Raw genomic sequence first — 72,089 nt, 5'->3', positions numbered from 1 at the left:
GGGAGTCTATAGTCTTTATAAAGTGCTCCCCAGGTAAAAGGGGGATTGCTCTGAAAAAATATAAAACACGCGGGAATACATTCATTTTAACGTAATTGGACCTACCTATGATAGAGAGGTGTAGACTGTCCACCCTTCTTAGATCGCTTTTAATTTTATCAATGAGGGGGAGATAATTAATATCGCTAATCTTACTTAACTCTGCAGAGAGTGCTACACCTAGATAAGTGGCCTGCTTAACCCTAAGTGTGCTTTCGTATTGGGTATTACTAGTGGATAATACCATAGTCTTATCCCTATTCAAAGAGTACCCTGAGTACTTCCCAAAAACTCGAGTAATTGACTCGATTTCATGAACTGCTTCAGATGGTTTAGTGGTTATTACGGCAATGTCGTCCGCATATGCCATAACTTTGGTGGAAAAGGACCCTGTGAGTACTGGTTGTATAGATGTTGAAATTAATAATTTTTGAATAAGGGGATCTATATAGAGTGCAAATAGGACCGGGGAGCATGGGCAACCCTGCCTTGTACCTCTCTGGATCGTGATAACTTCCGACTCGTTACCCGCTACACAAATTTTTGCCGTGGGGTTATTATAAATGGCTTTAATGGCATTGATAAAATTGTTTCCAAAGTTTTTACTTTCCAAGATGTTCCAGAGAAACTGCCAGGATACTCGATCGAATGCCTTTTCGGCGTCAAGGAAGATCAACGACATCTCGCCCCCCGTGGCACCCATGATGTCAAGTAGGGTTATGGCTCTGCGGATATGGTCTGTAGTGCCTTTGCCGGGTATAAAACCGTGTTGCCACGGGGATACAAGCCGTTCGATGACCCCGCTCAGTCGATTTGCAAATATTTTAGCGTACAGCTTTGAGTCGGAGTTAATCAAAGATATGGGCCTATATGAGGAAGGCAGGTGGGGTGGTTTACCCTTCTTGTGGAAAATTATTATATTTGTTTGTTTCCAAGACTCAGGGGGAATTGTGTGGTATTGGACTCCAAGAAACAAATCAAATAGAAAAGGAGTTATCTGGTTACCAAGGATTTTGTATAGATCCAATGGAATTTTATCCGGTCCGGCCGCCTTACCATTAGTCATCTCGGCTAATGCAATCTCCACCTCAGTGATAGTGATCTCTCTGTCCAGGTAAATTTTACTTTCTTCATTGATACTTTTATGATGAGTGTGGTCTGGGAGCCAATTATTTAGAAATGTTGTAACTTCATTATCAGCATGTGAGAAACACAGGCCCATATTGTCGAGGCATTACTCCACTAAGCCAGTACACTTTACGGTTGAGTGTTGAAAAAATATAACAATATGCTTTGTTGTCAAAAGTTCCATATTTGAGAATAATTTATACAAAGAACACAATGTGAAACTTTTATATTTTTATTACATAACACAATAGCAGATTACATTTTTATTTACTTTCATGTTTTGCCTTTTGTGCTCCTTATTACTTATTATTATTATCACGCAGCAATCTTCCGTGCGGATGTTATTCGCATGAACAAAGGATCACGTGTGAACACAGCTGTGAGGCTGCTAGTGGAATCGGTTGTTTTTATTCTGACTTAACTCGAAACTATCCCCAGATGATTATTTTATTTTAAAAGTGCTTGCCGTTATAAGGAATACCATCAATGACCAGTAATTGTTTACGGTAATATGCTCACATTTTGTTCCGTAAGTATGCAACGTTTAGAGTGATAGAGCTTTTCGGTTCGGTGATTGTGTGCATTCTTAGCTGTTTTCGCATCTTTACAATCATGGCACCCACATTTGAAGCATCCTGCTTTGCTGTCTCTTCTTCTTCAGCGCATCAATGCGTAATTTAATGTAAAGTCTATATTGTTTATACCACATACAGTAGCATTTTTAACCCCCCTTCATGCCCTCCCCTCTCATAGCAAGAACAAGACCAATATACCTGCTGCATTAAGTTACAAGTAAAACTTAACCCTAACAACCCTAACGCTTGGCTCTCTATGGTAAGTATAAAACGAGCAGCACGCTTTAGAACACATTGTTTCCACGCTGCATAAATACTAATGCAGCATGCCTCAGTTTTAAAAAGCCATCCTTGTAATAAAGAGCAAATTTTACCCCTCCACCCAGCCGGCTACCATATTAAAAACAAGCCCAAAGTACATGCTGTATGTTTTGTAGGCATTAAATCAAGTTACTTGGTTTTATAGGTACCACTCTGGAACAGACCATGCCCGACCCCGGGCCTGTCCTCCCATCGCCCGCCGAACTGCACCCCAACCCAAACGGCCTCAGAAGGATGAAAGGCCCCTGCTGCGACCACCCCCTTAATGGAATGTCTCTCCCCTCCTGTATTAATACAAAAGAAAAGGGAGGAAGAGGGAGGAAAAAGGCTCAGGCTCACCCTCCAAGTACTACATTCAACATAAGGTCTCTGTTACCAGATACCTGAGAGCCTAGCCGGTCACTATAATTCCATTTGCAACGCTCAATGGGGTTGTCTGGAAGGTATAGTAGATAGAAAAAGAGAAAATTTCTCTTTTTCTTGGTGTCCCCTCACTCACCAGGGTTGCCCCATGGTGACATGCTTCATCATTGGGGCCATCCCAGTCCTCTACGGGCTGGGGCGTGCTGCGACTTGCGAATTACGTAGGAGCACTTATAATTGACTATGTGTGGTGCGGGTGTGATAGTGGAGTGGACTAAGTGATATGTTTAAAAATACCTGCCCAGTAAGCTTTCAATAAACTTTATTCCTGCTTCTAGGTGGTAACATTAAAAATGGACTCGGAGGGGTGCAGTATCCCAGCAATCTTGTGCGATGGTTAATCAACCTGCACAGCGGTAACTAAAGGGTCTTCATTTGCCAGACTTCATTAGGACACACTTACTTGCTCACAGGGTACCTCCCTCATGTAAACACCTACTAGCGTCTCTCCGGTCCGAATGTTGTTTGACCGGAAGGTGATTTACATTATCTAAAAATCAGCTGCATTTTATACCTATTCATGTCTTTTCAAAAACTAAGGCAAATTACCTGGTAATGGTAATGCCCTTTAGGAGTATGCCTTAAATTAATTTTTAATAAAAATGGCCCATTCGGAAAATATCGGCCTTTTAATTGAGGAAAAGGCACTTCATACACCTAAGATGGCTGCCGGTTTTGAACGCTACGAACAACCGACACGCACCAGCTCTCCACAGAGCGCTGCGTGCAATGCGGAAGCAACCAGGCGATCGCAGGTCTTTAAAACAAATCCGGCGCCCCCGGTCAAACAACATTCGGACCGGAGAGACGCTAGTAGGTGTTTACATGAGGGAGGTACCCTGTGAGCAAGTAAGTGTGTGCTAATGAAGTCTGGCAAATGAAGAGCCTTTAGTTACCGCTGTGCGGGTTGATTAACCATCGCACAACCTTGCAGGTCGGAAGAAACAAGATCAGTAGATGTAATTTACGATTTGCCTTCCTCTCTTAGATTGCTGGGATACTGAACCCCTCCGAGTCCATGGGGCACAGTTAGGTCCCACTACATGTATGTAAATATGTATAAGTGTGTGAGTAAGATGAATGTTTGGTTTTGTCACAGTAAGGTGTCCATCACGTTTTTATGCATGAGAACTACCACTTTTTGTGCATGAAAACAATCACGTCTTTGCATATAAAAACGTCCTGTTGAGGACCACGGGAAATGTGATCACGTTTTCCACGTGCAATCCGAAATATGTGTTATGTGTGTTTATGTTGGGGGTAACACCCCTTGACTTTTCAAGTTGTCTTATGTTTTACAGGAACCTTGTGATTCAAATGAATACGTAGGTACTTATGCATGCACTAATTATCGATTGCAGCATTATTTACTTAAAGTATCTCACAACAGAGCTAAGGAGTGGCGAACACAGGGCTGGTCCCTGTGTAGTCCCGAAGAAGTGCTTGGGGTATGCACGAAACATGTTGACAGGAGTTGATAGGTACACCTTAACACATTACGTTTAGGGACCCTATTTTTCCACCCCATTTTTAATGTTACCACCTAGAAGCAGGAATAAAGTTTATTGAAAGCTTACTGGGCAGGTATTTTTAAACATATCACTTAGTCCACTCCACTATCACACCTGCACCACACATAGTCAATTATAAGTGCTCCTACGTAATTCGCAAGTCATAGCACGCCCCAGCCCGTAGAGGACTGGGATGGCCCCAATGATGAAGCATGTCACCATGGGGCAACCCTGGTGAGTGAGGGGACACCAAGAAAAAGAGAAATTTTCTCTTTTTCTATCTACTATACCTTCCAGACCAACCCCATTGAGCGTTGCGAATGGAATTATAGTGACCGGCTAGGCTCTCAGGTATCTGGTAACAGAGACCTTATGTTGAATGTAGTATTTGGAGGGTGAGCCTGAGCCTTTTTCCTCCCTCTAACTCCCTTTTCTTTTGTATTAATACATTGCAGCGCGCAGCTGCGGGAGATCCTACACACACCTTACACTGTGACAAAGGCCAGTTTATCAGTTGACATACAAAAAACAGAATACATAGGAGAGACCATCATGGCAGAAATTACAGGACTCTCTTTTACTGAAGATGAGGCAGATAAGATAATAGCCTCCATGCTCCCTCACACCAGTACACCCTACAAAGACACGAGTGAAACCCAGCAGTGTTGGGATGAACTAACAGAATTAAAACGCAACCTAGTGAAAACAATAATACATGGAATCATGATGAGCGAATACCATAGGGCCAACGCAGCACCACGTGGCCTGATAATAAACAATGAGCCTTTCATCTTCCAGGACAATCTCATTTTTAAAAAAGATTGGTCATTGATTAGCTGGCACTGCACTAGGGACTGGCTAGTCCTTATTGTAAAAACTGCAGCACGCCGAGCAGAGACAATGAAAATTGAAATCCATGATCTAGAGATCAAATTAAAGTTCTACCAATCAACAGCAGAACTTAAAAAAAGATTGGACGAATTGAACAAATCAATGACTGAATTTGAAATCTCACTGAAGGATACGAAATATGTGAAATTCCACAAAGACAAGAAGTCTTTCTCGCATGAGAAAGTGTATCCATATATCAAGGTCGACTATGTCCCTTTCGGGAAAAACCCTGGTTACAACACAGACAGTGGGAGTTCAGATTCAGGATCCGATTCTTCTGACTCAAGTTACAACCGCAACCAGCTGAAGAACAGACGAGGTAGAGCTGGGAGGATGAGAAACAGAGGGAATTTTTGGCAACCCTATCAGGGACCACCGCCACCCCAGTTTTTCTATGGCCATCCGCCGTTTCATCAACCATACCCTCACCAACCATTCCCGTTTTGGGATAACACCCAGATATCAGGCATGCAACAGCAGCCTTTTTTAGGGAGAGGCAAGAGGCCGGGAAGAGGAAAAACCAGAGGCCAGCAAGTACAATGGGCACAACCACTGGAAACAGGCAGAACACACACGAGGAGCCAAGGGCCGGTGACTACACCATCAACCAGCCACATCTGAGCCTAGTGGTTAATTTATCTGACAAGGTTCTCACCCCAGACCAAACTAGAGTGCTAGAAAAGGGCCTGGGTTTTGTCCCAACAACAAACCTGGATAAATTCAAGTTATACTGTGAGTTGAAGGAGTTCGTTCGCAGTTTAAAATTACAAGTCTTTTTCAAAGAGAGACCACAGTCAGTGGAAACCTTGAGTGATACAGGACTAAAGAAAAAATCTTCCTTTACTCCGCCGGCAGCAAGCCTACCAGTGGAACTGCTGGCTTTTGCGAAAGCAATCCTTAAGGATGTGATGGATCTGGATACTGGGTCATTGAGAACATTTTACAACACCAGTAGATCTGAAAAAGAGACAATACAAGAATTGGCTAATGGTACAAACATCACAATAAAACCGGCTGACAAAGGCGGAGCAATAGTGGTGCAAAATTCAACAGACTACGAGACAGAATGCCTTAGACTCTTGGCTGACCAACGGAACTATGAAATCCTAACTGTGGATCCAACAGAACGTCTAAGGGTTGAAATTGCAAGAATGGTGGAAGAATGTCTAATAAATGATTGGATATCTAAGAAAGAAGCAGATTTCCTTGAGAACAAACATCCAAGGACACCATATTTCTACACAATCCCAAAAATCCACAAGAGACTAGAAAGTCCACCTGGGAGACCGATCGTCTCTGGGATTGGGTCGATTTTGGAGCCTCTGTCTAAGTTTGCAGATGCTTTTCTACGACCACGAGTACAACAAACTGAGACATATCTGCAAGATACAAAAGCAGTATTATGCCTAATCAAGGACCTCACATTTGACCCTACCACACAAATACTGGTTGGACTCGATGTGGAGAGTCTTTATACGAGCTTGCCCCATAGAGAAACATTGCAAATTTTGGAGGAGATTCTATTTGAAAATGAGTGGCAATACAAGACTCCGAGACATGTTGTTTTGGAATGCTGCCGCCTAGCACTGACCGAAAATTTCTTCCTATTCCAGCGAACCATGTACAGGCAAACCCATAGAACCAGCATGGGAAGCACATTCGCGCCGAGCGTGGCCGGATTATATGTCCACCAGCTAGAGAACAAAAGAATTCTGACTCCCAACAACCCATTCTCGGCACATATCCAGATGTGGAGACGTTATTTTGACGACGTCATCCTCATCTGGAATGGAAATGAGATGGAAGTGGACCTTTTTCTAACCTGGTTAAATTCACAAGACCCTTTTCTGAAATTTACCTCCACAATGAGCAGAGAACTATTGGTCTTTTTAGGCCTAAACATCAGAGCAGAAAGTGGTAAACTAACCACTACGACACATTTCAAACCCACGTCGAGAAATTGCTTACTAAACTTTGAAAGTTTCCACCCCCGCCAGTTACGGGAGAATCTACCCTTTGGACAGTTCTTACGCCTATGGCGTAACTGTTCCGAAAAACGAGACTATTATTATTATTATTATGTTTCTTATATAGCGCCTGAATCGACCCCCGAAGGGGTATCTCCGCGCTTGCCTTGGGAACCCGTCCTGGCTTTTCCCTGTGAGATAGCCCCTACAGGGCATCCCCAAGGTGAAAGCCAGACATCCCGCCGCGGGGGGGCCGTTGTGGAGATTAAGCAAGCTTAATGCCCAGAGTTGCAGAGTGTGAACCCATGATTAGGTCAGGCACCGGAGCGAGAATTATCAAGTCCATGGACATTTGAGCTCAAGACCCTGCCGCGTCGGGAATTGAACCCTGGTTCAGGTCTGACCTCTGCTTCAGGGTCTGCCTGCTCTAACCAGTGAGCCACACTTCTCCACGTGAAACCCAGGCTGAAGAACTAAGTATGAAATTACTCCAGAGACAATACCCACACAAAATTGTATCAAAGGCCAAAAAGAGAGCGTCAAATAATAACAGAGATGCTCTCCTAGAAATAAAACCCAGAACTGAACCCAAAAATGACACTGATAGAAGGCCTATCTGTGTTACAACCTACACCGTGGCCTCACAGAAAGTGACAAAAATTGTCAAAAAACATTGGAAGACACTGAACAGTGGTGGCCTTAACCTCACTCAACCCATGTTCAGTCACCGCAAAGGTAAAAATCTGAAGGACTTAATAGTCCATACACGCCCAAAGACTGTAGAAGGCCCAGTTCGTCGCCTACATCCACTGCCAACGGGACACTATCCATGTTCCAATTGTAGTGTCTGTCATCTAACGAGTGCTACTAAACAAATTACATGTAACAATGGCCTGATTTGGGATTTGAAATCCTTTTCCAACTGTAACACAGCGGGGGTAGTCTACATGATCACATGTAGTTGTGATCTACACTACATCGGCATGACCACCAGGAAGGTCAACACAAGGATGGTGGAACACCACAGTAATTTCAGATGTAAGCATTCCAATGCAAAAATGACTACTCATTTTTTGGAAAAGGGACACACCCCTAATGACATGCGGTGGGTGGTTCTGGAAATACAACAACCACATGCAGACATGGAGAAAAAACTACTGGAGAAGGAACAACGCTGGGTTTTTAAACTCCGCTCTCATATTGTGGGTCTGAATGATGACATCCCTTCGGGTCAATTCACGTAATAAGAAGAATATAACCAGTGATACAGAAAGCATTTCTGTACGTAAAATGACCGAACAGGTGGAGGCAAATAACTGTTGGAGGTACTTTGGGCCGTTCTGATTTACATTATCTAAAAATCAGCTGCATTTTTATACCTATTCATGTCTTTTCAAAAACTAAGGCAAATTACCTGGTAATAGTAATGCCATTTAGGAGTATGCCTTAAATTAATTTTTAATGAAAATGGCCAACCCAATCGGAAAATATCGGCCTTTTAATTGAGGAAAAGGCACTTCATACACCCAAGATGGCCGCCGGTTTCGAACGCTCCGAACAACCGACACGCACCAGCTCTCCACAGAGCGCTGCGTGCAATGCGGAAGCAACCAGGCAATTGCAGGTCTTTAAAACAAATCCGGCGCCCCCGGTCAAACAACATTCGGACCGTAGAGATGCTAGTAGGTGTTTACATGAGGGAGGTACCCTGTGAGCAAGTAAGTGTGTGCTAATGAAGTCTGGCAAATGAAGAGCCTTTAGTTACCGCTGTGCGGGTTGATTAACCATCGCACAACCTTGCAGGTCGGAAGAAACAAGATCAGTAGATGTAATTTACGATTTGCCTTCCTCTCTTAGATTGCTGGGATACTGAACCCCTCTGAGTCCATGGGGCACAGTTAGGTCCCACTACATGTATGTAAATATGTATAAGTGTGTGAATAAGATGAATGTTTGGTTTTGTCACAGTAAGGTGTCCATCACGTTTTTATGCATGAGAACTACCACTTTTTGTGCATGAAAACAATCACGTTTTTGCATACAAAAACGTCCTGTTGAGGACCACGGGAAATGTGATCACGTTTTCCACGTGCAATCCGAAATATGTGTTATGTGTGTTTATGTTGGGGGTAACACCCCTTGACTTTTCAAGTTGTCTTTTGTTTTACAGGAACCTCGTGATTCAAATGAATACGTAGGTACTTATGCATGCACTAATTATCGATTGCAGCATTATTTACTTAAAGTATCTCACAACAGAGCTAAGGAGTGGCGAACACAGGGCTGGTCCCTGTGTAGTCCCGAAGAAGTGCTTGGGGTATGCACGAAACATGTTGACAGGAGTTGATAGGTACACCTTAACACATTACGTTTAGGGACCCTATTTTTCCACCCCATTTTTAATGTTACCACCTAGAAGCAGGAATAAAGTTTATTGAAAGCTTACTGGGCAGGTATTTTTAAACATATCACTTAGTCCACTCCACTATCACACCCGCACCACACATAGTCAATTATAAGTGCTCCTACGTAATTCGCAAGTCGCAGCACGTCACCATGGGGCAACCCTGGTGAGTGAGGGGACACCAAGAAAAAGAGCAATTTTTTCTTTTTCTATCTACTATACCTTCCAGACCAACCCCATTGAGCATTGCGAATGGAATTATAGTGACCGGCTAGGCTCTCAGGTATCTGGTAACAGAGACCTTATGTTGTTCTCCCCTCCTGTACCCATCCCCTTTTCACCTCTTCCCGAGCCATGCGACGCCTCACCTCCCTCACCCATCCAAACTGCGAGCCCAACTCCGCCCCACTGAAACCTCAGGCCTTTTCCTCACTCTCCCCAATTAGCCCCCCACAATGCCGAAAGCTTGTTTTTAGTGGGTGGCAAAAATGCAGCTTGTCCCCTGCTTCTTTGACTGTTGTCACACATCTCTTCTCTCTTAGCACGGCGGCTCCTTAACTCAGTTCCTTGGCTGCTCCACCTTTACAGACACCCACCCTGCCTGCCATTGTACCTCTCGGCAAATGACGAGCGCTGTCAAAGGCAGTAGGGTCTGGATTGTATGTATCTTTGACATTACAAATGCTATAGATGTCACATTTGAAAAAGTATAAAGTATTGCCATTGTAAATGACAAAGCTATTACTTTTGCAAGTTTCAAGACCCACACAATAAAATAAATTTGTCAATTACAAAACCAATAGCTCCAACTTTTCTATTGCGAGACCTATTGCATTTCCAATGCTTGTTTCCAATCTCTCTGGGATTCACTGCTCTCTGCATTTCCTAAATGCTGGTCAGATCATTTTCTCACTACATTTTATCTGAAACTCCCTGAGAATTCTGCACCCACCGTTTCAGTCTCAGGAACTCTAACTATGGACTGGAAAAAAGTAGACGTTACTATTCTAAACAAGATTTTGTGCTCCCACATGCCCATTTCTAAGCAAATGGTGAACTTGCTTTTTACTGCTATGCAGAAAGGGCTCCTAAATGCCATTGATATCTGCTTACCTCTTTCGAAAAAGAAAGCAAATAATCATCGGTCCCCTGCACCTATGTTCATTGAAACCCTGAAAACAGAGAAGGCCAAATGCAAAGAAATGGAACGCAGGTGGAGAAGGAATTATACCTCTGAATCTAAAAATAGTTACAAAGCTGCCAAAAAAAGTATCATAATCTTTACAGAACTGCATGTGCTGACTATGTTTCATCCACCATCTCTGATGCCCTTGACTGTTCTAAAACATGTTTTAGTATGGTAAAGGAGCTCACAGGCTCCGAAACAAAATATAGGCCAGATTCACTCAATAAACAGCAATGTGAGGGTCTGGCTACCTTCTTAGTTCAGAAGGTCGAGAAAATATACCTGGACATAGTGCGTGTGCAGTATAATAACCTTTTTTCCCCTCTAGTAACACCTGCACCATCCTCCATGGATAACAAGCTTTCTGATCAGGAGAGTACGTCTAACATACCTTCTAATCATTTGGATCCATGGCCCTTGTTAAACGCAGCTACTTAAAAAAAAACTTTTAGACAGTATTAAATCTGGATCACATAGGGATCCTCTGCCCATATCTGTGCTCCAGCAGCTAGAACCGCCATCTTTACTTGTGGTCATGGACCTCCTGAATGTCTCTTTGCAGGAAGCCACTGTCCCACCTGACTGGAAACATCCCATGATACTCTCTCTCTTCAAAAAGGTCAATGCTGACCCCGATTTACCCTCCAACTATTGGCCCATCTCACTGCTACCAGCCTTCTCTAAGATCTTTGGGCCCGATTCACAGACTTAACTTAAGACAAAATCCTAAACTTACTACCATTTTGGTCTTCACAGAAGGCACTTACTCATTTTGGTATTCACAGAAGGCACTTACTCATTTTGGTATTCACAGAGGTTAGGAGTCCTAACTTTACTACTCCTAAACTGAGAAAAGTCCTAACTTTAAGACTTTCGGTATTCACAGAAGGCATTTAGGAGTCCTAAAGTTAGGAGTCCTAACTTTACTACTACTAAACGGAAAAAATCCAAACTTTAAGATTTTCGGCATTCGCAGAAAGCATTTAGGAGTCCTAACTTTACTACTCCTAAACTGAGAAAAATCCTAACTTTAAGACTTTTGGTATTCACATAAGGCATTTAGGAGTTGTAAAGTTAGGACTCCTAACTTCTGTGAATACCGAAATGAGAAAGTGCCTTCTGTGAATACCAAAATGAGTAAGTGCCTTCTGTAAATACCAAAATAGTAGTACGTTTAGGATTTTGTCTTAAGTTAGTTCTGTGAATCGGGCCCTTAGAGAAACATGTCCACAGGCAGATCTCTCTGTTTGATGAAACACAAAGGTTTTTTTCATCCCTCCTAATCGGGCTTTAGAGCTGGCTTCTCAATGGAAAACACCCTGCTGGGGGTAAAGGAAAGACTGCGGTGTCATCTGGACAAAGGAGACACTGTGGCCCTAATTTTGCTGGATTTAAGCGCAGCATTCGACACGGTGTCTCACACTGTGTTCATCAAAACTCTAAGATCTTTAGGCATCTGCGGCTCAGCTTTGAAATGGCTTACTTCTTTTCTCACTAATTGCACTTTTCAAGATTTTTCCCCCACAGCTTGTTCCGATACTTACTCTTTTTCCCATGGGGTACCTGAAGCCTCCATTCTTAGCCCTTTACATTTTAACCTTTACGTTAGACCCTTAGCCGATGTTGCAGAAGAGTCTGGGATGACCCTGTTTTCCTACGCAGACGACTCCCAGATCATTTTCTCTCTCTCCATGAAGAGCACGGATGGGCCTTCTCATCTTCAGTTGGGTCTGAGTAAAATTGCACTGTGGAAGGAATCAAATTACCTCAAACTTAACAGCGAGAAAACTGAGGTCCTGATACTGGGGAAAAACAAGGAACTCTGGGGCCCCCAACATTGGCCCTGAGAGATGGGTGCACTTCCTTTACCCTCCTGCCAAGTTCGCAACTTGGGCGTGATCATTGATGACTGGCACAGTATGCACTCTCAAGCTGTCAAGGTAGCTGTCACATGTTTTACCGTCTTGAAGTGGCTAAAAAAGATCATCTAAACGCTACCAGAGCCCACTCAGAAAACCGTAGTCCATGCACTGATCACCTTAAGGCTGGACTACGGAAATGTTCTCTACCTGGGCTCAAATAAGGAGGTGACTCCCAGGCCGCAGATGGTCCAGAACTCCGCTGAAAGGTTACTTTGCCGGGTTCCTAGAGCCACCTCTATCTCCGGCCATCTACAAGACTTACACTGGCTCAGGGTGGAGAACCGAATCAATTTCAAAGCCCTGATCTACATGTTTAAAATCAAAATAGGAGTTGCCCCGAAATACCTACAATCTCTGGTCCATCCATATGTCCCTCCTTGTAACCTCCGCTCATCCACTCAGGGGAAGTTTTTTGTTCCTAAAATTAAACTATCTCGGATGGATGGAAGGTCATTTGCATATCAATAACCTGCGAGCCGTTTTTCAACAAATTCTCTGATCTGTTTTGGCGCTGGGAAACCCTTTTTGTGTAGATTTTGCGCCTTATAAATTTAATAAATAAATAAATAACCTCTACATTCACCTCTCCATCAGTTTTCTAATTCAGCTCTTCACCTCCTCACTCTCCCTTTTGATCTCCTTTCCCTCTATCTCACCTCACTTACCACCTTAATCCTTTCAACCAGTTTCTCTGTCCCTTATTCACTTTCATTACCTCCTCTCTTTTATCTTTCTCTGTGCATCCTTCTCTATTTCAGCTACACTTTCTACTCCCCCCTCTCTCGCTAGCTCTCTATTTATACGTCTGTCTCCTTCACCTCTCTCTCTCGACTTCACCAATCTATCTACCCCTTGCGTTCCCTCCCTGGTCTCTCTTGCTTTACTTCACTTCTTTTCCTATTCTACACCTCCTCTCTCTCTCCTTCACCCTCTCTGTTTTTCATTTGCTTTACTACTCTCCTTGCATGATCTGTCTTTTTAAACCTACCTTCTCGTTTTGCTTCTCACTTAACCCCACCACTATCTCTGTACTTTGCTTCTTTTTATACTACTCTCTCTATGTATAAATATTATTGTTACCTGTATACCTTTCTCTGCCTCTACAGCTATCTCACCGATTTCGTTGCCTCACCCCTAGATGTACCCGATATTCTTTCTCTCTACTTTTACCTCTCGCTGTCTCTAGCTTTAATTGAGTCTTTGCCTCACCTACCTGCCTGTCTGATTTTCAAACTCTCTAAGGAACATCTGTGCAAAGCATTTTTGCAGTCGTCAACAGTCCAACTTGACAGTTTGATTGCAAAAATGCTTTACATATGTTCAAAGCACAAATTGTGACCCTGTGATACGTTACTGAATCGTAATTTGTGTCTGTGATTCGGTATTTGGAAGGGACGTGTTTTGGGCACCTCTTCCAAATACCTAATTTGAATGGGATGTATCAATTTTTTGCAATTGAATTCTAGTAGCAAAACATTTATAGTGTACCAGCTCCTGGAAGGAGGTGGTAACTCATTTGAAAATGAGACGGGCTCCCAATGGTACCCCTTCCCCTTTCAGAAGGTAAAAAAACATATTTTTGTGAGCAGGCAGCGGTCCCACGGACTACTGCCTGCTCTTAAAAAATGAAACATCAAAGTCATATTTTTTTTTTATTAAACACATCCCGTTTTTCTTTAAGGAAAATGGACCTGTTTATTTAAAAACAGTCACAGACATGGTCCGTAGTCACCATCCCTGTGATGGCTATCATTCCTAATGGATGACAAACTGGGAACTACCACATTAATATTCATGAGGTAAGTTGATTTGCGATCCATTGGGAATTGCTAGCTTATATTTTCTTACATTGGGAATTGTGATTTCCTAATTGTGATATGGTAAGAATAACATTTAGGAAATCACAATTCCTACATTTTGTACGTGGCCATATTTCTTTCTTACAGGAAATGTTCTTTCTCTCTTTCCCTTACGCCTCTCACTATCTCATCCATCTCTCCATCTCATTTCTATCCATGCCACCTTTCCCTCTCTAGTTAAACTCTCTGGCTTGTCCATTCTCTTACCCCTCTTTCCTTCTCTTTTTCCTGGCTCTTCCTTATGCTCCTACTCTGCAGAGTCGGAGATCCTTGTCTAACCACACAAGTCTACATCTTTAAAGTGAAGATGGGAGACAAGGTAGGAAAAGAGAAAGAATTCATGAGAAAATGATCAATCATTAAATCAATACATTTGTAGAGCGCGCTACTCACCCGTAGGGGTCTCAAGGAGCTGGGCAGGGGGGAGAGTGCCGCGACTGCTCGAAGAGCCAGGTCTTGAGGTGTTTCCTGAATGTGAGGTGGTCCTGGGTCAGTCGTAGGTGGGCGGGGAGCGATTTCTGCGTCTTGGCTGCCAGGTAGGAGAATGATCTTCCTCCTGCGATGGTTCAGCGGATCCGTGGGGCGGTGGCGAGGGCGAGGCTGGCGGAGCGGAGTTTGCGTGTTGGAGTGTAGAACGTGAGGCGGTTGTTGAGGTATTCGGGACCTATGTCGTGGAGCGCTTTGTCTGCGTGGGTGAGGAGCCTGAACGTGATCCTTTTGTTGACGGAGGAGCCAGTGCAGGTCTCTCAGGTGGGCTGATATGTGGCTGTGGCGGGGGATGTCGAGGATGAGTTGTGCGGATGCGTTCTGTATGCGTTGGAGTCTTTTCTGAAGTTTGACTGTGGTTCCTTCGTATAGGGCGTTCCCGTAGTCCAGTCGGCTGGTGATGAGAGCCTGGGTGACCGTCTTTCCAGTTCCAGTAGGGATCCACCGGAAGATCTTACGGAGCATGCGCAGGGTGTTGAAGCATGATGCTAAGATGGCGTTGACTTGCTTGGTCATCGTGAGAGAGGAGTCCAGGATGAATCCCAGGTTGCGTGCGTGGTCAGTGGGTGTTGGTGCGGTGCCCAGTACTGTGGGCCACCAGGAGTCGTCCCAAGCGGATGGGGATGGTCCAAGGATGAGAACCTCCGTTTTGTCTGAGTTCATTTTCAGACGGCTGAGTTTCATCCATTCAGTGACGTTTTTCATTCTTTCCTAGAGGTTGAGTTTGGCTGTGGCTGGGTCTTTAGTGAGGGAGAGTATCAGCTGGGTATCGTCGGCATATGAGATGATGTTGAGGTTGTGTTTTCGTGCGATGGTGGTGAGGGGGCTCATGTAGATATTGAAGAAGGTTGGGCTGAGCGATGAGCCTTGGGGTACGCCGCAGATGATCTCGGTGGCCGCGGGGCAGAAGGGAGGGAGGCGGACTCTCTGGGTTCTGTCGGAGAGGAACGAGGTGATCCAGTCCAGGGCTTTACCTTGGATCCCGGTGTTGTGGAGGCGGGTTATTAGGGTACGATAGCAGACTGTGATAAGCGTGGCCATAGTCTGGGTGGACTTTTTATACTCCTCTTTCTCCTCCCGCATCTTACGTTTCCTGACCTCTTTCTGCCATATTCGCAAAGAGTCGAGCATACTCTGGCGGCTACGCCTAGCAAACAGTTTATCTTGCAAATAATCCAATTTAGCTTCATCAAAAGAACCCGTCAGAGGCCATTGTAAATCCACATTATCAGCAGTGTATCGATGCCACAAAGTGCCAAACATGATCGGGACCAGTCCATGTTTAACATACATATCAAAACTCGGTGTCCCTTCAGGGGGTGCGGGTTGGCTCTCGGCCAGTCTGGTATCTGAGGGTCGACAACAGCATCCAAAACATCGCAACTTGCTAAAACACGGCATCTTTACTTTATCTCGAATCACAGCTCAAGTTCATTCACACATAAACATATAGACGAACCACGTACACATATACAATTTCTCCAGAACACGTGTTACCAAATGGGACAAGGCCCGTCGACCAAGTCCTGGGGAACCTGGACTCTACCGCAGACCGAACAGTACACTAACTGTTCAGAGGAAGGGGAACGAATCCGCCACCCGTGCGGCACTGCGGATCACTGCGCACTTTACCGCGGGAAACCCGGATCACACCTCCACTGAATCACCACACTAGGAGTTCAGGGTAAGCGCACCAGAGTCTACCCACAATGAGCCACGCCTTCACCACAGTACCATCCGGTCGGATCACTACAAACAATTACCTCAAAATACGTCCCCAACCCCATCAAGTCTGTCAGAGCACCGACTCGTACTCTGAGTTCCCCGGAGCACACTAGCCCCAGGAGCACACCGGCTCCTCAAACCATCGGAGATACTCTAGTCTCCCGGAACGCTCCTGTTCCTGCAGCAATCACAGGTGGACCACTCACCTTCCGTTGGCGGCACCGACCTCTACCGTTCTCCACCTCCGGCTGCCAGGACCAACACGGTCAGCTTCAAGTTCCGCCTTCTGGACCCCGGCGTAAGATCCGAACCGGGACCTCTCCCGATCAGCAGGGTGGGGCAGCGCTGCGAGAACCAAGCTCGGCATCAAATGGGATCCCGGGCCCACCGTGCCGACCAGCGGGTCCCCGGTCTTCTGCTACCCACTTACGGGTGAGAAAGATCCTTATCGCGGGGTCCCTATTCGGGCGCCATCTGATAAGCGTGGCTCAAATCCACTGGAGTGACTTACAGCACTCACCTATAATTACCTTATAGGAAGTCAGCCGGACAGTGGAGAAGTATAACAAAGTCTTTATTAGGCCAAACAACACTCATATGAGAGGGCCCTGTCCGACCTCACTCCTAGGAGTGCGAACGAGAGGACTGACTCTCTGCATCACAGCAATACATTATAATGCAATACAGTAAATGGGGTACGCCCCTTGTGGAAAGTTACCGAGCCTCAAGTTAGTGGACAATGCTCTCATACAGCAGGCATCTGCACCTGCAAGGGATACATTATTATCTCTGCTCAAGGCCAGGGAGCCAGGCTTCGGCGTCTCTGGGCATGAGAACATTACTGATAACGAAACTTGCTAGTTTCGACCACAGTAAGCCGAGAAACGAAAATGCTGTCTTAGTATATTTCTGTATTCCTGCGGGAGGGGCATGAGCGAGCAGAGCCCGCAGGCACAGAGAGTTACACAAAATGGTGGCACACAGGCTAAGCTAAGAAGCTAATATGGTCACGCATACATTTGAATATAAGCAATAAGTAAGAATATGTATTCAGCATAGGTGTATATACGAAATGCATTAGTTAGTCATATGATGCTAACTCACACGTCATCATAGGGTAATTAGAGCATCGAAAAGTGAATTCTATCAACTGTATCAAAGGTGGCTGGGAGGTCTAGGAGGATGAGGGCGGTTGTTTCCCCATTGTAAAGTAGGGTCTTGATGTCGTTGGTGGCTGCGATGAGGTCGGTCTCGGTGCTGTGGTTGGCTCGAAATCCGGACTGGGATGGGCCGAGGGATCCATTAGCCTCGAGGAATGCGGTCAGCTGTTTATTGACGATCTTCTCGATAACTTTTGCAGGGAAGGGAAGAAGAGAGATGGGGCGGAAGTTTTTTAGGTCTTTAGGGTCCGCTGTGGGTTTCTTCAGTAGGGTGTTGATCTCTGCGTGCTTCCAGCTCTCTGGGAAGGTGGCAGACATGAGGGAGTTGTTTATGACGTTCCGTAGGGGGGGAGCAATGATGGTGTTCGCTTTGTTGAAGATGTGGTGAGGGCATGGGTCAGAAAGAGAGCCGGAGTGGATGGTGTTCATAGCGCGGGCGGTGTCTTCGGTGCTGATTGGAGTCCAAGCGCTGAGGGTGGTTGTCGGGGCGTTGGCTCGGTGGCTGGGGGCGGAGTCTGGGCATCGAAGCTGTCATGGACATCGGCGATCTTGCGGTGAAAGAACGTGGCAAGGGAGTTGCAAAGATCTTGCAACGGTGTGATGTCGTTGCTGTTGGGATTAGAGAGCTCTTTTACGATGCTGAAATTGTAAAAAAAATTGTAAATTGATACTTGTATAGCGCACTACTCACCCGCAAGGGTCTCAAGGCGCTTGTACGAATACCGCTGTGGAACCCATCCTGGCTTTCCCTGTGAGGCGTCCCCTCCTGGGCACCCCCAAGGTGGAGGCCAGGCATCCTTAGCGTTGTGGGGGCCGTTGTGGAGATTAAGCAAGCTATTGCCCAGAGTTGCAGAGTGGGACTCCATGATTGGAATAGGCACCGAGGTGAGAATTATCAGGTCCGTGGAATTTTGAGCCCAAGACCCGCAGAGGCGGGGAATTGAACCCTGGTCACGGGCTAGACCAGCTGTTCTTTGAACGATGTCTATTTTGGTGGTGCGAATCAGCTGGTAGTGTTTGCGGGTGGTGTTCTTGAGGCCTGTCATGTTTTCTGTCGTCTGTTCGCGGCGCCAGGTTTTCTCGAGGGTTCGGCAGGATTTCTTCGGTTCTTTGAGGTCATTGGTGAATCATGCTGTTTTCCTGTTGCCGGGCTTGCCTGGAGGGTTTTTCAGTGGTGCAAGGGTGTCGGTGCAGTTGACGATCCACTATGTGAGGTTGCGGGCTGCGTCGTTGGTGTCAGTGGTGTTGATTGGTGGGATCTGGCTCAGTGATGTGGTTAGCTGGTCAGCGGTGACTTTGTTCCAGCATCTACGGGGGATCTGTTGCGGGCGGTGGTGGGATGTGTTAGAAGTCAGGCTTCATGTGGGTTAGTGAAGACTACATCGCCCAGAAAATCTAGAAGCAAGGGTGGTTTGTGCCCTCTCCCACACTGCTCTAGGTCGGTGTCATGTGACTTTGTGAATTTAAACCAGCCCCTGCGATACCTCCGTGCTTGGCTTTACTTAATTAGTATCCTGCCCTGCTCTCGTCTTGGATCGTTTATCCTGAAAACCTTGCTCCTGTATTTTCAAGAGTGACCTGGCTGAGCTCACTCTCTTTACAGTTTTTGATTTCCTATTCTCCCACTTCGATAGCGCGAGGACGCGCTGATTACTCCCATTACATCCTCTCAGCTGTATTTTTGGCATCTCATTCTACCGCTACGTCTCTCCTTCCTTTTTTTATTATTTTGTTTACTTGAGGAAGGTTTTAAGTACGGAACAAACTTTTTCACTGCCGATTCATCCTAACTGACTTTGGATTATCAGCATCAACCCGACCTTGGATTTACAGCTGCAACAAAAACTAATACGTCCCGACTGTCTTTGTATGGACTCAGCATCTTATACTTGATGATATTTTTCCCTGCAGCTGGCTCACAGAGAAACCTTTCCACTCTGGTATTAGGCTCCGGTTCTCATATGCGAGCCATTTCGTGTTTTCCTTAGAACAAGTGTGGTGCATTGTGGTTGCAGAGGCTGATAGCGCTAATTCAAGCTGTCTTGTTGCTTTTCCCCGAGTGTTTTGGAACATTTTTGTTTTTGTTGTTCTTGAGTATGATTTATCAATAGTGCTGGTGCACTTTTCCGTCGGATTCAAGTAAAGAGCTGAAGCACTTCCTGATTTATATAGAAAAGGACAATATTTTTTAACATTACTCAGACACTGAGCAGACGTATGCTCTAACTGAAGTTTGTCTTTTATGTTTGGACTATCAGAGAATTCTGTCTCTGCTGCTGGCCACTCGACCATCTAATAGGAGTACTACCTGCCCTCTAAACAAGTAAGTGTGGAGGAGTGCACAATTTATATTGTTTGTTTAAACAGTAATTATAGGAATAGTAATGACTCACATTTTTTTAACATAACTTGATAGTTGATGTTTTTCTTTGTTCTAGATACCTCCTCCTCTTATTGGGTGTGGCCTTCTCCCTGCTGGCTGTGTGGGACTTATCTGGTGGTCCTCCTTGGTTCCTTCGTTTTTTGGAGACACTAGCCTCCTCTAGTGTGTTTTCACCTTACACTGGGGTGAAGTGGATGAAGCTGTGGTCGGTCCAGTGTCGTCCGGTGGAGTGGCTGAAGGCAACGTGGCTGCTGGCAGAGAAGATGGGGTCAAGTGTGTGGCCAGCATAGTGGGTAGGGGTGTTCACCAGTTGCTTGAGTCCGAGGTTGGTGAGCAGGGTGGTGGTGTTGTTGTCATTGTTGTTCTCCAGGTGGAAGTTCAGGTCCCCTAAGAGGATGTAGTCTGATGAGGCGAGGGCATGTGGGATGATGAAGTCGGCGATGACTTCACTGAACTGTGTGCGTGGGCCCGGGGGTCTGCAGACAAGGGTTCCTCTGAGGGTGGTCTTGCGGTCGGTGTGGATCTGGAAGTGTAGGTGTTCGGCGGTGTGGTGAGGGCATCTTCGGAGTTGGTTGTGACGTCGATGGTGTTCCTGTGGATTTCACCCAATGGAATTGTGAAAATCATGGGTACAGGGCTCTGATTTACCCCATTGCAGCAAAAATACTAGTTATGAATGGAGATTAATTTGTGATTGCAGCTCTCTGGCAATTAACACTTTCTCTTTGAATCTGAAACGCATTTGAGAGAATGTGGGTAAGGGTTAGGGCGTTCGACCTTGGAGCTGGGAAACCGGACTCGAACCTCGGCAGGGACGCTCAAGATTCTGGGCAAATCAGGGGTGTGGCCAACAACATGGCCGGGTAGGACGTGAGCCAGCTCTCTCCGGCTACCGTCATTAATCCGACGCACATATCAGCGACCTTCATTCCCGAATGTTGAATTTATATACTGCTTGAGGCCCCGTGCACCTGCGGGCTACCCCTGAGAGTGGCTTGAGGGGGAATATTGCCCGGAATCCGGAGGAGGAGTGGAGCGGTCTGGAGGCCTGGCGGCTGTGCTAAGATGGCTCCGGCCCAGGACTGCTGACGGATGCAGAGCTACTGGAGGTCCTGTGTGAGGAAGGGGAAGCGGTGTCTTGGGCGGCGCACACCAAGCTCTTGAATCGACCGGTGCTGGATGCCTGCAACCCTGACGGCATACTGGGCTGCTCCCGGTGAAGCGTGCTGCCTGCTGTGGTGCCTGCGGTGGTCGCGGGAGCTTCGGGACCTGGCCGAGGCCGTTTGAGCCCACATCGGAAGAGCGAGCCTGAAGCCGAGGGTCTGAGGATCGCGCTCGACACACATAAGGTACAGCGGAGAGGCGGGGAGGACATCGGGGCACTGGATGCGGAAGGGCGACTGCCTGGAAACGCCGCTTGCGTGAAGGGGAGTATCGGGAGTGGCGGCAGCTGGGCCCAGCGAGGAGCCGCCTTCGAGCCGGTGAACACGGGAGGTCTGGAGACGGACCTCCTGCTTCGGCCTTCCCCCCCCCCTCCTGCTAGATTACCCGTCCTGGGGACAGGAACATCGGTGTATTGTGCCCCACCCGCACAGCAGCTGGCACCGGTGGAGGAAGAGTGCTCGCGAGGGGGCCCATGTTGCACATCTGCAGCTAAGGGCCGCTGAGGTGAGAGGGGCTGGCCCTGAGACGGAAGGGCCTCATGGATGAAACCTAAGTGGAACATAACCGGGTCGGAGCCTGGTCCCTGACTGGTGGAGCATCGGGACAGGTGTGAGGGAGCTGGGGAGCTGGACTGCTTGCCTGAAGGTTGGACCGGCAAGGCTGTGTGGTGGACGCAGAAGGGGGTGACCCAGTGCACTGTGCTGGAGGTGAGGAGTAACTGTGCGACATTTGTAGTGCCTTAGTGGACGCTGGTGCCGAACGGCAATGGTCAGTGGCACACGATACAGGGCGAGTTGGAAGACTCAGGCCCAGATTAGGGAGGCCCCGGTAAAGGTGTGACAGCAGCACAGCACAAGATGGGCAAGAAGACCCTGGACCCTAAGCCCCCCAAACAAGGCACCCTGGATCACTATGCTGTGGCTCCTCCGGCGGCGGAGGGAGATCCGAAAGGGGTGAGATTGGACACAGCCCTCTTGATGAATGCCATACAGGCGTCTCTTGAGGCCCTGGAAAACAAAATAGGTGAGGTGGGATCGGATGTGACCCTACTGCGACAAGATCTCCGTAATTTAGCTGAGCGAGTGACGGCCTCGAAAACCAGGATAGGGGAGGCGGAAGACAACGTACAGAATCTAAAAAAGGATCAGGTAGACCTACAGGCCTCACATAAACAACTGCTGTGGAAGGTGGATGACGCGGAAAAAAGGGCGAGACGCATTAAACTCCGCTTTCTGGGATTTCGAGAAGGAATTGAAGGGGCAAGCATGGTAGAGTTCCTCCACTCCTGGCTTCTGCGCACCTTCCCAAAAGACAAGTTCTCCACTTGCTTTGTCATTGAGAGGGCACATAGAGCACTGCTGGCGAGGCCTCCGGCTGGGGCACAGCTGCGGCCAGTCATCGCCTGTTTCTTACATTTCCTAGATCGAGACATGATACTCAGGGAGGCCAGGAAACTGGGGGACATTCGGCACGAAAATGCGCACATAATGATTTTCCCAGATTACAGGCAGGAAGTGCAGAAGCAACGGCGCTCCTTTGACTCGGTGAAGGATAAACTGAGGACCCTCCAAATACAGTACATGCTGCTCTTCCCTGCCAAGCTAAAGGTGATCTACAAGGAGAAGACCCATTTTTTCCTATCTCCGGAGGAGGCATGGCAATGGCTGGAGGAGCGTCCTCCTCTGGGACGGCAATCAATGGAGGAGCGGAGGTCGTCGCAGAGAGATCACCCGGGGGGAGGTCTTCGAGGTTCACCGAAGCCGCAGAGACTGAGGCAGAAGCGTGGCAGCCGCGATGTGGCGGCAACCCCATACCCCACCATCGGAACGTGACGGAGGAGGCGGCGGCGCACAGCCTCTCTTGATTCGATTCACCCGGCGGGCTAACGCTTTAGCTGCCTGGCAGAGCAGACGCGATCGGAGGAGGACGAGGAGCCTGGTGGGACCTCATCCGAAGGAGAAGATATGGAGGGGTCTTCGCTAGACCTCTTGGTAGCAGCCATAAAAGACATGGAACAGGAGCATACGCAAGACACCGAGGTCTTACAGGGGACCCTCAGGACTCTAATTCGTGATGAAGGGACTGTAAAGGTCAGCCAAACGTGGACTCTGTGGCCAAGAGCACGCAAATTGAATACCACCCTCCTTTTTTTTCTATATCTGTTTGTATTGAAAGTATTGGACTGTTTTTCTTTTTCATCTTTGTTTTTCCTTTTTTGCTACATGCTTGTGATGTTGCCTTACAACGACTTTCTTGTGGTACAGTAGAGTGGGCAAGTAAACTGTTGGGGTAGAGGTGGGGTGGGCGACAGACCTTCACCTGGACGGCTCTATCTGTATCTCTAGGATGGTGATGGGTCTGGAAGGGGGGGAGGGGTGGGGTGGGGGGCGTTTCTGGGGTGAATCACTAAGGGGGCAAGGGAGGGGAGGGGGGTTACTAGGGCTGTAAGATGGGGGAGTTTATGGTTATGGTTATTTTTTTCACGCATGATGTAAGCAGAAAGGTTTATTACACCCGTACACCCTACACCAGGGACCGGCCGATGCCTATCTTGACCCAGTTCGATGTCCCCTGAAGGGTTGGGAGGCCCTGGGACGGAGGTGCATGATACTGGATCTGTCGAAATTCTTACATGGAATGTGAACGGCCTGGGGACCAAGATTAAGTAGGACTGGTTATGGCCTTTGTTAAGAGGATGGCCCCGGACATAGTCCTACTCCAAGAAACACATTTGTAAGGTATGCGGTGTGAATTCCTGGCCAGGGGGGCGTATAAGGTATTGGCCCATGTGGGATACACATCGGGCTCCAGAGGGGTGGCCATTTTAGTCAGGAAGTCGCCCCCTTTCACGGTTTTAGACACTTGGACTGACCCACAAGGTACATACGTTGGGGTAACAGGGACGTGGAGGCATCAGAAAATCACGATCCTCTCAGTGTACGCACCTCCTAGACTGCAGGCTAGAACTCTCTCCGGGGTAGCTGACATTATTCTATCCACGCCAGACACTTTACACGTGATAGGGGGGGATTTTAATGATGTGGTACATCCCCCTCTAGATAGGTCAGGGGTGAGGGCAGACGCCTCGGTTCAGTCCCCTTTGGCGGGTTTCTTGACACAGTGAGACTGACGGACCGGTGGAGATGGCTTCACCCGGATGCTACGGTGTACTCTTATTTTTCTGGGGCCCACAAGATATACTCCAGACTGGACTATGTCTTCTTGCCCCGACGTGCGCTTGATGTGGCTAGCCGGGCAGAATACCTGGCGCGAGGCATCTCGGACCACTCTCTGGTGCTGGTGACAGTAGGGAAGAGACCTGGGAAGCAGGGTAGGAGCTGGAGGTTGGCTGCATGGGACCTCCAGAATAAGGACTTGTTACGAGGCTTTAGAGCGGATGTCAGGGTGTACTTAGCGGACAATCTAGGCTCAGTGTAGTCGGGGGTGACGATCTGGGAAGCTCTAAAGGCGGTCATGCGAGATAAAGTACAGAATAGGGTAGCGGCAGAAAAGAGGAGAGTGCAGGGTGCTCTCTGTGACCTGGAGGCTCACGTCTTAGAGCTGGAATGCCACCATGTAGCAGATGGGGACACACGTTCGTTACGACAGATGCTGGATTTCCAGCAGCAATACAGGGCCCTGGCAACTGATGAGGCCAAGATACAGGCGCAGGCGACCTTGCAGAAGCTCTATGATGTGGGGGATAAATCTGGGAGACTTTTGGCATGGCTGAGTCTGAGGTGGCAAGAGGCAAGATGGGTAGATTGAGTGTTGGATGCAAATAGCCAAAACAGAACGGCGGATGAACAGATAGCACAGACGTTCGCTGCCTATTACGAGGAGTTCTATGAGGCTCGGTACCTAGGCTCGATGGCTGAGATCAGTCAATACCTGGATGGGGTTGAGGCTCCCAGTCTGGAAGAGGAGGCACGAGAAAGCCTAGAGTCAGAGATTACAGTAGCCGAGGTGAGAGTGGCGTTAGCTAAACTGGGCCCGGGGATGTCTCTGGGGCCAAATGGGTTCCCCGCTAAGTTTTTTATTTAAAACAGCAGACCTCCTTACTGCCCACATTCTGGCTTTGTTTGAGAGAGCATTGGAGGAGGGAACGCTCCCCCCGGACCTCCGCATGGCCACGATAGTACCTATCTATAAGCAGGGCAAGCCGCCACGGTAGTGTGCGTCTTACCGCCCAATATCTCTGTTGAATGTGGAGGTTAAACTCCTGGCGACGATTCTGGCGCTAAGACTGAGAAAGGTGATACCAGATCTGATACACCTGGATCAGACAGGCTTCCTCCCAGACAGGGCAACTCGACATAACTTGAGGAGGACCCATAACTGGCTGATGGAGGTGTGTGATCGTGGGAAGCCCCATGTGTTTCTATCCCTCAACGCGGAAAAGGCGTTTGATGCAGTGCGCTGGCCCTTTTTGGACGGGGTGTTGCTAAAGTTTGGATTTGGCCTGAAGGTCCGGAACTGGGTAAACCTTCTCTATACTGATCCACGAGCTAGGGTTAAGGTTAACGGAGTGTTTTCAGGGGACTTCCCCAGAAGAAGAGGGACCCGGCAGGGGTGCCCTCTATCGCCACTGCTGTTTGCCCTCACCATAGAAGTGGTGGCGTGTGAAATACGGCAGGACAGACGGATAACGGGATTCAGAATAGACCAGGGTGACGAATATGAAGAGAAAATCTCGCTCTACGCAGACGACATCTTATTATACATTACACATCCAGAGGTCTCGGTTCCGCATCTGTTCACTTTTCTGGGCCGCTATGGGTCACGCTCAGGCTATACTATAAACTGGCACAAGTCGGTCCTATATAGTCCTAGGGGTGAGAGCATGGGGCCTGCCCTGCCTGCGGAGCTACAGATGACGACCGAGGGATTTACATACTTAGGGATATATATGACGATGGACCGCTCTGTCTCGTATAAGAAAAACATCCAACGAGTCCTCACCAATTTTGCGGTGGACGCAATCAGGTCTCCATAGGGTTTACTATGATAGATACCGCTTACATCAGATGTGCCGAACCAGTGACCCTAACTGTTTAAGATGTGGACATGCTGAAGGGAACTTTAATCATACCGTCTGGGAATGTGGGGTCCTCCAGAGCTATTGGGCGACGATAATGAGGGAGCTTAGTGAAATACTTGAGACAACACTACCGCTGGAGCCTAAATTGGTGTTTCTGGGGATACCGACTGAGGTGGATTTGACCTGACCTCACTTAATTTTTCTAACACTGGCCTTAGTAGTGGCTAAGAGAGATGTGGTTCGGGCCTGGGGAGCGCCGAGCCCCCCGAGACTAGATGAATGGAGGAGGGGAATGCATATTTACATGGCAGACAAAAGAGTGACATATAAAGCTAGAGGTTGCCCGAAGAAGTTTAATAGAGTGTGGAGGAAATGGCGACGTTACTATGGCTTGGATGGGGGGCTTTGAGCGTGGGGTTACTGTCCTGTCTATAGCCCTGGGGTGTGATGGAGGAGCTCAGATACAGCGCCATGTTCCGGAAGTAGTTGGCATGTTACCATATATGGACAAAGTGCAATGTTTTGTACAATCTCGGCGATGGCGGGTGGTGGGAGAGGGGAAGGCAGGGTACGATGAACAATCTGCTGTGACATGCTTGTACTGTTGCTATGGTTTGAAAATGCAAATAAAAAAATGTAAAAAAAAATATAAAAAAAATAAAAGATTCTGGGCAATCACTTAATCTGCCAATGCCTAACCAACATAAAACAAATGTCTCCATTTGTAACTGGCGCTGGTGTAAAGCGCTATGATGCCTTCAGGTCTAGTTTGCGCTTTATAAAACTCCACTAAAAAGAGATATCATATAAATCATGTATACTTTCCCACTAACCCGCCACCAAGTCAATCTTCTTCTGCCTTTCCTACTATTGGAGGCATAAGTTAAATAGACGCCGAATTCCAGGTAAAATATTGTTGGAACAGAAAAAAGGAAATCTAGATGCAAGTGCAAAAAATATTGACTTTTTCAAGGCTGGGTAAACTTTGTTTCCAGTAATTAGCTGGAGGACGCTGTGCAGCTTGAGGTTTTTGTGAGGCCGCTCTGAAAGTTTAAGGTGTAATTCAAAATCACTTGAGTTAGCTTTAAGGGGTACATTTTAAATTGTTCTGAACAGTAGGCCTCAAAATATTAGTTGCCCGGGCGCCAGCTGTGCTTACAATGCCAAAAGCGAAACTACGGTTCCCAGAATGCGACAAGCTCTTCTCCAAAAATCCAGGGTCTGGCTTAGTCAAGTCAAGTCAAGTCAAAACATTTATATAGCGCACTACATACCCAGAGGGTTTCAAGGCGCTTAGGAAGGGGAGGTGGATTATTTGTCAAAAATCCACGTTTTAAGCTGCTTTCTGAACGCTAGATGGTTCTGGGTGAGGCGAAGGTAAGCGGGGAGTGAGTTCCATGTTTTGGCAGCCAGGTATGAGAAGGATCTGCCTCCCATGGTGGTCTTGTTGATGCGAGGAACAGTGGCGAAGGCTTGGTTGGAAGAGCGAAGTTGGCGGGAGGGGGTGTAGAAGGACAGTCGAGAGTTGAGGCAATCTGGTCCGATGTCGTAGAGTGATTTGTGTGCGTGGGTAAGCAGTCGGAAAGTGATCCTCTTATTGACGGGTAGCCAGTGGAGGTCTTTAAGGTGACCAGAGATGTGTTCGTTGCGTGGGATGTCTAATATGAGCCTGGCTGAGGCGTTTCGGATTCGCTGTAGTTTCTTCTGGATTTTGGCGGTGGTACCTGCGTAGAGGGTGTTTCCGTAGTCCAGTCGGCTCGTGACTAGAGCATGGGTGACTGTTTTCCTTGTTTCGGAGGGGATCCAGCGAAATGTTTTTCTGAGCATGCGAAGAATGTTAAAGCAGGAAGAGGATACGGCGCTGACTTGTCTGTTCATTGAGAGTGAAGAATCCAGGATGACGCCAAGGTTCCGTGCGTGGTCTGTCGGGATGGGTGCATTTCCGAGGGCTTCCGGCCACCAGGAGTCGTCCCATGCAGAGGGGGATTTACCTAAGATGAGGACTTCTGTTTTGTCTGAGTTCAGTTTCAGACGGCTTTGTTTCATCCATTCGGCGACTTCTTTCATTCCTTCGTGTAGGTTAGTTTTAGCGGTGCTGGGGTCCTTGGTGAGAGATAGGATCAGTTGAGTGTCATCCGCGTAAGAGATGATGTTGAGGTTGTGTTGGCGGGCGATGGCTGCGAGGGGGCTCATGTATACGTTGAAGAGGGTGGGACTGAGTGAGGATCCTTGTGGTACGCCGCAGATGATTTCAGAGGCCTCGGACTTGAATGGTGGGAGGCGGACTCTCTGGGTTCTTCCGGTGAGGAACGAGGTGATCCATTCCAGTGCCTTTCCTTGGATTCCGATGTTTCTGAGGCGTTGTAAAAGGGTGCTGTGGCAGACTGTGTCGAAGGCTGCAGAGAGGTCGAGGAGGATGAGGGCGACTGTGTCTCCATTGTCCAGTAGAGTTCGAATGTCGTCTGTTGCTGCGATGAGGGCGGTCTCAGTGCTGTGTTTGGCTCGGAAGCCAGATTGTGAGGGGTCGAGTGATTTGTTGGCTTCGAGGAAGGCGGCGAGCTGGTTGTTGACAGCTTTCTCGGTGACTTTGGCCGGGAATGGAAGAAGCGAGATGGGGCGGTAGTTTTTGAGTTCGGTGGGGTCTGCTGTTGGTTTTTTCAGAAGGGCGGTGAGTTCAGCGTGTTTCCAATCTTCTGGGAAGGAAGCGGAGTTGAAGGAGCAGTTGATGACGTCTCGGAGGTGAGGTGCTATGACGGAGTCTGCTTTGTTGAAGATGTGGTGAGGGCATGGGTCCGTGGGGGATCCAGAGTGGATGGAATTCATCAGGCGGATGGTGTCCTCAGTGGAGATTGGGTTCCAGGCGTTCAGGGTGTTGACGGGGGGAAGATGGTCAGCAGCTGGTAGGGTGGGTTGGTTTTCGGGTTGGTTGTCAAAGCTGTTGTGGATGTCTGCAATCTTGTTGTGGAAAAAAGAGGCTAGGGAGTCGCAGAGGGTTTGAGAGGGGGTGATGTCGTTGGAGTTGGCCGAGGGGTTGGAAAATTCCTTGACGATGTTGAAAAGTTCCTTGCTGTTGTGGGCGTTGTTGTCAAGTCGATCCTTGAATGCTGTTTTCTTGGCTTTTCGGATCAGTTGGTGGTGAGTGCGGGTGGCGCTTTTGAAGGCGTCCTTGGTGCTGGTGGTTGGGTCTTTTTTCCAGGCCTTTTCAAGGGAGCGGCAGATTTTCTTGGATTTCTTAAGATCATCGTTGAACCATGAGGCCTTCTTGCTGCCTGGTTTGCTTTGCCGTTTTTTCAGTGGTGCTAAGGTGTCGGCGGTGTTGGATAACCATAGGGTGAGGTTGGCGGCGGCTTCGTTGGCGTTAGAGGAGAGGGCTGGGGAGGTTTGAAGGAGTGATGTGGAGATCTGGTCTGTGGTGATTTTGTTCCAGTTTCTTTGTAGAGTTGGTTGGAGGTGGATGATGGGTTTCGGCTTGTTGTAGGTGAAGTGAACGCAGCTGTGGTCAGTCCAGAGGAGATCTGAAGTGTGGCTGAAGGAGACATGGTTGCTGGAGGTGAGGATGGGGTCGAGTGTGTGACCTGCGATGTGGGTGGGGGAAGTGACCAGTTGTTTAAGTCCGAGGTTGGCGAGGTTGTCTAAGAGGGTGGCGGTGTTGCGGTCGTTGATCTTTTCAAGGTGGAAGTTGAGGTCTCCCAGAAGGATGTAGTCTTTGGAGGGGAGCGCGTGTGGGGTGATGAAGTCCGTGATGTCTTCACTGAATTTTGCGCGTGGTCCTGGTGGTCTGTAGAGGAGGGTGCCTCTGAGTGTGGTCTTGGGGTCGATGTGGATCTGGAAGTGAAGGTGTTCGGAATTGGCGAGGTTGGCATCAGAGCTGGTTGAGATGCGGATTGTTTTCTTATGGACGATAGCGATTCCACCTCCTGTATGGTCGGTGCGGTCCTTGCGTGTGATCTTATAGTCATCAGGGATAGCGATGGAGATGTCAGGGGCGGAGGAAGCGTTCATCCATGTTTCCGTTAGGAAGGCGACGTCAGGAGAGATGGTGTCTAGTAGGTTCCAGAGGTCAATGGCGTGCCTGTGGACCGAGCGGGTGTTGAGGAGGATGCATTGTAGGTGGTTGGGGTCGGGAATCTGTGGTGTGGTCGTAGTGGAGATGTTGTCGGTGCCGCAGAATTTGCAGGAGAAGCAGGAGAACGGTCCATGGGTGCGTCCAGGAGCGGCTTGGACGCAGTTGGGGGCGCGACCGGGATTAAGGGCTAGGAGGGTGGCGGCATCGTAGGTGACGCGGGGGGGCTGGGCAGTGCGAGGGCCAGGGGCTCTGGCGCTGGGTGCGGTCCAGGCGCGGACGGGCGTAGACGGGCTTACCTTTGGCGCACCTTCGGCGCGGCCGTAGCGCGTGGACGCTGCGCGTTGATGCATCTGTCATAAGTGGAGAAGTGGAGGGGGCGGAGCGTGGGAGGGGGAGCTGGGAGGCGGTAGCGTAGGGGGAGGGACGGGCTGCAGGCACAACAAAATGGTGGAGTCAACAATAACAAGGACAGCAGGACGCTATGGGCGCAAACAATCAGGCAGCACACAATATTGATGAAATCACAGAAAAAAGAAATGCGGAGCGCTATGCCACAGATCGGCTTCCAAGTCAGTTTCAAATTAAGTTTAAGGCAGAGGGGAGAGGCAGCGCTGCGCACAAAGGTCAGTAAAATTAATCTAAGCACTGGGAGCAATGCGAGGAGAGGATGAGCAGCGTTATGCACACAGGACGAGTGAAGTCAGTTTCAAATTAAGTTTAAGGCAGAGGGGAGAGGCAGCGCTGCGCACAAAGGTCAGTAAAATTAATCTAAGCACTGGGAGCAATGCGAGGAGAGGATGAGCAGCGTTATGCACACAGGACGAGTGAAATCACAAATAACGCAATGCAGGCTCAAAAGATGAATGGCAGTGTGGACAGGCAGCGCTACGATACCACTATAGCGCTTGCAGGTCGGGAGGAAGGCTGGAGCGACCGCTTCACACAAGGTGGCACATGGCCTTAGGTCCACTGAGCAATTTTGGATCTGTGTACAGCTTGAGTCTTAACTGGGTCAACGTATCCCCTCATCCTTACGCGACAATTAACTTGGGTCATTGTAATACCTTGTCTTTACAACATTTGGAGAAGGCAGCGTATTGCAGCAATAAAGTCTTCTAAAACAACGTTCTTTTTAGTGGGGTGGGTGGGGGTGTGAGTGAGTTGACACTTCTCTCTCTCTCTATTTCTGAACTGGGCGGGGCAGGGAAGCGGGAGTGCGCGCCTGACACTCAGGTGGTAGTCGTTGCGTTCTGATTGCAGGTGTCAGCTAGCCCCGAACTGCTGGGGCTTTAAAAGGAGCTGGGCGCGCGCAGTTTAAGATCATCTGTGTGAGCGAAAGGTTGTTGCAGGCGGTTGTGGGGCGAGTGAAAGAGCTGAGCGTACGCGGTTTAAGAGGTAAAGTGGTGGGGTTTATGCGAGCTTTCTATCTGTTCTTCCTCGCTCTCAAACAGTATTGTTTCCAAGCAGCCTTCTTCGCTTGCAAATGCTTCAATGTTGATTATGTTTAATTTTCAATTGTTTGTTTTCAAGTAAGCCTTTGGCTCTTATTGACTTTATTATTATTATTATTTTTTTCTTGACGTACGGACCCTCCATGTCGATTACCTTTTTCCCTAGTTTACGAAGTACTAATCTGTCCGATTCTGCAATGCTGACTTTGATGCTTGGGGGAAAAAAATGACTCCAGCATAGTATCTGTAAAATGCGTAGACTAAATTTTATAGCGACCAGAAAATGCGTAAGTTCTCCTAATGTGACTATATTTCAGAAACGAGCGCGGACCCCCTCACAATCTCTCAAAATAATTATAAACCGAAATCAATGTGTTGCGCATGTTAAATGCATTGTCAATGACAAACCGCTGGGGCGCGAGCGCAACATTGCGGACTCCATGATATGGTTTTCATCACCTTGTAACTATTCGCCGCCAACCTCGAGGGTACAAAGTCGAAGTGTTGCGGGATTAGTACGCTAACTTGACTTTAGCGACAATGTTCCAGGTAATGCTGCCAGCACCAATAAACGTTCATTGGCAAAGACAGCAGGTCGCTCACATTTTAAAACCAGGCCTACCGATTTGGCAACACTTGTTCGTATTCGGTCATATCAATCCTGCTGCTCTGTGTGGTAGGAGTAAGCTAAACGTATGTAATTAAATAGTTCTATTAATTTGAGGGCTTAAAACTGTGAGACCAGGTGTAATAGTTTAGAAAACATTGCAGGCTACACCACGTGCTTAAAGTGAAACCCTGTTTCTTGTATTCGAAATATCACGCTTGTTCACTATGGCATGCACCATAGACCGGGCCACGGGAATTGTTCAGTGAGGTAAACATTGTTCGACCGGTTTTTTAAAATTATGCCAAATAACTGAAGCACTTTCTGGCCGTATTATCATTTCAACGCACATTAATACTCTGGGCAAATTTGCCCCTCCTTAGTACCACAGTCGTCCGCTGAAATGTCATTAGTTAACCTTTGCTACTGCTGCCCTGCTCTCAAATTGTATATTCTGTTAAATAAGTATCAGAGAAAAGTAACTTTAATCAACTGGTGGCTGAAATGTAGTACATTTTTTCGTCGTGCCGCTCTTTTTGGATTTGTTTTGACTTTTCAAGAGAATTAAACACTGGCAAATCATGAAGTCTCTCCTAGATAATGCCACGGTACTGGGTACATAAGTATAGACTCCCAATCAACTTTTCCCTTTTGTTGACCAATACATCAAATTACTCACTTCCGCTCCTGCAGAAGGTCAACAGTACAGCCATTGGATGCGCTCACTTTGAATGACTGCCTTTCGCCAATGCATATGTACTAAAAATAGTTCCCGAAAAATAGAAATAATTACTCACTTGCGCTTCCCAACCACTGAACATTCCTACCTATAAACCGGCTTTGGCATATTCATGTATCCTACCGAAAAATAGCACAATTTATTAAAGTAGCCAGAGTGTATACGCATATTTTTCGGTTAAAGATACACCCAGGGTTGTGACTGACATTTCAACCATTTGTATCCGACTTGAAGGGCCTCAACTGCTTCTCACCTCTTGGGTTGTTGGAAAAGCACTGTCGGTGTAAACTATCTTTGCAAAGCTTCCACCCCAATAAACAGACAAAATCTGCTATCTAACTGTACTCGCCAGTGACTAAAGGCACCTATAAATAGGTGAGGTGATATTCCAAAAAAGGTGCATTAATCTGTGATTTGACTCTGCTCATTACGAACCAGGGTTGGTCAACTCTTCCTAACGAAAATGCACACATGAGTAAAATGGCAGAACCCTGTGTACAAATTCATATACTAAAGCCACACACCTCAGCCTGGTACAGGTTATTTGAAGCAGTGGCTCCTGACTTGAGAGACTTCACAAGTGGGACTGCAGTTTCATGATAATATTTCAATGGTTTTGCAGTTGACTTGTTAAGAATACCTAGTAACAACTTGTGGAACTGCCCCTTCATGAAGGAATAGCAATGCTTTTGCATTGTCTTGAGGGGGATACCTGGTAATGACAAGGAACTGCATCTCCGTGAAAGACATTTTAAGATTCGCCACTTGATTCAAGGGGATCTTTAACTTTAGGATTTGCCCGGTTTGTATGTAAAACGTAATCCTCTATTGGCTTGCATTTTGCTTCTTCCCACCACAGGCCATTTTACAATGACGTAAAAATGCCACTCAAATAGTTTGCCAACAATGTGGTAGAAGGCACTGCACATAACCATTTATTGCTAGTACCTGTATTTGGTGGAAGGAACTTGGCCTAACCAGTGGATAGAAAATGTGATTATTGTAAAGTGTTGTATAACAATCAAGACAATTGAAAGTAGCAATATTGATATACCAGCATTGGCATAGATACTTCTAGTGAATTAAATTACTATTTATTAGCATATCAAGAGTTTTTGTTTGTTATCAAGCTCCAACCCCCTAAACTTTGACGGACACTTTAAGCAGTTGCATCTTCCTAGAGGAACACTTAGTAACAACACGAGTTATTGCAGCTCTGAGCAACTTGTTCAGAAGTTGCTTCTGATTAGAAGGGGACATCTAGTAAAGTTCTGAAGGGCAGCAGTCAAAGACGTTATGCTGTTTATCTAAAAGGATATATAGAAATTACTTGCAGTAACTCTTGCTATGCCGGGGTGTTAGCAACCCACACCAAGGGTATATCAGGTGCAATAATTATCATCAATTACGTTATAGTATTAGCGTGCAGATTTGGGGTATTAAACCAAAACCTGTATGTTCCAGTAAACACTAGTTTTTTCACACTTTGGTACGGACAGATCTGACCTGCCACTGTTACAAAATTCAATGGGTGAGAATAGGAGTTACAGTAGCCAATCGAACTTCTGCAAAACAAATGCATAGCTTTATCTCCGAATCATATGGGAATGGCTTCCTCTGGGAAGGAGTAAGAGAATGAAAACCTTTCATATAGTAGACCCCATGCACATGAAACTGGTGCCCATATGCTCAGCCAGACAAGCAAGAGCTCACTCCATTCTAATGTTATAAAATAAATGTAGGAGCAGATGTTACCGATTCCCAGAGCTGTGAATAGGTGTAAAAATGTGTTGCATCTGCTTTTACAAACACAATTTCATATACAAAATAAAACGGATTCTCATTTTGTATAACTCAACACCCATATTTGAACTTGGTAAAATCAAACTACTTAACATGGCTTCTAAGTCTCTAATAATACCAGTAGCATTATTGCTATACAAATCTGGTCAAGTATCAACTGTTAATGGTTTAAGAATATGAAAGGGGAGCCTCGTCGGTCAGATGCCTGGGTAGGTTGACGGTGCAGCACTCGGCAAACCTAGACCAGTTAGTAACTGGACAGGAGGAGACCGCTGAAGCATAGCTTCCCCCACACTAGGATTACACTCAGACGAGGTAGGATCTTCGGCCCACCTCCGATTTCCATGTGGAGTAGGTAACAGTTGTGCCATCCACAAGGTGTAGATAGTGTTTTAGTTTTTTACCTGGTCCTGACGAATTGCGTTGTATCCCTAGGAACACTAGCAAGAAACATGTTGACCGTACACATCTTCTCGCTTGGTAGAGTAGACCGTCCTGGGTTTTTTCACTAGGAGGTCCACCTCACCATTTCTTTTAATAAAGTAGCTAACCACGCCAATAAAATAGTCAGTGGATTACTTAACTTTTTTTTAACAATCACCGCGCACATCTACACACACCCTTCTTAGAACCCTCATACCCGCATGCACCAAGTGGCAGGGACAAAAGATGTCCGGCAAAGAGCCCCATCTGGGTGCCCCCCAGCTTGACGAGGAGCAAAACCCATATGATGAAGCATGACACCTAGCTTGCTGGGTGTGAGGGTTTTAGGTCCCGACAGGGTTGACTCCCCTCCCCTTTCCATACCATAGTTAACTCTTCAGGTGTCTCTCTCCCATTTTTTAATCTCCTGGAACATACCACCCCCCTCTTGTCCTGGGGAACTGCGTACCCTTCTTTGTCTCCACAGAATATGACCGCTGTAATAAGTTCCCATACATGGCTAATGGATTTCAGGGGTTACAATTTGTTAATCCCCCACCTTTGAAGAATTTCATGTAATCTTCGGACTTAAATCTGCAAGCAACTTTTGCCCATGTTTACTACTTCTTTATATTCTATCTTCTGCGGCATATATAAACCCCCTTATCAGGTAGTCGTTGCAGAACTATCGCTTACAATCAGTTCACTTCGATGGCCACAGAATTAATCAAACAGCCACGCACTTTAAATGTGACTCCTTTCTCACCCCCCCCCCCCAATGTCTGTCCTCCAATTACCCCATAAATACAAAATCCTCTCGAACTTAGTCCTAGAACTGAATATTGGGCTATTGTCTAGGACTTTGGTATGTAAAAAGCTGTGAATTTTTTAATTGCAGATGGCATAACCCTGTTAGCTTAAAACAAAGGCTCTCCGTGATGAACCAGCATCGACAGAACATCACAAACGTGAGGCCAACACAGGCTTATTCCTTTAGGGTAGTGCTACTATCAAGCCAACTGCAGATGAGGTTAGCTCTGAAACTTTTTTCTTTTTCTCTAGATGAGGACTTTTGCTAGACAGGAACAGCAGTTTAATGTCCATTCCTTGTTTTTGACATTGGCTGTTTATATCAAGTTACACTTTTATTCAATATCTAACTACACCACCCTTTTGTGGTGTATAGAGGTCTGTTATAGCTACCTTTTGAATGTACTTGACTTTCTCCTCCCAGCCCACTTGGATTGGGGCAAAGAGCAAGCTTGAACCTGGCCTTACACTGAGAGGGTACAGGGCATTATTTCCATAGACATTTCCCAGTTCCATGCTGTGCAACTCCTAAAATTCCACTAAAGATGTAAATTCAATTAACATTATCCAGGCCACTGTGGCCCTCACTTTGGGAGGGACAGGACCACATGTAAGCAAAATGAAGAGGCTGGTGTTTTTTTTTTTTTTTTTGCAGTCGCATTCCAGAGTACATACTAAAGTGACAAGTGGGTGTACAATTCCAGCAGGTAAACTAGTTGGGTGAACTGTAGAAGACTCTCATTGATCAATTTAAGGTCTAACTGGTTCAATCTCAAGGTTTACTGTAAATGTGTAAAAGGATCGAACTCAATTAAAACCATGATCGTATGATCTAATGGGTCTTGATTTATTCTACAAAACTTTGGAAACAAATCTAGGGAGATCTCTCAAATGGCGGCATCCATTTTGCAATGAAGGTTTATGTTAAATTGCTTTTATGGTAAATGTATACATTAGTTACCACTCAATTTAATCGCATTTGAAGAGAAGGGGTAGGCCTCATCTGGAAAGCCTGCAGGCATGAACTTTCTTCACGATACCAAATTCTCAAATTAAAGTTTGCTTATTTTCTAAATTGGTGTAGAAACTTCATTCACTTTATTGCTGCAGTTAAGCCGGACTGCTTTGTGCCGCGCTACCAGGGGTTAAACACAGGCTAATTTAGGGAATGTTGTGGTTCACTCTGACCAGTATTGTATTTGATTGTGGCTTTTACTACTCGGCTAATAACCCAGTTTCTTACAGCCCCACAAGTCATGACTAGTGAGACTACAGAAGGACTGAGTTTCCATTGTAACCAGTCGCATAGACAGCCTGGCACTTGGACTCCCACAGTATACATGTGCATAACCAAAGACCCCATTGGGTCTGGGGAAAATTGGAGAAGTGGCAGAAGCCTTTCTGTTCACTTGCATCGGCCCACTACAAACACTCAGACATGCAGTTGCTCACTTCAAGAAAATGGGATTGGGGTTTCTCGAAGCTCAGAAATAGGCTTCCACAAGAGCTTTGTGGTTTGTGGGTGTTGACAGTTTGGCTTCAATCTTGTCCCAAATCTACTCTGTACCTGCCCAAGCAATGGAATCCATCAATTCCAATGCAACTTCATCCGAGATTGTGAGATACTCCAAACTCCACTGAATACGCCAACCCTCCATTAATGGCCAAGAAAAGTCATGTGATAGGGAGGTTTTATCAATGCTGGACTTCAGGCTCCAATACCTACTGAGACTCATTAGCACACTGGGTCCCTGCTGAGTTGTGTTGAGTTTGTGGCTTTTTTAATCTTGTAGACTAGATCAATTGCATTAGATATGACTCCTATTTTTGACACCATAAGCTTTACACATCCATTCGCCTGATGATTTTACGCTAGGGAGCCATAAATCTTTTTGTGGACAAGAGCTTGCAGAGCTCCAGACCACTTGAAAAAGGGTTAGGGACCTGGATTTTCTGGGCTTCTTACAAGATGTGATATTAGATCTTTGGGACGTGGCAGGGACAGAGGTATGAGAAGTGATCTGATATGCATGCTTAGCGTTTTTTGTGCAAGACAAATCTGCAGTCTAAATTTAAAGTGCATAATGCAACTCTTAAGTGGTAATAGTGACTACCATCAATCCAGTAGTTCTTCTGTGTGCGACTTGTCCATTGAACAATTATTCATCAATAATTTTTTTAAAGCTTTTTTGAACAATTTCATATATCACATTACATACAGATTGGTTACACACATACAAATCACATTTCAGTACTCTTCAAGTGAGATTATATTTCATAGCGGGCACGTCACAGATGGGATATTGGGACATCTAAACATAGCATGCAATGTACATTAGGCCATAAGCTACAAAGGGTGAGCAATTCAGCAGAGAGGATCTTAGTGTAGCATAGTGCACAGTGTATAGCACAAGGATATATCGCCAGTTCACATTACTCAGTGACAGTCCAGGCAGTGCACACAGCAGTAGAAGTACAAAGAGCGTCATCATTATTGAGCCCGCCAAGGGTCATTAGCCAGTACCTGGCTATGAGCACGTATGGCACACCAGTGCAGTCAGCAACCAGCGCTATAATTGTTTTAGATTTGGCAGATATATATTGGCTCTCTTGAATGACCTGATGAGGTCATTTTTAGTGTAGCAGGCTTGTTGCACAATGGGGGGGGGGAGGGAGAGGTGTAAATGAATGTAGAGTAGTCACTTGCATCATCTGTCTTTCTTCATTCTTCATGCAGTGTGCACGGAGCATTGAAGCATAATAACCTTTCCGACATAAACCGAAACAAGTGAGTGCCCTACACTTTCTTCTCCATAACCTTACTATGTTAAACGTCACCTTTCCACTGACCACCCCCAGTCATTTATAGGGCTCTGGGTGGCTTGAATATATTCATTGTAAACAAACTAGCAAAAAATAGCCTGCAGAAAGGACCATATGCTCATAACACTCATTCAAGGAGCTCAGCCATCTACCAGCAAATGTCATTGTCCAAAGGGTGCTTAAATGGAGTCATAGATCTGTTATGCATTTGTGATGAATGTCACATACAGAGTATTGTTTGGGTATACATCACAGTAACGCTTTTTTTTTCTTCAACCCCCTCCCCTTTCCTCAGCATCATGTCTGGCCGTGGCAAGAAAGTGGGCAAGGTGGGCAAGCCAAAGGGAAGTGAGCACAAGACACGGTCCTCCAGAGCAGGCCTACAGTTTCCAGTTGGTCGCATCCATCGACTGCTGAAGAAGGGGAACTATGCAGAGCGGGTTGGCTCTGGTGCTCCTGTTTACTTGGCGGCTGTTCTGGAATACCTGACTGCAGAAGTGCTGGAACTGGCGGGAAATGCTGCCAAGGACAACAAAAGATCTAGGATTGTGCCAAGGCACCTTCAGCTGGCTGTCAGGAATGACGAAGAGCTGAACAAGCTGTTTGCTGGTGTGACCATTGCAGAAGGTGGTGTTCTACCCAACATCCAAGCTTCGCTGCTCCCCAAGAAGACTGCCAAGGGGTCAATGCACGAATCCAAAGACGTGGAGTCTCAGGAATTCTAGAAATCTGAAAGCATTGATTCCCAAATGCTCCTTGAACTAGTTTATGCCTTTTTGGTGAGTTTTTAATGCACTTCAGTGAATAAATGGTTTATTTTCTTAAATCGCCTGACTTCTGATATATACAGTAAAAATGCTGCATCATGAATGTTTGTTTGGCTATTGGTAATAAAGGATGCTGTGCCTCCCCCTCTTACAAAGGATACAGTGGCATGGGATCCTATGTTTGGGGGGCTCGGGGGGACGACATGTGTTTCAAAACCTTTGTTAAACGGGTCAGCCAGTGACTGATGTCAATACATCAACATGCCTAGCTGACCTAATCGTACAAAGTAACTTACTCAAATGCTTATTGTTAGATCTAAAACTGGGTGAGTTTCTAATCGCCCCGCCCCCCGGAAAAATCTACGCTAGCTCATTTAACGGGTTGATGTAAGAGGCTGGCTCTGTATATACTATACTCAAAGAAGGCAGTGTGCATAGTCCATGGAGTCCCAGAGGTATAGCAGAGGATGGAAGTAAATAATTCCTTACACTCAATTTAGTGTTAGCTGCGGGTAAGTTTTACTTTCACATCCTTAATATATATCAAAATAAGGTGTACTGGTTTTGTAGAAGTATAAAAGTCTTTGCAGCAAAGAAAATGTAAACTCTTTGTAATACTTGAAACTACAGATTATTTTCTTGTTGTTTTTCAGTTCATTTTCTTAACTTAATGCAAAACAAACTCCTACAGTTCAGGTACTGTAGGACTAGTCAATTGTAGGCACTAAGTTATGTTGTTGCACTGTAAGGCTGACCATTGTTCAGCTGAAGTCCACAACACTATGGGGGAGGGAAAAAAGCTAAGTTGGTAATTGCAGGTTACGTAGACTTTTGGTGTGGTCCTTTTAGGATTAGAACCAAGGTTCAATTCTTCACGGAAGGTGCACCACCAGCAGGAATAGGGCAGCCGGTTGCTGAAGTGCCAATGCTAGTCAATGGGGACTAGGGGCACATTGGTTTGAGGCTGCTCACAGGCAGTTGATGTGCCCTGGAGGACAATCTTCACGAGTTGAGGTGGGGGGTGCCCCAAGGTAGCACCAAAATGACAACCAGGACAGCAGGATGCAATGCAATGGGCTGCCAATATTAACCTATAGAGATCATCCGTTTTGCTTTCAGGCTGCAGGGGGGTCAGACCGGGAGACCTCTTAAAGAACCAGCAGCCAAGTGAGGAATTTGAGATGCCAGGCCATGTCAGGACACAATTGGTTCTGGTTATCAGGGTTTCTTTAGATGTCTGGGCAGGTCGCGGTCTTTGGGCGTGCTGTCTTCTGGACGAGTAGACCTTCTGTAAGTTTGGTGTAGAGGAAGGTCTGGAAGGAGTCTTCACTGTATCGCAGGACCTTCTTGTTCTATTTAGAGACCAAACTGCTGTCTTTGGGAGTCTGGGGCTCTTTCGGAACTGATCAGTACACCTTGGACTTTTTTAGGTCATTGTTATTAGACCTGGTAATGTCTCACTATCCCTGCCTGATTGTCTTTATACTAACCAGCTTGTGGTAAGAACGCAAGTGTGGAGATACCCCTTTAGGCTTGAATTCCTGCGCTATACAAGAAATAAAATAAATAAATAGGAAATCATCATGCTGTATAGGTTTCTTGAAGGTGTGGGCAGGCAGTAGGACTGGGTCCAAAGCAGTGGCCACCTGGATTTTCTGCTGTGTCTTTGCTAATCTTAAATTGACAGGAACTCTTGAGCTGGGTTCAGGGGTGCCCCTCCACACATTCCTCCCCTCTCCTTCCGGCCCACTGCCTCGCTCCTCACTTACTGCCCCTAATTATGTCCCTAATTTCTATCCTTCTTGCAACGCCAACAAAGACAACTCTCCTTTCACCTCTGATGCACAAACGCCTGCTCTCAACCACCACCTTTCCCCACCTCTGAACCCTATACCCCAATCCCCCTCCCATCCTCTACTTCTCCCAGCCTTCCACTGCCAATTGCACCCTTTCTGTTTCCATTGAGCCACCCAACATGCCATGCTCTGCCCTCTCTGGAAAATAAGCTAGGCTCTTATCACCACCATCTCCCAACTAGAAGCTACCATTTCCCTTTTAAGCTCCAAGATTTCACCTTTTCCATACACCTCAATTCCATTGGAAAACTCACCTTCCAACAAGATGCACCTCACCCCCATAATAGCCAAGCATAACCAGTTGTCTGCCAACTCACACAATCCCTCGAACGCCACCCTTCCACTTTCATCTCCAAGTAACCCTACTATCTGCACTATTCCGACCATCTCCTGTCAGAACCACTCATCCACCTAAACCCTTCAGAGCACCCTCGTATAAATACAATATCCTATCACTTATCAAAGCCCACATGCCCCAGTCAACAAAACAGTCTCCACAGAGCTGCGCGGTCTGCTCCACAACTGCAGATCTGCAATTAAACACGAACTTGAAATCTCCTTCACCATCATCCTTCACAATATTGACCTGCTAGTCTTCAGAGACCTGGTTCAAGGATACATCACACTCTGGTCTCCTAGCACCCACAGGCTATTCTATATTTAGAAATGACAGAATTAACAAGGTTGGGGGAGGTGTTTTGTCATCTTTAGAAACTCCCTTCAACTTAAGGCTTTTCCTAACCGCTCCTTTCACACTTTTGAATTCCTATCTCTTGAGCTTCAATTGCACCACCGCTCATCCCTCAGATTCCATTTACCGCCTGCCTTGTAGCGGCCCTTCGTTTATGGAGGAACTCACTGACTTCATTAGCGACCAATACTTGCAAAGTGACTATCAGATCTTCGTGGGTGTATTCAATCTCCACTGGGGCTTGTCTCAAGACTCTTCTGAGAATTTGCTGGTCACCTTCCTCTCTGCAAACTATCTTATCCAACACTGCACAGAAATAAAACACTCTGGGCTCAATCCTGGACCTTGTTATTTCGAAAGCAGGCATGCTTACCATCGCTACCCCTAGTCATGTAGACTGATCTGACCACCTCCTCATTCCATTCGCTCTTCACCTATCACTCTAACTCTCGGCCAACCTAAGAGGGCTACCTCCTGGTTCTGTGAATATAAAAATATTTACCTCGGTACCCTCTGCGAATCTTCTTTGCTATCGCTTCCAAGGCTAGACTTGAACCTAGATGTTAACTAACTCGCCTCCCAATGCCGCACAGTCCTTGCAGTCAAAATCAATAACTTCACTCCTCTCCAAAGATAAACAATGGAGACCACCGCCCTCCACCAATAATTTGGCCACGTTTTGTTCAGCAAGATCCAAGTACCACAAGCACATCTTCCTTAGAAAAGAATCGCACTTCAGAACCCTCCTCGACTCAGCCACAAATAGACTTTAAATCTTTTCAATCTCATCAAGAATCCAAATTGCTCTCCAACCTCCAAGTTGAAGAATTTTACAAAGAAAGTAGCATTTAACTATTTGACACAAAAGCAAAATTACTTGTGGATCAGGTCATTCATCCCACCCCTCCAAAGGAGTGCAAATCGTTAGCCATTTGGCAGAATTTTGACCCATCTCTGAAGATGCCCTTCTCAAATGCATCCTAGCAACAAAGCCCTACAACCATTCTCGACCCCATCCATAATGCCATTGCCTTCTATACCCATTCTCTCTCCTATTGGACCACTCTGGTTAACCTCATCCTGTCAAGGCTCCCTTCCCCTTTCCTTCTAAACTGGGCAGATCACCCCTCTGCTTAAAAAAACTCCCACTGCTGATGCAAACTACCTCAACAATATCCGCCCACTAACCTACCTTTTTTCTTGCGACAATCACAAAGCTGTGTAGCGAAATGATCATATCAAGGACAATGATTTTCTTAACCATTTCCAGTCCAGCTTCATACAAAACTGCAGCACTGAAACAGCCCTGCTGCAAGTGATGGATGAAGTGCTGCGGATACTCTATTCGGGGGATTCTTTCCTTCTAATTCTCCTTGACCTTTCTGTGTCCTTTGACACCATCCATCACAACACTAACACTCTTCAACAGAGTGGGCATTGAGAGCACTGTGCCTAAATGGTTTGCTTTCTTCCCCTCTAATTGATCCCAAATGATCAAAATAGCTAACAGTACTCCTTTGGCAGTAGGTCAAGGTGTTCCTCAAGGCTTTATACTTGCATTCTTTATACTTGCACCCATATTGTTCAATCTCTGTTTAGAACCATTGGGAAATCTCCCCAGTAAATCTGGGATCAACTGTCATCATTCTTCTACCTTAAGGTGGCCTCCACTCATGATCTCTCCATCCTAAGCTCTACTCTAGACTCTATTCAAAACTGGATGTTAACTCATCAACTGATTCTGAATCCCTCTAAAACTGAATTCCTTCTTCTCCCCGGTTCCATCATGGATGGATCAGATGAATCTAACAAACACATTGTTGACAGTGCAAAATCCCTTGGTGTCATACTCAAACCAAAAACTCCATCCACTCTCCCACATCAATTCCATTGCAAAGTCTGCTTGATGCCAACTGCTCCTTCTTTGGTGGATATGCCGTTTCTTCCCAAAGCAAGACTTTAAAACCCTGGTCCAATCGCTGGTTCTCTCCAGACTAGACTACTGCAACTCTCTTCTTACTGACCTCCCCAAATCCCACCTGCTCCCCCCTTAAATCTGTTAACTCAGCAGCTCGTTTCATATATGGGGTCAAAAAAAGCTACCACATCACACACATTTTATCCACCCTCCGTTGGCTTCCCATCGAAGCAAGATCTTTCTTAAAGACTACCTGTTTCACCCACAAAGCCTTGCACTCCTCGCTACCTGGTGAAAAACTGAAAATCTCTGGAGGCTCTAGACATCATGTAATGCAGAAAATGTATTGCTTGAATCTTCCACTTTAAAGAAGGAAAGATTGCTGGCCAATTCTCTTCAGGCAATGCAGTGAGAATCTGGGCCTCACTTCTGCCTCTGCTCCGGACCACCACCTCTTCCCAGGCCTTCAAAGCTCTCCTCATTCGAAGACACTTCAAAATTTAATTCACAACCTCTCTATTATCTGAAGGAAGTCCTTCCATTCTAGGTAATTCTGTTCTACATGACTATGGAAGTGCCTTCCCAGTGTGTTCTTGTGGTTGGAGTATCTGCCATTTATTGCAGTATTCTACTTGTATTGTGTACTCTATTGTAACATGCACTCGTCACTTTTCCTCTTGTAAAGTATTGTTTGCTACCACTTGTATTTTGTTTGCTCTTGATACATGCACAATTGTCACTTTTGCCTCATGTAACGTTTGATTTTGTAACATGCTCACTTGTAATTTTCTCCATGCATCACTACTGTTCCTTTTGTGAATCGTTCTGACACTTTCGGTAAAGTCTGTGCTATATAAAACGCATAAAAAATAGTGCTACTGGGGTAGCAAGATAGTAGCCAATGGGCTGCTGACCTTCGGGTGCAGCCACCCTGTGTGTGCGCCTCTACTCATGTGGGAGAGTTAGCATGATTCCTGCGTGGAGGGTGCGTTCCATCTGCAAGATGGTGGGCACCAGAGTGGGCTTCACCTCTCCTACACCCAGCTGAAGGGTGGTGTTAATAGAGGTGGGCACACCTTCTCGTCCTGGTACCCCCTTGCTTCCACAAAGGAGTGAAAACTGTTAGCAAGAGGAGCCCCCCCCCCCCTTCCAAAGACTGTTGGTTGTTTCAAAGGTGGCAAGGCCTTTGAAGCTCCCCTGCCACAGATGGTCTGCCTGACGAGGGGGAGGTCTGAACAGGCCAGGAAAGCTATTGTTTCTGGGAGCAAAGTCTCCCACCTCAGGGGTCCAGTAAACTGTCTAGTGGTGGCAGGCTGGTGTTAACCAGTCAGGAACCCACTGTTGGGGGCGGTCCCCTCTAGAAGGGACCCCTGGATGCATGATACCAAACATCCCAGGACTCAGTAAAGCCGTTATGGTGCTAGGAAACCCGTAATGAAACGTTTGACAATAGACTCAGTTTTACTGTGCACTTCAATCTAAGAATGACCTTAGATATTATGGATGCCTCTCTGCTTCTACAGATACGACCTCTCATGATGAGGTATAGTGCACCCTACCTTAAGGGGGACTTAACACTAGTAGGGAAGCCAGACATTCCTGAGTAGTGAGGATTCCCCCCCCCCCCCCGGACCAACCAAATAGTCCTTCACTAGCCGGCATATACCTGACCCAGAAATTGACAATATCTGGTAATCGTTTTTAGAGAAATACTGTCACCAGTTACTGTTGTGAGTTGTTGGTTTAGTTTGTTTTTTTATTATAGTGTGTCTTTTGCAACCTGCTTTTAGATTGTATAGAACACTACTGCACACATGGTGCCTGGATGAGTGATCCTTGGTATAGCACGGTACTGTGATGTAAACCTTGCTAGTGGTCCTATGGGCAGATTGAGAATTGTAAAATGTGCTAAATATTATAATGCAGTACTATAATAAAAAGGGAGTTGACTTTCACTCTAGCAGTGCTAGGCAGGCATGGTGAACAGATGTGTGCCTATTGACACTTCATTTTTGGCTGCACCATACACTCAGGCTGCGCTGGCAGTGGTGTGCCTTTGAGATGGCTCTGAGGGTGGCAATACCATTTACATAATATTTTTTTTGCATTACTAGAATAGCTGGAATTCGTTTTCTGCAAGCATGCAAGTTTCAAGTGCCCAGTTTGTTAGCTACTGCACAGTGCTGAAAGTTTCCCTCCAAGCATTAGATCCGTCAAACTACGTAGGTGCAGTAGACTCATGCACACTAAGAAATTCAGTTAGCAGCCGTCTTAGCACCACTGGAGTTTCTGGGTAGTAAAACACATGGGCAAGCTTCATTCTAATACTATAGTGTCGTGTGACTGTATGTTAGTCCACAAACCAGTTTTACCACTAGGTGAGTAGTTGCAGGAGAAGATTGAAGCCGAGCAAGTCTCCTTTTTCACGAGACATTGCTCCATCAGGAATTTGCCTTGTCAGTATTCTAATTGAGAGTAACTGAATAGGCTGAGCAATAGAACTAGACCTTCTACTACCATGTGCGAAGGTGCACAGGACCAATGTATTGCAAAATGAGGACTGTTTGCTGTAGTTGTGAGGACTGCCATCCCCCCCTAGAGCGCCATGAGGCCCAGGTGGATGAGCTGTCACCCCAAAGCGCTTTTAGTGCCCAGCAGCTGCAGCGTATGGAATGCATGACCAGGCCAAGAGTGGGCCAGAAGAGTCTAGGCCCTATCACTCTGGTTTTCTTCCTGAAGGACATCAATTAATTTGGTACTAAAGAGACCCAAAGTACTCTGGGAGAAGCCAAATGACTTTAATTTCTTCTTAATTTGCTGTGGTTTCCTCTAGTCCAATGGTGGGTGGAGGTGTAAACGCCCATTGGTGTTCTCAGCTAAGCTCTTTCTGGCGAAGTACCTCTAGGATGTTGGAAAGGGGTATTGGGGCCAGAGTGCAGAGATCCCTCATAGAAAAGACTAGGTTCTGGTACCAGTATATCTCCTATCGAGCTGAAACCTCTTGTTCTTCAGATAAACTTCCAGTATAGGTTGCTGCACTTAAAAGTGTAGTTCCTATATTCCCAATAGGCTCTGTGCATTGGAATAATATATCTTATAGATTTGACGTAGGACTTATGTCTACTAGGTCTCTATCAAATATATTAGACTTAATTGTGAGTGCCAGCTAGCTCAGAGGTCACTAGAAGCTTTCTCGAATACACAAGAAGGGATTAATTTCTGACAACCGCGTAAACATGACAACTTTGTTTAACCAAGAATTAACGTATCTTCAGAGTTGTGGAAACAAAAGATTTTTTTTTTACTCCGTTAATTGTGCTTCGTTTCATCAGAGAAATGGAGAGACAGGCGTTTTCAGTAAAAGGATTTATTGAATAGACTTTTTCATGCAAGTAAAGTACACTGCTACAATATTAATACTGGTTGCAAAGTCTAATGCGTACAGTATGAAGAGTATTATAAAATAATACTGTAAAAGCATTGTATGGTTTCTAAACCATAGCTAAATACATACATAAAGGCTAAAAAGTACAGAAAGTACTCAACTGGTGCTTCTAAAATACGCCTACCCCAATGTACCTAACCTAAGTCTAGTACGTGGGAAGAAGTAAGTGAGGTGTAGCATAGGTTCAGTTTTTCTTTGCCAAGAATCTAACCAAGATTGCTCTTAGGGTCTAATCAGCTCCGTACCTTGGTTTTTAGAATGAAGGAGGTCTGATATCTGTCTCAGGACTTGATTTCCCAACACACCGTGAGGTGAGCTTGGAAGCACTGGAACTGGATTCTCACCTGGAGAAATGCAGCCTCTTGAGCAGTGTGTCAGCTAGAGGGTTGGCTTCCTTCAGCACTTGCTGTAGTGAGCTGTGTCTGCAAGTAGATAGTCGAGCTGCTCCGAACCACTGTGTGTTTGCTAGGGCAAGTGTAGGCATATATACCTTGAAGGTGCCTAGTTTGATGTAAAGTCCGGCATAATAACGGTGTTGGACTTGGCCCTTTTTGCAGGGTCATCCCTCAACTTTTTGCCTTCCTATATTTTTTCTGACCTGTTTTTGGCTATTTTATGACTCTGGGCACTTTACCACTGCTGATCAGTGCTAAAGTGTATATACTCTCCCTATTGTAAAATGTATGTATTAATTGGTGATTCCATGATTGACTATTTGGTTTACCTGTTAGACCCTAGTACAGCGCACTGAGAGTGCCCAGGGTGTGTAAATCTTCGTCTGGAACCCCAATACCTCCGTTTTAGGAAACGATTAAAGACACATCTTTTCCCCTAGCCTTATGCCCTTCCCGTAAACTCAGTCCTCAGTCATGTCTCTAAGGTTCCTCAGCGCTGGGATACTTCCGGGTGACTACGCGCTTTATAAAAATAAATAATAATAATAATAATAATAATAATAAATCCAAATGCTGCTGGTGGGCTTGCAGCACTTGTTGTGCCACCCACAGAAGCGGCCTTGTAAAATGTGTCTAAGGTCTGCCATTGCAGAGCCTGCATGCAGTCTGGTACTGTTATGCTGACTGGGCAATTGCACAAACTTGCCAGTCCCTGAACCTTCCCTTTTCTTCATATCAGACACCCCTATGGTAGACCCAAGGGCAGGGTGCATGGTAAGTATAAGGTAGGACAAGCCCTGATGTGTGTGGCATGTCCTAATAGTTAATTACAGCCATTTTTGTTTTTCGCTATTTCAAGGCTACCTGTTCTCCATGGGCCAGAATGGGCTGTTAGAATTATTACATGTCATCAAAGAAACCCAAGGGAATGGTAGTTCTTTAAAAACTCCATGAGTTCTTGAACAAATCAATATTCAAGCAAGGGGATGTCCCTGACTGCTTAAGCCGGTTTTTCCAAGAAATCGTTGTGGCTTTTTGGAAAGGGTGGAAGTAACCATGCCTGTATTTGGACTGCATGGGCTATGTTTAAATATGGGTATGATTTCTATGCCTATATAAGGACAATGTGAATTAGACCTATATAAGGGCATGAATCAGGAAATTTTGCTCGGATCCTAAAACGCCATACAAGAAAAGTAGCACTGGCCAGTCTGATATAGATAATCCTATGACGACCTTTAAAAACAAAAGGATTAGGCTGGGCACTCCAACATACCTTTATGTGACTTCAGCCTCACATAATCCCTCACTTTATGTTCTGGTGGGGATCAGTTATAAAGTGCCTTTCAAGGTCGAGCACTTTATGGAGGATTGCTTTATAAAGAAAACGGTGTTGCTACAGGCTGAACGCTCCTTTTTGATGCTTCACTCTAAAAAGGATTGAGATGCAGCTTGCATCCCTGTTGTCACAGCAGTATCCTTGCCTGTTTGCTGTTAAAGGGGCCTCCACAGCAAAGAAGCGCATTGTGGAACCTCAGTCCAATTCCCATAGTTAGAACCAGGGCTGTAAGTGGGCCGGGTCTCGCCGGTGCTGAGCACCTGCAGTTTTTAGGTCACGCCTGCGAATGCGCTTGCACATTGCTGGCGAGAGATAGAGGGGCACCAGAAAAACCTACCAAGAGGGCTTTGGAATGCGGATTATGGCCAGTGCATGTGCGTTGGGTGCGCGCTCATCGCCATTTGCGCCCCCCCCCCAAATCAGACTTGAAAGGGAGCTGCTTGCACACCACCATTTGTCTGAGCCTCGGCATCAGACTTTAAAGGCTGCCGCTCCCCTGCCACAGCAATGCAGAGAGCTTGTTAATAATGGATCAGCTGAGTACGCCCATTGTGTACTATGAAATATTGCATGTTGTCTGCTTTTACATGCTTGTATGCCAAGTCTCAGCTCATGTGTGTACACACCGCGTGAATGCCCTGAATGCACTTTTTTCCCAATCTAGTTTGCTACTTAAATGAAACCAAACTAGCATTTACCAGCTCTTCTTGATACGCCATACGTTGACATCGCCATACCTTGACATCACCGATGCTAAAAGCTACACAACTTTTGCTTTAAACACAGTAAGTTTCCTAACATTACAAGCAACATGTTTGGTTTTTTTGACAAATGTTTCAATAACATAGACGCATAGCATGTAAACTAGTTGCTTGCTTATTGCGGTCATGTCATGCCTCTTGGGAAATGTACAGTTAATGCATGTAAAGCTATTATGTCGTACATGCACCTTCGCATCTAGCTGTCTGCTGTTTTCTGCATGTTTGTTACACATTGGAGACGTTCACTCTGAATCCTACAAGGACATCTGCTGGTTTGTTCCGGGGGTTACTAGTTGCTCCCTTCTATATTTTCGTTCGTTTTAATGGCAGCTAGGGTTGCTTTGGATTTACATTGAAGAGATGAGTGGCATTACGCAATATTTTCGGTCTCTTTTTTTTTAGTAATATCCTCACTGTCAATATGTCCCTCTGTCCCCAACATTAACTTTATCTCAGTTGTGTGTGTGTGTTCAACTTACTTCACGTATTACGACACATGTCTTCTTATTTATTAGCATTTGCTGTAATTGCGGTACACGCCAATCAAAATTCAAAGTAAATTGCGTGTGCCGTAGGAAATTAAAACATTCACAATGTTTAGTTGTAATCACAGTGCATGGTTCATTCCATTGCAGCATTCAAGGGTAGGATAGGACTGGGAGCTATGTTTTTTTAATAATGTATCAGCTGAGTACGCCCATTGTGTACTATGAAATATTGCATGCTGTCTGCTTTTACATACTTGTATGCCAAGTCTCAGCTCGTATGTGTGTGTGTGTGTGTGTATACACACCCCGTGCTGGCCCTCACCACATGTAACCTTGTGATTCAGCTGAAAGCAGCTCTCTAATTGAGGTGCCAGCTCATCCACATGTCGTGGTGCTCCCAGGTACATGGCAGTATAATTGAAAACTAGTATTCTCCACGATAACGATTTCACCCATGTCCTTGAGTTGTGCGGTTCCCACTAAGGAACATATGTATTTATTCCAATAAATGTGGATTCTTGCGATTTTGGCTTCTGGGCGACTTCAGTATAAAACCGCTCTCTTCCACATTCCATTAATCGATTCACAACTCTTTTGTGGTGAAGTTTTGTGCATAGCAGAGTGGCTTACATGTTTGGCTGAGTAAAGTTTTTGTGTTATTGTTTGCATACAGAGGACGGCAGGGAGTCCGAAACGGTAGGTCTGTCTTTATTATAACTTTAGATAAGCCATAAATCTTGGAGTGCAATGTCTGTGTGGGAGCGGCGCGCAGGGCTTTGTGCATGGTCTGTGTTTATGATACACAGCACTCCTTCCAACGTTCAAAGCAGGTAGCATGCGCATGCGGCTCTCTTCGGTTCTCTCCCCCGCACCTGGTCCCTCAAGTTTAAAATATTTGGTTCCCCTTTCAGTACCTTTTTGTTATTAGCAGTTCAGGGTGCCTCCCCTCCAGGGCGACCCTGCGCAGCCTGGCAGTGGAGACGGGACTGGCACACGTGACCAGCCTGAGCGTAGTTACTAAAGGGCAAGTGGGTTTCAGTCCCTCAGTTCCACGTTTGAGTACTCCGACTCCCCGCCCCCCCCCATCAGAATTCAAAGGCTTCTGACCTTGTGACCTAAACAATAGGAATTGTTTACAGAAATGTTGTCAGCTGTAAGTCCTCCACTTTCTGATGTGTTACATTTTCTTATTGATTGCAATATTATTGTATACAATATATTTGCTTACTTGAACGTTTGTCTTCGGTCCGATGTTGTTTAAACAGAGTCAGCATGTGCTGTAAATTGGACCCAAGTGAGGCGCGCGTGTTCATACATGAGGATTCTTAACACATTTCTGAAACTAAAAGAAAGTAACAATGTTTCACTGCACTTTTATTTCAGTGAGAGAAGTGCATGTGTTATCAGCCTCCTGTGCAGCAAATCTGATTTACTTCAAGGCTTGTGATTTCAAGTTTCAATCACTGGACTTGTGTCATATATCTGTACACTGTTTATACTTGGCTTCTCCTATCAGAGCAAGTCAGGCGCGAGCCGCCTGTGTTCATTGTAGGAATTTCTTAATCCTTTTCTAGAACGAAGAGTAGTGCAACTTGTGCTTTTTGACGATGCAGGAAACACGCGTATTTCAGTTGCGGACTCGTGACGCAGTTTAAATTTGTTTAAACATTTGTGATGTTCGATGCGTTGAGACTAAGGTTGGCATGCTTATAGTTATTAGCGAAGTTAAAGATAAACTAGCACTTCCAGATACATTCAGTTCGCACTCACTCTCTTCTTCTTCCACAACTTGCTCAGACGGGTGGCTCTTCCATCACACACGCTTGTGCTGACTCTGCCAATTTTAGAATTTATAAAAGCAGGAAGTCTCTCAGTGGTCTTATTAGCAGATGTATGGGAGTTGTACTCTGGTTTCTTCTTGACTTTTTTTCAGGCTGCTCAGGGACACCACCACATCACTCTGGGACACCACCACATCACTCTGGGGCACCACCACATCACTCTGGGGCACCACCACATCACTAAAGGGCACCAACATATCACCACCACATCACTCGGGGGACGCCACCACATCACTCGGGGGACGCCACCACATCACTCGGGGGACGCCACCACATCACTCGGGGGACGCCACCACATCACTCGGGGGACGCCACCACATCACTCGGGGGACGCCACCACATCACTCGGGGGACGCCACCACATCACTCGGGGGACGCCACCACATCACTCGGGGGACGCCACCACATCACTCGGGGGACGCCACCACATCACTCGGGGGACGCCACCACATCACTCGGGGGACGCCACCACATCACTCGGGGGACGCCACCACATCACTCGGGGGACGCCACCACATCACTCGGGGGACGCCACCACATCACTCGGGGGACGCCACCACATCACTCGGGGGACACCACCACATCACTCGGGGGACACCACCACATCACTCGGGGGACACCACCACATCACTCGGGGGACACCACCACATCACTCGGGGGACACCACCACATCACTCGGGGGACACCACCACATCACTCGGGGGACACCACCACATCACTCGGGGGACACCACCACATCACTCGGGGGACACCACCACATCACTCGGCGGACACCACCACATCACTCGGGGGACACCACCACATCACTCGGGGGACACCACCACATCACTCGGGGGACACCACCACATCACTCAGCACCACAACAGCACTGTCCTTGCTTGCTACAAACAAGCATTGCCATAGCCAATAGGACTCGCATTAGGAAAGCGTAAGCTATTGGCTTTGTGAATAACAATGCTATTAATTTTTATATTTTCAAGCCAACAGATATTTAAAAAAGTTGTCATTTACAATACCAATAGCTCACGCTTTCCTAATGCGAGACCTATTGCATTGCAAATGCTTGTTTTAAAGGAGGCCTCAAAATGGGTTTCTTTCGGCTTTGTTTGTGCCTTGGCACAGGCAGTCTGTTTTTTCCGGACTGTAGTGACAGCAGGCACATGGATGTGAGCATGCTCACTGCTCCCTTCTCCCCAGTGGAGAAGTTATGGCACGACATCATGCCAAGTGAGAGTTGTAGGGGAGGAAGTGAAATCATTTAGTAATTTTCCCTCTTGATTTCCCTTCTCTTTTTGAAACTCCGGAGCAGCAACATTGTTGTGGTGTCACCAGGACTTTAAGTTGAAGCTTTTATAATATTCTATACAAGCCATAGTTGCTGCTTATTTATCTTATGCAACTAACAACCATTGACAAAGCCAATAGTCCTGACTTCTTGTAGGTATTATGTTAATTGTTGTATCGTATCTGGATGCAATGACAAATAGTAAAGTCTGGCGGCACACTATGTATGCTAAGCAAAGATTTTTAGCTTGTGTTTTTATGCCACGCCCTTGATTACGTTGGCCATGACCCTTTCAGAGACACCCCCCCAGCTCTTTTAATCCCACTTAAAGCCCAGTTTAGAACATCATGAAATGTTAAGGGATGCTCCACCCTTCGAGCCTCCTGCCTCAGAGTTGTGGGTCTGTTCAAACGTGTGGCTCTGAGCTTCCCTTCAGAGTCCAACAGCTTCAAGGGGGGTACCTCCATCTGAGTATTAAGAATTTCCTGGCTGCGAGGTCTACTCCTACCAGAGTACATATAAACTAACCCCCCGCGATTTGCCCCTGTAAGATTCTCATTGGAGTACCCCTTTACAGGGGAATTGGGGAAGGCGGTGAGACCCAGGCGGAACAACTCCATAATACATTGGACTGGCTTTTGTGGCCCAGGGGTTTTCAATGTGGTTGTGTGGAGGACATTCTATTAACTTGCAGGGTGGATTGGATTGGATTGGATTGGGACCAATCATATTGAAGTTTGGTGTGACATATTTTAGGTCTCCGCTGTGAGAAGTTGGCCCGATATGCAGTGCTCACTATTCTAGTGATCACTATGCATCAGTCCAAACGACCCTTATGGTGATTGGTTGTAAGTCAACCTTAGACCAGCTATCCTAGTAGCGTGGATACGAGCAGTCTTCGGGCTAAACTCTAGAGGGCGTGTTAAGCCAGCTGTTATACCATCACATACCCCTTGAACACCAAGTGAAAGGACACCACACAAGTGTTATGAAAATAAACAGTATATTTATTATAATCACAACAGCCCTGTATTCTTTATGAGGACAGGGTACTAAGCACAGAACAAAACTCTTAGGAAAATACTTCAAGTGCACAATCAATACAAGTGCCCGAGGGCACGGAAAGTTTAGTGGTCTCGGGCGGACCCGATAAGGCAAGTCGGAAGCGATAGGGACTCGGGACCCTTAAGTAAGGAGGCTATGCAGGCACCGAAATGCCGAAGTTACATAGCCCCAAGGGCTGCGGCTGCACAAGTCTTTACAGGCGTCGGGAGTCTTCGCTGACGGGCCAGGAGCCGGAAGGAAGGAGTTGCTGGCCGGCGACCAGTGGAAATAGTTCGTAGAGATCCAAGCCTGGATCAGAGCTAGATGACACCTGAAAGCAGAGGGGACCAAGTTCGTACTACTAGCCAGTAGTCAGAGGGTACCAGGAGGGCACCGGATGATCGTCACCTCGACTAGGTGAGTGGGCGACGCTAGGCTCTGCAGTCTCACGGACCAGGAGGCGTTGTCGGCGACCAGGATGGAGGTGCGAGCTGTCCCACGAAGATTGATGCTGTCGGCGTTGCTGGGCCCAGGATTGGGGCAACAAGCCTTGGCAAATTTCAGGGCCACGCGGTGGGCCTAAAATGGCGTCTTGAGTGGACCAGGAGGGTCCGGGATGCTCCTCTCGCAGAAGGGAGCAAAGCCAGTCTGGAACAACCAGACCAGCAGCGTTGGTTGTCGGGTGTCGTCAAGAAGGGCACAAGCCAGCGGCTAGTGACCAGACAACGTGCTGAACAACAAAGAGCAGAAGGGCCCCACGCAGATCGTGGAGATGCTGGGAGGCTGCTCTTCGGTGCTGGAGCTGCTCGGGGTCGGGGCTTCTCGGACCCCAGAGCACTCACCAGAGGATTCCTTCGGTGGTCGTGCTGGTTAAGAAATCGTGCAGGTCTTGATGATGGCCGGTCCCTCGAGGTCTTGTCGCACCCACGGATCTCAGCTGAGCTGACGATGTGGGTAGAGGTCAGAGGTGCCAGGGAAGCCGGTTCTCGTCGAGCTGGGCAGTCGGATTCCTGAGGAAGGACTTGCAGCAAACCGCAGAGTTCTTAGATGGTGCCTGCGGACGCAGGGTGACTACTCCTTAGCCACAAGGGAGAAATCTTAAGAAGAGTCTCGAAGTCCTTTCGTAGAAAGTATTCTTGATTCAAAGATCTAATTTGGAAGGGTCCCCGCTCCTGCCTTTATCCTAAAGAAAGGGGTGGGTACGTGACTAGGTCCTGCCCTAGGGGTGGGACCAGGAAGGGGGGTAGTTACACCCCTCTCCCATGCCGGACTTTCCCCAGGTCAGGGGCTGCGCGCCCCTGGAACTGGTTCTAGCCGGCAGATGCGTAGTGAGCACCAGGGTGCCACTCCACAGTCACCTTCTTGTAAAGCCCTGCCTACCCAGGATACACAAAACCCTGTCTGGGATGGTGCGAACACCGCCCCGGACAGGAAACTCTTTGTCCAAGCTCTCCTCGCTGGAAGGACTCCCAGCAGCAGGAGGTCAGACTCGTGTCTGTGGTGGCAGCATCCATTTTGTGGAGCTGAGGCTTCAGTTAACTTTAACCGGGGTTCACAGTTACGTACATGTCGTGTCCCTCTAGAAGGGCAGAATGCTAACCTCGTCTCCGGCATTGGTGAGGGGTCAGCATCCCGATTCGTATGACACCTTACTCGACATGTCTTGATAACGCGATACCGAAGTTACCAATATGGTACGCGTTATCATGGAACAGCCATTGGGTCTTGGTTCCGCAAGCTGCAACCGGGCTCGGCTCGTGCCAGAGCCCAATTCACACGATTCCACGCACTCTGCCTTCAGGATTGTCAAGGCCTGCCATAGGAGTGACTGATAGGAATGCGGGTGTCCATTTTAGGGTTAGATATAGGCATACTATACCTAAAGCAACGGGCGAGTACACCATGTTGCCCCAGCTGTCGCACAGCCAGTTGTGTCAGATTTAGATGGCCATCCAGGGGTGGCATAATACATGCTTCAGCCCCTGGTAGGCCCTGGGTACACCGATGCCCTGAGTTACAGGGTCTGACAAGGTGGCCCAGTTCCAATTGGGTAATGCACCTAAGGTACACGGAATCCATTTTAGAGAGAGAGCAGTAGGCCTGGGGTCCTGATTGGCAGGGCCCCAGGTCAACTAAGTCGGAAAACCAGCAAAACACCAGGCAAAAAGTCGGGGGTAGCCATAGTCGGGTATCTACCTTCCTACACATATTTTAGGTCTCCGCAACTGGTTCAAAGACTACTCCGGAATCTGAGCAAAGGTGTCACCTCTTGAGTGGGCAACAATGGTAACCAGTAGCAAAATGTTCTGGGATGCAGTAAATATCCAAGGGATGCTCTGCCAAACCCTATTTTGGCCTGCAACATATCTGGCTTGGATAAAACACTTTGATTCTATTTCTTATATAGTGAAAGACAATTCACAGAAAGATTTACTTCAGCCCCTTTGGGTAACCCACCTCCCCTTGATACCTCTTTATCAGAGGTGGAGAAAGCGATAAGACACCCAAGCGGTAAAGTCCCAATGCCAGATTGGGTCACTCATGGACCTCTTCAAATGTAACATTCAGCTTTGGGGGTCCCTTTGTTACCAATTTAACATTTCCCAAGTAACATGAGCCCTAACTCTTATACACTTTGATCAGTGTCCATTTTCAAAAAGGGCGAACTGAATTAAACCAAATGTTCACGCCTGATTATCCTATTGATGTTGCAGTAAAGATCATTCGGTGACTCCCCTCAATTGCCTGAGATCCTGGACACATTTATATATGGCTTTTGTCTTGGGCTAGGTACAGTGCCTGAACTTGCACTTCATCCTATGTAAATACATGAACACCAGACACAGCCCACTGTACCTAGCCTTTATGCATTGATCTACTGACTTTGAGCATGTAAACAGAACCAAGCTTTGGTTGATACAGTTGGATTAGGGTGTTAAAATCACCTTGGTGCATTTCTTCTATACCATGCATGAGAATTTAGAAGTAAAGGTGTACTCCAGTTCAGCTGGAGAAATTTCTGATACATTTCTTAGTCAATGGAGTGCGCCAGAGGTGTATTTTGGCTCCTGTTTGTTATAAATGTATATTAATAATTTGAGTTCTCACCTAGCGGTAGCCACTGGCAACTTACCCAAAACTGTTAACTCTCTGGTCCCGGCGCTACCTTATGCAGACAACACTGTTTTAATGAGCAGGTTCTTGAGAGCCTTGCACTTCTTAGTGGAGTATTGCTTTTTTTTTATGGGCAGCTTAGATCAAGAAACCAACGTTGGGAAATCCCATATTGTGGTGTGTGTGGCCCTGGTAAGAGGCATATTGTGACCTTGTCAGTAATTGGATGTTCCTGAGCTGCGTGAGCAATTTCCACTATCTTGGAGTCCCTTTTGACTCTGCTCAAGGCAGCCAATATCTCCTATATGCACCGAATTAGGGTGGCTGGTGCTAGTCTTAATTATTCCCCCCACCACCCAAGACCTCACACAGAGTAGTCCACCTCTTGTGTAAAAATATACAACTAGAAGTGTCTCAGTGGCTTTGTATAGAGCTGGGATTGGGATATCCATACGTCACCCCTACAAGTAGAGGAGGGGAAAAAGACATTTGCTGGCATCTTATTAATCTTTCACTTACTAGCCCTCATTTTATCTTTCATACAGAGCCAAACCTCCCAAATTTTTGATAAATCAAGGCTGGCTCTGCTGAAACTCTGGATTAGGTGGTTCAATAGGAAGGCAAGCTGTAACATGGAGGTTATTGACTCTGCCCTAGATAGAGGCCTCTCTATCCCTTGGTTGAAATGGTGTTGGGTCCTTTCATGAACTTGGTGCATGTGAGGTTGTTTGTTTACACCACACAGGACACTTTCACCAACTCCTATAAAATTGGTTAAATCGGCTTCCTTGGATCACTATCTTATCCAAAGATTGGACTTGGTATACAGTAAAGGTTCCTCCAGAGAGATCTTGTTTCCCTGAAATTACCTAGGTGGGGGAGATCGCTTCTTCCACTTTAGGGTCGGCCCTCTGTTATTACTCAAAAAAACCGCACTGGCCAACTTTCTGAAAGCAAGGAGAAATCATTTACTGAGGAGTAAGACTTAATCTGAACTGGCGTTCGCTGGTGGGGTCTACCAGCGTTTGTTCTTTTAGGACGGCACTTATTTAACCTCCTCCACTAATGACTGCAAGGCAAGAGAGGAACACATTGGAAAGGATGAACAAAAAGGGGGGGATGCGGAAAGGTAACGCGGAACTGACAAGAGTAAGTGGCGTATGGCAGTGGATTAAAGAGATTGGAGGTGCTGTGACTCCAAAGACAGTAAAAAAAGGGGGGTTTCCTTTCTGTGTTATTTGACTTTTGAGGTCTGACCTTCAGGCCTAGATACTAATTTAACTTTCATATTCAAATATGACACGGATTATTATATCTGCACACGACTAAGGTATTTTTTATCTCTCAGTTTATTTTGTTATTATTTTAAAAACAATGGAATTCATTTATTTCATAACATTTTCAAGTAATCCTGCCCAAATTGACTGTCTAATACACTTGATTATCCCTATACTTATATTTCAATCAAATTGCAATAAATCAGTACACAAAATTTTTTAAATTTCATAGCATTATGACAACAAATATAAAATGTTTTATATAAAAAAACAGAAGAAAGTCCTTTGTCGACGCGTTTCGGTGTATAGAAGCTGTTGTAACACCTTCTTCAGGACAGACTTGGAATTAAAAACCAAACTGCTTCTTTCTAAAATTTAAGTACATACAGTTAGTGTCATATATTCTAATGAGAGCTAAAAGCATTAACCTAGTGTGCATGGTTACCCACGTGACATATTATTCAAAGTGTTCTTACTTTCTTATAAAGGATCTTGATATGTTTTAAGATTCCACACCCTTGAAAATTACGGTCAAGAGTTCCTCTTCATAAGTAGTTGTACTGTTAGGTGTATTTCTTAATATCTCTAAGGAGAGAAAATCCACCAATTGGAGATATGTCTCAGATGGATTTAGAGCCTCTAATATGGGCTGTGGCGTTGTTACTTACTTAACACAGAGAGAGGTATGTCTGTTGTGTCAGGGTCGAGTCTTTTTACTTTCGATTCGGGTCCAGGTCCCTTCTGATTATTTTCTTGGGTCTAGTCCTAAAAGAGAACATCTGTATCGGTATGGACGTATGTTCTTTTAAATTGTGTCTCTAAAGCAGACCTCGGCCTTCGCAAAACATACCTCAGGATTATGTATCCATTCTCGGGTAATTCTTGAAACGGATTCTTTTCTCGTTTTCAGGGTTTTTCTTCACTTTAGACCCTTGATGTGGAAGCCGTGATTCTTCTTTTTGATTGACCTGAATTAAAAGATTTAAATTATTACGCTTTAAAACCTTCTCTTACTTAGCAATCTATATTCCTTAATTTTAACTTTAACATTTGGGGCAGAAAATGCTCAATTTCATTAAGTTCTTTATATTCACGAGCATTGTCCGATATGATGAGTGCTAAGCCTATATTCGCGCAATAGTTTAAACACTTCTATAACTGTTTTAAGTTTGCTAGTGCCGCCGTTATCACTAATAGTTAAAGCGCTGTTAGCCTAATGCCCACAAATTCACTCGCTGTCTGTTACTCAGCGGTTTGGTTTTAAACCTGTTTCCCTTATCCCCGATAAACCGAGCCGGTTTTGAGTTTCGGGAGCCCTCGCTTATGGCAGAAATAACGTCCCGTTATTAATTTTTGTCTGGTATCTGTGACACATTATGTGTTGTCACAGCTTACTGTGCCCCTCCATATGGTCCCAGACTCCTTACCTTGATCAACGCGAACTCTAGCGATCGACACGTCCTCTCTCCCGGCTATATGATGAGATATATCTTTAAAGTATGCCCATATACCCTTGTTACTGTTATGAAAAGACCCAGAAAATACTTAGGTCAATTAGAGAATGAAAATGACTGTAAAGAACAAGATGTAGTATGACTTATGTTTATGTTGATAGGCGAAAGGACACCATTTGAATGATTAAAAAAATTTACCTAGTCCACTTATCAGCTTATCATTAGGAAGAGGGAAGAAGTGAGAATTCTTGCAACAAACACTACTAATCATTGTAAATTATGGAAATGTCATTAAGAGTTATGGTATAGGTCATAAGTGTCTAGACAAAAACGAGAGAAAACTACTTATGAACAAATAGTTCATCTTTGTAAACCTGTACCATATATAGTTTTATGTAAATTACAATGCATGCTGACCAGCACCTATAACTACTATGGAATCTAGGGGTTATCTCTGTATACAATTTGAGATCACTATAGCATCCAATTATAATGGAAAAGAATGTGAACATTGTTTAACGATGGCAGTTGCTACAGAAGTATAGAGAAATTGCTTTACAATTGAAAACAGATAGATAGAAGTGCCAAATCAGAAAAAGCCAAATGTAACATGTGTTACGATAAATGAATGAAACTGTATGAACATGTACACGTATTTATCAATGGATAAGAAATGATAATAACTTTTCTGAAATGTTAAAAATATGATGGTACTGAGGAAGAGTGCATTACATGAAACACATTTCAATACACAAATTTGGTGTGTGATTAGAAGTTTATATAAATGAATTGATAACTTCTTTAATATTCGTGAATGGAATAATCTATAAACACACTGTCTATTCCGTTTTAGATGTTCTTCCGGAACGATTTTGTAGTTCGGCGTATGTAAACAAACTACCAAAATGGGGTACAAATACAGAAAACTAAAGGCATATAGCAGTCAGGCAATGTATACGGAAGGGTATACTAGTTAAACTAACCCTTTTCGGTCACCTTTGTGAGCATAGAACAGTTCGACACGTAAATTCAAAGAATAATTAACCCTATTCTTTGAGATATCAAGCTAAAGACATCGACAAGTTTAGTCTACAAAAATCGATGCATAAAAACTACCAAAATGGTGGCAAGCGATGGGACTTCCGGTGACAAACTACGCACAAGTGTAATTTATCAGCCAATTAAAAAAATTTAGTGGATTATATAAACCAAGACTCAGGCGTATTCTCTCATCGTATAGCTGGGAGAGGACGTGTTGATTGCTAGAGTTCGCGTTGATCAAGGTAAGGAGTCTGGGACCATATGGAGGGGCATAGTAAGCCGTGACAACACCTAATGTGTCACAGATACCAAACAAAAATTTGTAACGGGACGTTATTTCTGCCATAAGCGAGGGCTCCCGAAACTCAAACCCGGCTCGGTTTATCGGTGATAAGGGAAACAGGTTTAAAACCAAACTGCTGAGTAACCGAGACAGCGAGTGAATTCGTGGGCATTAGGCTCACAGCGCTTTCACTATTAGTGATAACGGCGGCACTAGCAAACTTAAAACAGAGTTATAGAAGTCTTTAAACTATTGCGCGAATATATGCTTAGCACTCATCATATCGGACAATGCTCGTGAATATAAAGAAGAGACCACAACGCAGCCGCCGCCACCGCCGAGAGTCAGTTTCACTTACCTCTCAGGCCACTGAGGAAGGCAGAGGACATAGCCCACATCGCCGCCACCGCCAAGAGTCAAGGAAAACCGGACACCGCGCCGCCGCTCCGGGAGACTGCAAATCCCGGCAGGCAATGCGGCGGCGCGTCAGAGTGACGCGGCAGCGCCCTGTGAGCGCAAACCAAGATGCACAAAAGGAGGAGCACCCCGGCAGAGCGGGGGAGACCACAACGCGCCGCCGCCACCGCCGAGAGTCAGTTTCACTTACCTCTCAGGCCACTGAGGAAGGCAGAGGACATAGCCCACATCGCCGCCACCGCCAAGAGTCAAGGAAAACCGGACACCGCGCCGCCGCTCCGGGAGACTGCAAATCCCGGCAGGCAACGCGGCGGCGCGTCAGAGTGACGCGGCAGCGCCCTGTGAGCGCAAACCAAGACGCACAAAAGGAGGAGCACCCCCGCGTCGCGGGACGCCCGGGGCAAAGGGCGGGCCCTCTACGGCCCTCATCGGCACAAGTCGGCTAGGCTAGGCCACCCCTCTAATTTTACATCCTTGTGCACCAGGAAACCATCGTGTGAGTGATCATATCAAGCAGTGGCGTTCCAGACGTTGAATGTCCGCCTTCTTTGCGCACAGGCTATCCAGACGGGGGTCGGTAAGCAGGCCATACAGCTTCTATCGAATCGCCCAGGAGCCTGGCTTAGGAAGGGGGTCCACGTGAAACGCCATTACACTGACGAATGTGGACAGGAGTCAACTTGATATCTGCACAAGCTTGAAGTAAGACTTTTTTTGTTCTTATCTTGGGAGTGACATTTTGTCAATTATCTGCACAGTGGGTATAAGACTTTCATACACCTTGCAAAATTATGCGCAAAAAAAATACACATACGGCACTCGAAGTACCAAAGAACACCATGGAAAATTACCTTGTCCAAGTGGTTAGCAAAATAAACAGCGAACGAAGACAATCGTTAGGTCTGTCCCAGTCCCCTATTCTTCCTCCTATGAGCCCACCCACTTCCTCGCAAATTAATGAGTCACTGCTGCTAGACTCTAACAACGATTTACATGCACCAGCCTCCCCAGTCACTATCAACACTGATGTTAGTACAGTGAATGTGGGGGACACTGAACAACATGCGGTAATTGACTCAGATGCACAGCTAGTCATTGAGGATGAAGAAAACAATGATAAAGAAGATACGGAGGATGATCCACCGGCCAAGCAGTCCTCAAGGGCAGTCAGAGCCAGTCGTAGATTGCAAAGCAAACGTGGGGGGGGCACGTTCTGGAAAAAACAAGACTATATCACCACTAAAGGACAAAAATATTTGCCAGATCAAGGAGGTTAATAATTTGAGGGACTTTTTGGACGAGGACCTAATGTCGAAAATAGCGGAGCTGTTAGAAATAAAAATACAGACAATTGTTAAGCCACTTATTAGCAAGATTGACAAACTTTCTGCAGAGATAAAGAAACTTGGAAGTACTCAATGTTTTAGTAGATGCAATAGGTAATGCCTTAAGTAATGTCAATAAAGGCAATGATCCCCCAGGGAATGATAGTGAATCCAGGGTAACATCAGATGTCATTCCTCCAGGGGTAACCCCTGTAGAAGACCCACAAACTTCTAGTCAAAATATTAATAACCTGCCATTAGATGCCCCAACTGTCCGACAAATTGATTCAACACACGCTACAGTGCCCACTAGTCTGGATGAAAACCAGACACAATTTGTAGTTGAAGCTGCACCGTTAGTGCTAGTGTTAGCCAATACACCAACCCTATTACCGGACCAAACTGAGTCAGCCTCATCACTTAAAAGTAAGGCATTATATTGGCTTTCAAATAATATGAAGCTAGCACAGGGGGGTGAACAGAGGTTAGCTGATGAAATCAAAACAGCAAGGAGGGTAGGTTGGATAGGAAAAAACAAAAAAAATGGAAGGGCGACTGTGTGATATTAAATTTCTCGACCGCAGCTGCTCTTCCTGATATTTTGCAAAATATCCTTCCACCACAAAAAAGAAGTAGCTCTATAATCCCTCTCACATTAGAATTTTTCTACACTGATTCACAAAAAGCCAATAACCAAAAACCCCGGAAGCCTGTTTGGCCAATGCGAGATCATGGTTGGGGAGGGGGTTCATCAGCTCCTGACATGAATTACGCTCCTCAAAGTAGGGCAGGCCCATGGCTACCATACCACCACAATATTTTCCCAAACATTACCCCAGGGCAAAATTGGAATCAAATGGGCAGACGAGGGCCTGGTATTATAACTAATAACTGTGGGCCTACAGGAAATGCTAAATATAATGGAGGATGGCCAGGCATGCAGCAGAATGTACTGTATCCTAATACCCCAGCACCCATAGGTAATACTGATTTTAACGGAGGATGGTTGGGCCCTTTTCAGAACCCACCCCTTCCCATTACCCCTGCACCTAGATGGAATGCCCCCACAAATGGTTGGGGCTTTGGGGTTCCATCCTATAACTTGGGAGTTAGCACGTCGAATAGGTTTGCAGCTCTAGCTGGTTTAGCTGACTGCGACTGACTTGAGGGTAGGGCCCTGACAACGCCAAGCAGCATCAACCACACATACCCTAGTTCATGTCTTGAAACCAATTCAAAGCATATTGCACCTAATATAATCTTGCAACAGCCACTACATCTTGTTGAAACAACAACACAACAACTGCTCCCAGAGATACCTAGGGCAACTCCACCTTGCCAGGTAACAGAAACAGAAGGGGCTTTAGGAAGCATAAAAATCATCTGCTGGAATATTGCAGGTCTGAAAAAAAACCTTTTAGACCCATCCTGGCATGACTACATCTCAGGTGGGGATATCATCATGTTCCAGGAGACATGGGGGCTCAAACTACTATAAGGTGAATTATAAATCTTTTTTTATACCCGCAGTAAACACAAACGGGGGGAGACCCTCTGGCGGACTAACAATTTGGGTGAAAATCACAGGTGGCCTATCCATTAAGCAAATTGACATTAATAATCCCGACATTTTATTGCTCGAGTTAAAAGACACAAAGGGTCGCTGCACTTACGTGATCAATGTTTACAATAGACCTCATCGATCATGTAAAGAATCAATTATTGTAACCCAGCTGAGCAACCTTGTGGCGGGATTTGATCAAAATGCACAAATGATTATAGGCGGTGATTTTAACAGAGGCTTTGAACCCATAATAGGATTGGAAGACATCCATAAGGATGAGGATATGGTAAACAACATTCCCTTAGTAGATACAAAGTACAAAGCACCCTGCTCAGTGAGCGCCTTACAAATACTGAACTTGACATTAGAATTAGGCTTACGTGCATGTAATGGGCGGTTGCCCTCAGACTGCCCCAGTAGACCGACGTTTATTAGAGGGGCACACTCTAGCCACTTAGATTATTTATTAGTCTCTCTGAATTTGTGGCCTATGACTATCGATCTACTGGTAGACGATCGCACAGAAAGCGACCACTATCCTCTGATTTTATCTGTCAAAACCCAGACTTTTAAAACCCCTGATAAAAGCGCTAATAGTACAATGTCCTTGCCACAAGATCCTCTAGTGGCAAACAATCGCAGATCCCTGAAATGGCCAATAGTACTAGACAATTCCAAAATCATTAGCAAAATTTATAATGTTTTTGTGAATCATATGTCCTCTCTCTTAGGTAATAGCACGGTCACTAAAAATCTTAGTTTGATAGAATCCCATGAACATTTAACTAACCAACTTGGCGGGATCCTGACCAGGGCAATAAAAAGACCACACAATGACCAAAAGAACAAACAAACTGGGGCTACCTGGTACAACCAGGACTGCCGGAAAGCCAAGACAGATTTAATTATAGCAGTCAGGGGGGGTTCAACGGACATCGTAAGAACTAAGAGAGCACAGTACAAAAGAATTTTATCAAAGGCCAAGAAGGAATGGGACGAAAGGGTTTGGTCCGATTTACTGGATGCATGCAAATGCAAAGATCAGACCACTTTTTGGAGCCTCATTGCTAGAGGCACGAGGGGAGTGACAGAATGTAAAGATACATTTTTAGAGGAAAATATATGGGTCGAGCACTTCACTATGCTATATTCTTGTACAAGCTCAGGTGAAAGTGGAGGATGGGATAGTTTGCAGGCCCCCTTGGTAGCGCATGATGTGCCTCTTGTATTCTCTTTAACAGAAACTATCTCTGCAATTAAGGCCGTTAAGTCAGGGAAAGCACCAGGCCCTGACAGAATACCAGGTGATCTTTGGAAACACGAAAACTACATCTGGGCCCCTTACATCAATTTATTATCCAACGAAATCGCTCAAGGAGCTGCTATTCCAGAAACTTGGAAGGGGGCAGAGATTGTGGCTCTGTTCAAGAAGGGTGATAGGTCAAATCCTTCGCATTACCGACCTATCAGCCTTATTGACGTGTTACAAAAAATCTTTGCACGACAGGTTCTTGGTCGGCTTACCTCCTGGATTGAAGAGCACTCTATTTTTACAAAATATCAGGCAGGTTTTAGATGTAAGATAAGTACTATTGACCAGGTTTTTAGATTTTTATGTTTAGTCTGGAAATATACCATTATAAGGAGTTCCCATATATACGTGGCTTTTGTTGACTTGAAGGCAGCTTTTGATATGGTTCCTAGGGCAGCCCTATGGAAGACATTAAATAAAATGGGTGTCCCTGGAAATATCCTTCAAATTTTAATTAGACTCCATGAGAACAATTATGCACGTGTAAGATGGGGACCGAATGGAGAAGTCACTGAGAAAATAAAGATAGCAAAAGGGGTAAGGCAAGGGTGCGTAATGGCACCTACCTTATTTTCTCTATATGTCAATGACATCCCTGATACTCTTTTGGGCTGCGAGCATGACTCTCCCAAATTGAGTGGGCAAGCCGTTCCGGCACTATTATTCGCAGACGACACAATTTTAATCTCTCAGACACCTAGGGGGCTCCAACCTTTTAAATACATTCAGTTTGTATTGTCATGATAAAGAATTAGAAATTAATTCCTCAAAAACTAAAATCATGACAATCAACCCCCACAAAGGTTTTAATAAGGTTTTTAAAATAAACAACAAACCTATTGAAGAAGTCTCTAATTTTAAATACCTGGGCGTTATTTTAGACAGTGACGTCACATGGAAAACGCAATTGGAGAATTCTAAACTAAGGCTAACCCAAAATCAGGCACCAATCCTAAGGAAACACAAGAATAGCCATTACAAAGCGGTCTCACCGGCTATTGAATTATCCAAATATAAAGTGCAATCTTCCTCACTTTATGGTGCGGACCTTTGGGCTTATGCTTTAAAGGATACCTTCCGAGTGAGAGAAAATTCCTTTATTAGGCAACTTCTAGGGATACCTGGGTCAACTCCAATGACGCCCATATTATGGGACCTTAATTTTAGGCGTACTGATGATTATGCTTCTCTTCGCCCGCTACTCTATTGGGTCCGTCTATGGTCCACGGAGGAGCTGGCTGTTTATAGAGAAGCTTTGCAAGAGATATTGGCAATAAAGAACATCACGCCTTTGCCATGGCTAGAGTACGTCAAAAAATGGTTCGAAAAATTAGGGTTAAGCAATTTCTGGTTTGACCCCGATTCCCTCACAAGTAGTTCAAAGCACATCTTGAAGCAAAGGTACTGGGACTATATTAGAGACTCAGTGCTTGCAAATCCCAGAACAGGGACTCTAACTTCAAAAAATTTTGAAATTAAAATGAACATGCAATTAGAGCCCTTTATGGACGAAATCCACCCTCCATTGGCTAAAAGCCTATACCTAAAATTCCGCTATGGCATTTTACCATTAAAAGATATAACAACTGGCTGGAATTGTAATAAGGGATTGACTGGGGTTGCGGGCTCTAACATATGTGAGTCATGCGAAATGGGGGTGAAAGAAGATGAGTCCCATGTTTTATTTATATGCCCAGCATACCTTAAAGCAAGGAAAAAATGGCTCAAGCCGATTTGTAATAGGCTAGGCCTTAGACAAACCAAGGTTGGTCTAAGAATATTTAAAGGTGATACTGCACAACCGATTGTGTTTAGCCTAAGTCGTTTTTTCCTATGTGTTGCCTTGATTAGGAAAAAGAAAAATCAGAGAATTTAAATATAAAGGGGCTATGTTATTGATTGTCTGTTAGTATAATGCTGCCTGTCTTATTGTTATGGTGTATATCACTTTTTAAACATAACAGATATTTAATTTATTATTTTATTTCTGTGTATAATTAGTTAGTGCTCCATATAGAAAGGGGACCGACCAGGAACTAGTGGATGACTTTTGCGTATTTTGCACAAACAAGATGTGGTGGTAAATTTTTACCCACTGCTGCTACTTACTATGTATTATAATGATGTATTGTGATTTTTTATGTATTGTATCTTACAAGGTTTTTTAAACCGAATAAAGATTGAAATGAATCGAATATAAAGAACTTAATAAAATTGAGCATTTTCGGCCCCAAATGTTAAAGTTAAAATTAAGGAATATAGATTGCTAAGTAAGAGAAGGTTTTAAAGCGTAATCATTTAAAATCTTTAAATTCAGGTCAATCAAAAAGAAGAATCACAGCTTCCACATTAAGGGTCTAAAGTGAAGAAAAACCCTGAAAACGAGAAAAGAATCTGTTTCAAGAATTACCTGAGAATGGATACATAATCCTGAGGTATGTTTTGCCGAGGTCTGCTTTAGAGACACATTTAAAAAAACATACGGCCATACCGATACAGATGTTCTCTTTTAGGACTAGACCCAAGAAAATAATCAGAAGGGACCTAGACCAGAATCGAAAGTAAAAAGACTCGACCCTGACACAACAGACATACCTCTCTCCGCGTTAAGTAAGTAACAACACCACAACCCATATTAGAGGCTCTAAATCCATCTGAGACATATCTCTAATTGGTGGATTTTCTCTCCTTATAAATATTAAGAAATACACCTAACAGTACAACTACTTATGAAGAGGAACTGTTGACCGTAATTTTCAAGGGTGTGGAATCTTAAAACATATCAAGATCCTTTATAAGAAAGTAAGAACACTTTGAATAATATGTCACGTGGGTAACCATGCACACTAGGTTAATGCATTTAGCTCTCATTAGAATATATGACACTAACTGTATGTATTTAATTTTAGAATGAAGAAGTTTGGTTTTTAATTCCAAGTCTGTCCTGAAGAAGGTGTTACAACAGCTTCTATACACCGAAACGCGTCGACAAAGGACTTCTGTTTTTTATATAAAACTTTTTATATTTGTTGTCATAATGTTATGAAATGTTTAATTTTTTGTGTACTGATTTATTGCAATTTGATTGAAATATAAGTATAGGGATAATCAAGTGTATTAGACAGTCAATTTGGGCAGCATTACCTGAAAATGTTATGAAATAAATGAATTCCATTGTTTTTAACAAAATAAACTTTGAGAGATAAAATACTTTAGTCGTGTGCAGATATAATAATCCGTGTCATATTTGAATAATAAAAGTTAAATTAGTATCTAGGCCTGAAGGCCAGACCTCAAAAGTCAAATAACACAAAAAGGAAACCCCCTTTTTTTTTTTTTACTGTTGTATACCCAGTCCTTTCTGGTTTTCTGGGAAACTCTCTTTTTTGAAGAGTGACTCCAAAGTCACGGGCTGGAGGAAACATTCCCGGTCAAAAAAAAATTTCTTTGAGATAAACCGGCCCTTTTTATAATCATCTATAACTGAAGTGTTGTATTCTGAGGAAAAAACAACAATTCCCTTTTATTATACAACACTGCTAATACAATATTTTAAGTAAGCGGAATACTGCTCCTCTCATTTTATTAAGTTGCCTTTTTAAGCATTTTTCCACAGTTCCTTTTCAAGCGAGAAACATTGTTTCAATACACATCTGCCAGGCCCAGCAGTAATTTATGTTCTCTGGGTTAAGGTTAAGATTTTTTTCAACTGCTTGCATGCACAGATGCAAAAGGGAGAGCATTCCGATGGGGAGACCAAAACGATGGTACACCGGGCCCAGTGATAATTTATGTTCACTGGAGCATGTGACTTGTATTCCTGCTGACTCCGCTGCTAAATGGAATAAGAATGGTACAATGTGAACCTGGATATAAGAAGCAATCTTTATGAAAAAAGGCAGCTTTACTTTTTGCTGAAAGTAATCGGTGTACAGACATGTGTTAAAAAGGAAGTGACTTGATAGCACATTATATTCACTGCTTACCTGCTAATTGGGTACAAGTGTTGCAGGCGTCAGTCCGGATGTAATATTCCCGGTCTTATATTTTATATATGATGAATGAGTGTTGCTGAAGGAAAGTGAGGGAAATCATTGTTGCAGTGATTATTCCGGTATTCCCTGAAAGATTTAATGCTGTCTGCATGTACGTCAATATGCATCAATGCTATTCATATAACACAAACTCCTCATTTCTTTTTCTCCTCACAACTTAAGTCTTTACAATATTCCATTTAGACATTTGTCTATCAGCTTAAGAGCTAATTTTTGTTGGTCATGCTTTTCATGCTCTACCACAATACTCAAATGATATAATCCATATTTATACGCAGCCTATTTCTCTCCTGATAATTTTCATTAAAATAAGGAGATTTTTTCAGCTGCAGGCTTACTGGTTGCTTACTCTACTAATCTACATAAAACTACTGCGCTATTTTCCTCAACGGTTTTTGACTCCAATAGCATTTGACTATATCTTGCTTTGTGGAATCTGGCTTATAAGTCATTTAAGTGCTAATTTATTTAATACTCTGGTAATTATTTCCTTATTCACAACTGAAGATTACTCATCTTGGTGCCTTACATTCGCTCTACTTGAAGGGTTGTTTGTCTGCAGTTTTAAATATTCCCTGACATTTGAAGATAGAAGTGAATGTCTACTAACAAGAGTGAAAACAAACATTCTCATTCACTTTTATTTGCTGATGTATTAAAACAACCACGCAATATGTCTGGGAAACACTCCACTGCATCAACTTCTAAAAAGGCACATAATACTTCCTCGGCGGTCTCCAATGCTGCCATGGATCTTCTTTTTCAAGAAATTTCAACAATCAGCTGTCGGCTAACAGACATGGATATAAACCTTTCATCTCTTACCTCAGATACTAAATCAATCCGAGCTGACATAGCACTCTTCCATGCTAAAATGGAGGGTCTTGATAAACGTTTGACAATTGTTGGAAATAAAATTGCTTCAACGCAGTCTAGAGATGAAGAACTTCTTTTTCTGCATAGTAAGTTAGTGATTTAGAAGACCACAGCAGAAGAGACAATATTAGTTTTTTGGGGATTTCCAGGAAAAATTGAAGGCCAGAATACTAGAGCCTTTTTGTGTGATGCACTCCCTAAATTAGTTGGCATTCAGTTCAATCCACCTCTTGAGATCCAGCGAGCACATCGATTAGGTCCTCCACGGCACGGTAAAGACACACATCCAAGACCCCTTATTGCTTGTTTCCTAAGGCATGAGCAAGTTCGACAACTAGTGATAGCTGCACGTACTCATGGTTCCTACTGTTATGGCGGTTATGAAATACGATTGGCGGCTGATTTTTCCTGTGACACTAATGAAAGCGTTTCTCTCCATGAGACCTCAATTGAGGAAATTGGACATTAAGTATGGTTTGTTTGATCCAGCACGCTTTTGAGTCTCTAAGAAGGGGGACACCAGAGCCTTCTACAATCCAGATGACTTACAACGTTATTTTGGTTGACATGACATCTCAAGACATGGACACGCAGTCTGCTCCTACCCCTCCTACTTCTCGGAATCCTCAAGTTC

General features: G+C 45.4%; 1 protein-coding gene across 3 annotated transcripts; it reads left to right on the top strand.

Annotated features, from left to right (window-relative positions):
• Nucleotides 1-31,575: 31,575 nt before the first annotated feature.
• LOC147697788 (late histone H2A.1-like) lies at nucleotides 31,576-69,134 on the top strand. 3 transcript variants are annotated; one of them, XR_015299160.1, is made up of 4 exons: nucleotides 31,576-31,646; nucleotides 39,203-39,686; nucleotides 68,842-68,959; nucleotides 69,038-69,134. XR_015299160.1 is itself a non-coding variant. In XM_086933348.1 (2 exons), exon 2 carries the CDS (start codon nucleotides 39,207-39,209, stop codon nucleotides 39,630-39,632), a length of 426 nt encoding a protein of 141 aa, XP_086789474.1. In that variant the 5' UTR covers nucleotides 31,580-31,646; nucleotides 39,203-39,206; the 3' UTR covers nucleotides 39,633-39,733. The 3 variants fall into 3 exon arrangements, 2 of the variants coding, with proteins under 2 accessions (XP_086789474.1, XP_086789473.1); XM_086933348.1 differs by lacking the exons at nucleotides 68,842-68,959; nucleotides 69,038-69,134 and having other exon boundaries at nucleotides 31,580-31,646; nucleotides 39,203-39,733; XM_086933347.1 differs by lacking the exons at nucleotides 31,576-31,646; nucleotides 68,842-68,959; nucleotides 69,038-69,134 and adding an exon at nucleotides 36,208-36,304 and having other exon boundaries at nucleotides 39,203-39,733.
• The last annotated feature ends 2,955 nt before the right edge of the window (nucleotides 69,135-72,089 follow it).

The sequence above is a fragment of the Lissotriton vulgaris genome, chromosome 8 (assembly GCF_964263255.1).
Source record: "Lissotriton vulgaris chromosome 8, aLisVul1.2, whole genome shotgun sequence".
Taxonomy (NCBI): domain Eukaryota; kingdom Metazoa; phylum Chordata; class Amphibia; order Caudata; family Salamandridae; genus Lissotriton; species Lissotriton vulgaris.
The sequence above is the reverse complement of the archived record's forward strand: the minus strand, read 5'-3'. Positions and strand labels throughout refer to the sequence as shown.

What these genes read in the sequence shown, in the direction of transcription:
- LOC147697788 (XM_086933347.1), top strand. Translation starts at nt 36,213, where the DNA reads ATGAACCAGCATCGACAGAACATCACAAACGTGAGGCCAACACAGGCT. An exon ending in TCAAGCCAACTGCAGATGAG is followed by an intron (nt 36,305 to 39,202) that starts GTTAGCTCTGAA and finishes CCCTTTCCTCAG; the next exon opens with CATCATGTCTGGCCGTGGCA.